The 61186-nt window shown below is 37.9% G+C and overlaps 1 protein-coding gene and 1 pseudogene across 1 annotated transcript; one reads left to right on the top strand and one right to left on the bottom strand.

The window, feature by feature from the left end:
• The first annotated feature begins 10113 nt into the window (after window positions 1-10113).
• Window positions 10114-21883, top strand: LOC139131233 (transmembrane protein 53-like). The gene is made up of 2 exons (XM_070697211.1): window positions 10114-10328; window positions 20081-21883. The coding sequence occupies exons 1-2, from the start codon at window positions 10266-10268 to the stop codon at window positions 20885-20887; spliced, it is 870 nt and encodes a 289-aa protein (XP_070553312.1). The 5' UTR covers window positions 10114-10265; the 3' UTR covers window positions 20888-21883.
• Window positions 21884-31319: 9436 nt separating this feature from the next.
• Window positions 31320-41562, bottom strand: LOC139131222 (sorting and assembly machinery component 50 homolog B-like; annotated as a pseudogene).
• Between the last annotated feature and the right edge of the window lie 19624 nt (window positions 41563-61186).

Raw genomic sequence — 61186 nt, 5'->3', positions numbered from 1 at the left:
TGCTGACATACGAAGCGTTCGCTTTGACAACTCAAGGCTTGTAGCTTTGCCATTACCAGCAAAATTTGAAATGTCATACGCCTGGCTTATTACTGATAATGACCCGATTATCCAGCATTGTGATCCTATATGTTTTCGAATTCTACAAATTCCCTAACAACGCCAAAACTATAAAATAACACCACACCCTCCCGGCCCATAATGGACTCCAGCAAACTTTGCGCTCCATAATGTACACTGTGTCTTGCAAAGTTTGCTCAAGTCCATTATGGGCCGGGAGGGGTACATTATTGCTTAATTATTATGCACAGATTGTTGACCAACAACAATATTGGACATTACCCAAATACAACGTTGACAAAGTAAACGCGAGGCATTTCGAAATGGATGTTGCATTAAAAGAAATGCTCATGAGCGAAACTGATAAAATTTGCCAATTATGTCGAGTGAAAGGCGCTGTTCCTCAGAGTTACTAGACAAGACACCTAAGGCGGCGGTCGATTTTCGCGTCTTCGAAGGACAAGCACCAGTAAGATTGTAAAGAATTTTAGGCACCGGATGTATGTCTGATCACGTATACTTGTACAACGGAATAAGAACAAATTCGCAAGGTTGTTTCAAACTATAGAGCTTTCCCTTTGCAACGAAACGAGAGGACCACTGTACATATCAACTAGAAATTATCCGAAACGACAATTTTAACTTGACAAAAGTAAAAACAGTGACACCCAGGAAGTGTACGTCAATGCTGCCTTGCCTCACGAACCGGGAAGCATCAAGTTGCCCAAACAAGAGACCTTGGCAAGCGAAGATGTCGGATAACTTGCCACAGGTTTGTCAAAAAATAACAATAATATGAGTGCGAATGTTAAACAGTGAGTGGAGCCTTTAAGGTATAACGCGCCTTGGGGACAGATATTCGGACTCTCAAACTTTTACAATTCTTTTCTGATATAGGCCTACCACATGCCGGGGTTCATTTTACTGTGGTTTTACGACTTATCCGGACACCAAACTTGCTAATTACCCAGCAACTTCGCTGATGATATTGAGACTTTGATCAGTAATTACCAAAGCACTTTGGTAATTCACCTCAAACTTGATACTTATTCTGGCTTGGTGTGAGAAAACTTTTTACCGGATTGGTTTTTCGAAATTATATTTTGTTTTTCTCCGTAGGTGTTACCACAGGGATGGCGGTCATTGTGAATTTTAATATCGGTAAATCTTGGTTTATTTGATCTCTAGTACCAAAATTTATTCTTGATTTTGAAAGAGAATGGTTGAAAGATTCCTTAAGGAAAGTTTGAGCAGATTGTGGTCTTTCACTTTCGAGGCGCATACTACCTTTAATAAAGAATATCTTGCCTATAGAACATGCAGCAAGCCATAACGTAACGAGATCATCGTTCACACCGTGTACTTCTCTCCTACAAGGTTGTTCAGAAAACCGAAACAAAATCAGAAAACTTACACTCTGAACAAATCGATTGCCATTCTTCTTAATGTAGAACGCGCCTCCGCGATAGACATTCGGATTTATTTTGAATTCTGTGGCGTAAAATAAGTTTCCAGTGTCATTTTTTGTGAAAAACGAAAAAGTAATTCCCTCCCCATGGAGTTAACATTGGCAATGGCGGCCATTTTAAATTTCAAATATCTGCAAATTTATGTAATTTGTTTCTGTAATCCCAAATTACCATGGTGAATCCCGACTTTTACTATTGATCATAAAAGGGAGTTGTTGAAAGTTTCTTTTGGGAATGAAGTTTTAGAAAAAGTTTTGAAGTTTAACTTTCCTACAATAGACCTACAGTAACAAAAGGATTCAAATTTCGGAATTTATTTAGTGTGTGAAATAAACTAAAATATGGCAAAGATGGACAAGTGGATTGTTTAATACTCACCTTGTCATGTTTGTCAAATTCAGTGTGTGACAAGAAAAGTAAACTCGCTGTACATGTCTGGAAGAACCTTGCCGTTTTCTTCGTATAATTGTAAGTATTGTTAAACGCGATTTATGGAAATGATAAGAGTTCATTTCCTACTCAATGAAATCTACAAGACAATTAATAAAGAAAAAACACGTCCCATATTACGCACCCAGATGGATCTCTTTTCGAGAACTTTAATTAGAAGCGGAACTGTTAACACGATTCTTCTTTTAGCAAACATATCACTTTACACCAATTAAACTCGCGGCGACGCCTAAAATTCCATTTGGTTTATTTTGTTTTCATAGCTATTTTTTGTATTAATTTGGAAAGTGCTACACTGAAGCATTTAGTTTCAAAATTGTTAGACCAAGCCACTAAGCTATTGTTGTTTTGTTTTATAATTGGATTAACAGATACCATGAACTTTTACCAATATCTAGGCAACGGTACGACTGATTTGCATACAGCTGGAAAGGCATCTCCTTATATGGACATCGGTTCTTTGATGAATATAAGTAAATGCACGTCATGCTTAATTATAGACATTTCAGGAGATGAATATTAATTTCAGAATTGCCGATGGATTTTGAAATAAATAGAAGCAGAATTTGATTAATTTACACACTATAGACATCGTGTTTGTTTTGTCAGTGTGTGTACGATTGGCATGACAGGTCATTTATCACCTTTATCCAGAAGCAAATGGACGGACTTAATAATTTCAGCGGAAAATAAAATAGCAATAAGATATAATCCGATAACCAGGGATTGAGAACCGCCCCTTTAAGTAGCAACGTAGTTGATGAATTAGTATTTTGTGGCACGAAGTTGTTTCGAATGTGCATGTCAATTTCATAGTTTCGATGTGCATATATATATATATATATATATATATATATATATATATATATATATATATATATATATATATATATAAACACAAATTACTTCAAGTACAAAGTAATGATCTTTTACTTCTGTCTGAAGATTGCAGGATGCATGAAACTTAAGTAACAGATATCATTACTTTGTACCTGCAGTTCGTCTATCCTCTGTCGCGCTGTCTATTTGCCTGTTTATTCATCTGTTTGTCTGTGTATACTTGTCTGTTTGTCTATCTGTGTTACAGTTCGTGCTTCTGGCTGTCTATTTATGTGTTTTCTGTGTCTGTGAACGTGTCTGTGTGTTTGTCTGTTTATGTGCAACACCATGTTTCTGTCTGCCTGTGTCTGTGTGTTTGTTTGTCTATCTATCAGCCTTATCGTTCGTGTTTCTGTTGACACAGTCATGGCTTGACATTGAAAAGAATTTGGTATTTCCTTTCTGTGCCGGTTGAGGACGCACCTGAAGTACATTGGGCTCAATGAAAGCGATGAAAATTTTCAGATATTACAGGGCGCCCTCCCATAGCTTTGTGTGAAACCCTTGGATTATGCTGATTTGTAAAATTGTTCGGTGTGGATTCAGTGTGCTACCGTCTTACCGTCGCACCACAGTCACTATCGGAAGAAAATTGCGGGACTGGAGCGAGAAAGTGACGCTTTCTCGCAATTTGTGAGAATCTCTGTTATCCTCACCGCTGTCAGTGAGACATGTTGAATTCTCACTGGTGAGCAGTGAGAAGGCACACTGTTTGGTGAGAATCAAGGCAGATTCTCACCGGTGAGACTGGAAATTCTCACCAAACACAGTCAGAATGGTAATATTCTCTGTGATACTCATCATTTACCGGTGAGAATCAACCAACAATTACCTAATTAAAATTACCGATATTTGGAATTCAAAATAGCCACCACCCCTGTTAACTCTATTGGGGAAAATAGATGTTTTGATGTTCACAATAAACTACAACAGTGAAATTTATTTTACTCCATAAGCTTCAAAATGAGACTCACAAGTGGTAGACCAAGAGAATATTGTAAACGTTTGAGACTTCCAATATTGGAACTCTCAAAAGTACTTTTATACTTCTGACTACTTTCTATCGAAATGCGGAGTCACTGTGTCAGACTTCAACACAATGCAAGGCTGGTGAATTCTAATACGGATGAAAATTCAGTCGTCGATATAACATTGGTCATGAAACACACACATACTGTGTCGACTAGGTGAACACTAGGCATTTCGACATGATTTCGGAAGTAGTAAAAAGACACTGCATTTTACAGGCAGGAAATAAAGCACTCAATCTGGGAAATATATCAAAAACCTTCACCGAATAGAACCCAAGGTGATAATTCAGCACGGCTCGACATGCCCTCATGCACACTGCACTTTGCATTACCTTGACGCAGTATGGCCAAACTACATTCTGTGAATGTCTAAAATGATACAAGATATATCCTGATCTTTACCGGTCTGGAAACTGTTCAATCGTGTGGTAAATTTGGTCACTTAAACTAACAAAATTTACAGTTTATTTTAAAAACAAAGTTTAACTGACTGACTGAAAGCATGAAGTCACACCCCCACCCCCCCCCCCCCCCCCGCGGATGAAAGAGTAATCTCGTTAACCGCGACACTATGCTGCCGCATAAGGGAGATATTATCCTCGTAGGTTTTTTGGATCCATACTCCATGAATCTGAGAAAAAGACCTTATATGGGATGATGGGTAGAATAATGTCTTTTTGATAAACTACTGACATAACTCTGTCATTGTGCAGATACTTAGGAGCTGGTGCATGCTGGTACAAAACCTAACATGTATAGTGTAATCTATTTCGACCCCTTCGTGTAAAAACCAGAAATATTTATAGAGATACCAGACGGCAGTATTACCACTCCACCCCTCTGAAATAAAAATAAAAAACAAAGAGTGACCCGTATGGCAGACCATACTTGCAACAATTCACCGCGTTGTTGTCGCATCGTTTGCGCGTTTTTGAAGTTGTCAGGTAAGGAAGAAATTTTATCAATTTTTTTCCACAAAGTCATCTTCTCTTCTCTGTGTAAATTGATGTTGTTTTACATAGTACCTCGCGACCAAGTCCTATTTAAAACCTGAAAACGTGTTTTCCACAGTTTTGTCTCTTTTCCTCTTGATTAGACTTTCGACAGTCCCCCGTGTCTTTATTATTTGTATTTTCATAACAATGCCGTCCAAAATTTATGTTGTTGATAGGCAAGTGTCATATTCGTGTCATGTGACATCAAAACAGGTCTCATAATCAATATCATTTAAGTTAAATAATTGATTCACAAGATCCAATTATACAAATAGAAAATGATGGTAAAAACAGGGTCATCTTGAACCACATATAGTGCTTTTTGTCCGGAATGGGTAAGTGTACCGGTATACTGGTACATAGTGTGAATGACTGTTCATGTTACAAGAGGATATCAATTACTTATCCGCATGGTCTGAGAAATTGAAAATGAATCTTAATTATGCCAATTGTGTTGTACTTCGTCTTCCTTTGAAAAGATTGCCAATTGACAGGGCTTGTACTATTGATGCACACAATTTGGAGACAGTTTATAGTTACATGTTATGCAGTGATCTAGAAGTGACACTAGACACAAAGTTAATTTTTTCAACTCCAGTTGTTTCCATTATCACTGACGCTTGGAGACCACTTACTATGCTAAAAAAGATTTGGGAAAAGGTTGTCGTTGGATGCCGTGCTCATGGTTTGCAAAATTTTCGTCAGAACTAAACTTGAATGTGCCTCAGTTGTTTGGAACAGCATTGACAAAGTGTACTCAGCGTAATTATGTTAAATATTTGTGTTATCTTGTAAAAGTAAGATTTGATTATTATTCATATGACCTGTGTGTTAAATTTAATTTGTCAATGCTTTCTTAAAGCGCACTTATTTTGACCTTATTTTTTTACATAAATCAATCAATGCTCTTATTGATTGCCTCTAATTTTCACTTAACACATTCCCTGGCGATCAACTAGACAGAAAAGGAAATTTGGCGAACCTGGTGATAGAGTCAAATTTACAAGCAATTCACTTTTTAATCGCATTTCACGGCTTTAGATATATTTTATCAATGTCTGCAAATTCTTAGTTTCTGCTTCAAGTTTTAAAAGAAAAGCTAATAAAAAGCGTTTTATTTTGATTTTCTCGTTCATCCTGGTTGTGCGTCATTTGTTTTATCTGGCTTTCTTGTCCTGTATACTTTTATTAAAATCCTCCTGTAAGTGCGGATGTATATGGTTTTGAACTGTACCATATCTGTGTTGGAGTTCGAATTAAATAAATAAATTTATTAGGATATACCCTGGTAGCATGTCACCCGTCAAGATTAACCAAAAAAGACAAATTTAGTGGTGTGATTTAGCAAAGCCAACTACATCATTTCATTGCTCTAAGTTAAAACAAGAAATGGTGTCACCCATATTTTCGAAACAGATGTGTCATATTTTGATATCACATCTCCGGATAACTAACTAATCTCAACTTACTTCCTGAGAATCCGTGTCTCACTAGTATCGCTTTTGTCTAATGCTATGATTCGCTGCATCACACAGGCCAGTAAGTGCGACTAATAAGCCATAGACATACCCACAGTGCACGAGTCGCACTACAGACTTACTATGGGCCTACACACAATGAGTCGTACTGCAGGCCCGGCGGTGGCAGTCCCCGGGTTGGTGGGTACCCATGCTTGTTACCCAAGTTTGAAAAGTACCCCTTTTCCTAGAATATTTCTGAGAAAAACACCCCCTATTTGTGGCAAATCTGGGAGAAATTAGCTGTAAAAAACATACCCTTATTTTCGAAATCTAGGAGGTTAGTATGTTGACTTCCAGGGTTGACCCTGGAGGTTGGACCCTAAGTGATGGGCATGTATACGTCATATGTACATACAAACGTACGGTACTGTTTTTCATTTTCTTTGTGAGTGAGACTAGACCAGATTTAGTGTCCTAGGGAGATTATGAACGGACTACCCCTAATCTCGGAGGTTACTCTGAAAAAGTACCCCTTTTTCTCGATTTCACGGACCTAGAATCTCCGAGATGACTGAAGAAAAACACTCCTTTTTCCGTGAATTTGGTAACGCGCATGGGTGCCCACCAACCCGGGGACTGCCACCACCGGGACTACAGGCAACGTAGGGATTCCCGCGTGGCCACGTGATGTAACTGAACGCTTAAAAAGACAGATTAGTAGCCTCGAACGTGAAAGACTTAAACTTTTGCTCAAACTTTCCCTGTGGAATCTTTCAACAATTCTCTTCCAAATCAGGAATAAAAATCGGGGGGGGGGGGGGGGGGGGCACAGGCGACCCAATAGGTTCTGAGTTTTTCACACTGTTTTCTCTAATCATTTTCTTCTTTCTTCATGCTCTGAATGATCGGAATAAATAAAATAAATGGTTTATATAACCTAACCTAGCCTCTGTGACTCTTTATTTATTTTACACTCCATTACAAGGACGTATATCTCTCATACACACATGCTGTAATTAATTAGTCAACACAACTAATTATGCTAATCTGTGGACTTATCAGAGGTTGGTCAACATCGGAAAGATAGTGATGTTAATGAAAAAGGGCCCGTTTTAGTAACCATTCCTATCTTTCGCGATGTTGACCAACCCGTAAAATCCCTGATAAGTCCACGGATTAACATAATTAGTTGTGTTGACTAATTAATTACAGCATGTGTGTATGAGAGATATACGTCCTTGTAATGGAGTGTAAAATAAATAAAGAGTCACAGAGGCTAGGTTAGGTTATATAAACCATTTATTTTATTTATTCCGATCATTCAGAGCATGAAGAAAGAAGAGAAAATGATAGAGAAAACAGTGTGAAAAACTCAGAACCTATTGGGTCGCCTGTGGGGCGGGGGGGTTACGTGCAAAGTTTAGTACTAGAGAAACAAATAACCCAAGATTTACCGATATTTAAAATTCAAAATGGCTGCCATCCCTGTGTTAACTCTAAACAGATAAAATAAAATTTTCGAATTTCTAAAAACTAAGCCGTTGAAAACTTTTCTTACAGTAAGAGATTTAAAATAAAACCCACAAGTGATATATAAGAAAAGCATTGTAAAGGTTTTAGAGTCCGAATATCTGTTCCCTCAGCGCGTTCAACTATACCTTAAAGCGCCAGTTATGCTAACTCTTAATAACTTTTATTTTCGTTATTTTTATTTTGTATGTCAGTTGCAAGTTCTTATTCTTCTCACAAAAGCATTTTGAAACACCTACTATGTAGCTTGTCAACATAGCGTTTGTATGTGTGAAATGCACTGTTATTGTTTTCATTTGAATACTAGTACGGACCAGAATTCACTTGTCAACAATGAATAACAACGCAATTTACACACAGGCTGAGTTGACAAACTGAATGGTGTGTATATCAACATACCATAGGGAGTAGAATACAAAATTATGGTTGACATAACAACAAAAATTGTGAAAAAATCATCAAAAGTTAACATTATAGAAGACAGCGTGCACCGCAGCTGAAAAAAAAAGAAGTTTCGAAGTGGACAAAATAAACAGTTGCACGATACGAACAGCGGAAATACGTTTGCGAGTGCTGTAGCACAATCCCACAATGTCGCGCTACCAGTAAGAGAAATCAAAAATGTCAATCTAACTAGCTTTCTCGGAGACGTTGTATGGGAAACTCTCCAGACATGAAACACAACTTTACTTGTTTGAAGTATAAATGTTAGATAAATGCTACTGAGTCTTTCTACTTGAGAGTATTTTAACCAGCATTCATCACTCATTCAATAAATCGTTCTCTCATTCTTTATACATTATTTCCGGCATCGACCCTTTCATCCGTTTATCCATTCATTCATCCATCCATCCATTCATTCATTCGTTCGTTCGTTCGTTCGTTCGTTCGTTCGTTCATTCATTCATTCATTCATTCATTCATTCATTCATTCATTCATTCATTCATTCATTCATTCATTCATTCATTCATTCATTCATTCATTCATCCATCCATTCATCCATGTCTCAATCTATCCTTTTATCCATCCATCCATCCATCCATCCATCCATCCATCCATCCATCCATCCATTCGTTCGTTCATGAACCGACCTTTTATAGTTAACACGATTGGAACTAATTAGGGATAATTGGATCTTATAACAGTTCAATTTTTTTTTAAATGTTTGGTGTCCTATGCTGAAAGTTGCTACAAATAACCCATAAAAATAAGTGCATTGCAAACAATGAAAAGTAGATAAGCTTGCATTTGTTGATTTAACCAACATTAATACAATATTCAATTATCCCAAATTAGTTCCAATCGTGTTAATATCTGTTTGCACTTTCACTAAACGACTGTATTCAAGAAGTTGAGACATGGACTTTGCAATGAGCCGGGGCGCCCGTGGGATCACCCCGCTCGTTTGCTTTTTGTTTTATTGTTCCTTATTTGTTTTTAGCGTTTGTTGTACTTGTTTTGTTGTTGTTGTTGTTGTTGTTGTTGTTGTTGTTGTTGTTGTTGTTGTTGTTGTTGTTGGGTTTTTTTTATTGTTTGATTTTATGCACAAGCCCTGCGGATGATTGGGTGGTTCAGTTCTTCACAGAATCAGCACAATAAACCATGTACCTCTTTTCTACGGCCTATGGCTGAACAGGCCTATATTTCAGACTGAATTTCATTTTATTTTACTCCAAACACTGATATTACAGAACTTTGATTGCGCAAAGAGCCAAGTGCGTTTGTTCGTCAACCACAGTCGTTGTCAACTCGTTTTTTAATGTCAAATGCCGGCTTATGCTTTTTTGCCAGAAAAAAGATAAATTTATTACAACAACAAAAAAGAAGAGAAAGAAAAGAAAAATATAAATCATATCATATGAACGCATTCATCTCCCACCCCAACCCCCCTTCTCTCACAAGTCTTACAGGGTTTGACAACTTTGTGATAAAACCTCTGCTTTATTTATCATCTTTAATATAACTTGAACTTGAAGTGAATAGATACAGAGCATTGGATTGGCAGATTGTCTTTCTTTTCTTTTCCTTTTTTTTAAAGATGAATTTATTCCAACAAAGTGACAAATAAAACAGATTTATGAACGTGTCAAGCGTTTGAACAATCATGAATGAGGATTGTCTTTGACATTGTCCTTACAACGTTTAGCGCCATCATTCGTTCAAATTGCCTCGTTAGCTCAGGTGATAATCAACAGCCAATCAAAATGAGTAGTTTCTTGTAACCCCATTACCGCAAGGTCACGCCGGAGAGGTCCCGTTACGTTGACCGTACGGACACAGACAGCAAGCCCTCCCACACTGTTATCAAACACGTGTGTGTGTGCATGGCTGGCTGGTGATCGAGTACGTCTTTCTGCCGAACACAGTGAGAGAATCTCCGAGAGGGAAATATGTTTAAAATCGTTAAACGCGCTACCGTTGTTCAAGAGATGGTGAAGGCAATCGCAAAACCGGTGAGTACCGAAGGGGAAATGCATCATCATTCAGCCAGGCAGTGGGCAATGGGCGATTGCGTCAGTGTGTCTTTGTCTCCATCGTCGAAAGTACAACATATGATCCAGCTCCGTCGCTTCCACGTGTCACGGTAATCTAGGACACGAGTTATTTGACCCAATTTCATGCCTGCAATCAGCGAATGTCCGCTTTCGGTGATCAGATGCAATTTTGCCAACGTTTTAGTACCACAAATATCGGGTTGACTGTCAACTGATTTGTTCCGTCCGTCCGCACTGTATAAATTACCGCAGTAGCTATACTGCCCTGCGGCTAGCTGCTTGCTGACAAAAACTGTGTCAGTTGGGACTAATAAAGTCACTGATACACTTTCTCGCGATTGCCATCATACACGTGATGTAGCCTTGCGCGTTCATGGACGGCCGCAAACAGTTTGTTTATTTACTTCATCATATGGGATCACTAAATCAAAAATACTGATTTGGCAACATAAACACAGAGAAGTAGTCCAGTTTTCAACCCCTACCTGTGGCTCCGTCCCATTTCGGAACCTGCCCTATGCCCTAGTTTTGCTCGAAGTCAATCACCCTACGTATGGGAAGTAACGAGTTTAATGACACGATTTCACAGTTCAAGTACTGATTTGTTTTTATCGATCACGCTATCCGTATCAACAAGTTTTCGCCGCCTTTTAACTAATTTTCCTTCCCAAGACCCGGAGAAAAATCGAAATCTCAATATGTTGATCTCCAAAAGCCTTGAAATCGTAGCAAAATTTTTTGACGGCCCCAAAAATTGAAAATTTTCCGTAATTCAGGGCAGTTTGCTGTCAATCACCGGCCTGTCATATGACGCAATGTATTGCAAATTGCATAATTAATGATGATGTGTTTCTTAGTTGTTACACACGGCGTGAGGTCATGTTACAAGCAGCCGAAAAACGCGACCGAGCTTGCAAATTTATTTGAAATAATTTTCGTTAATTTCAAATTTCAGTACACAGCATAATTTACACCATAATGTGACCTTATATCATTTTATGCTTGAGCTTTTCCATTACAAATCATATTTACGGACTATATCCCCCTCAACTGCAGACGTAGTTAGCTGACACAAAAATTACCATTTTATCATGATGTAATTCGGAGATCTTTCAAAATTCAAAGTATACATTGCAAAGAATTTGTTGGAGCAAATTCCTGTCTCAGGCAGATATTAAAGTCGTTTTAATGTCTGCCCACTGACTGGGGTCCGTGTGCCTATCGGGAAAATGCTCCGCTGATGATCTACAGCATCTGGTGGTGTAACCAGTGAAAAAGATCAATTCTCAGTTTGGAAGGTGCTTACATGTGCAATTTAACCAATAGGTGTATTTGGACGATAACGATGCCGACACTGAATTCAGTTGAATATTGATTCCACTGTCAGAACAAGAAGTAAACACTCTTCTATTGTACTTATGCAAATTACCAGGGTCATTGACCTGCATTTCAAGGTTGACTTTTGGTAACGTGAACTACATTTATGAAAACCAGCTTGCAAAAACGCACAAGAAATTCTAGAGTTTGTCGAAGCCAGAAAGTGAAACCTGTTTCATCACATTTTCTAACATATGAGCACCCATTCAAGTCAAAAGATGCCAACCTTTATTTGTACTGTTCCTGTTTTCCCGTTCGTCTGTTCAGTGTTCTGAGAATTTGTACATGCTACGTCCTGGCACCACAAAATAGACCTTCCCTCTCAGTGCAAACAGTGTACTCTACTATGGAATTGAATTACATAAACGGACCCATATCACGCATTGTGCGTACAATACAATAGCAATAACAAGGCCATAGCACATTCAGTATGCCAGAGGAGGGGTGGTTGCATGTCTTATGAACCAGCTAGTTGCATATCCGTTCCTAAACTCTAATAGGGGCACCTTTAACCCTTTCAGGCCTTAATCCCTTTATTATAAGGGTAACTCTGGTATTAAACTAAGTTACTAGAAAGTAGGACCTGAAAGGATTAATCACATTATTTGTTTTGTCCTCCTCAAATTTTCCCAAAACCTACCCTCCTGCCAGGTTTCATTTTCCAAGGTATTGCAATGACAGGTAAAGAAAACTGCTATCTTTTATGTGTACATATCTTAAACATTGTGTTTGTTTTCATCAATACATGTGAAAACTACCCGCCCACAGACGGAAGCATGATTCCATAAGAGGCACCTTACAACTGCATACACATTCCTGTAAACATAACTAGCTAGAAATAAAAACAGTGTACTAGATTCAGTGTTATGGCTAAAATCTGACACGATTAAAATCTAGGTTGGTACTTTGCCCCTCAATTTGCTATTTTTATCACAACGTGCTTTTCTACCATAATTGCCATGGTAAAGTCCATCTTTCAAAGTCCAACTCATACATTCCATGATATAATTATTACAACTCTCACTTTAGATGACAACTTTAATGTTAGCTGACCGTATAAGCTATACTGCAGTCAAACTTAAAGGGACAAAGTCGCCCATTTTTCATGAATTTTTTTGATACATAATACTACTTCTCTTGTTTGACTTGTTGAAAGATACTGAATGAATCATGGATGACCATGCATATATTCGACCCCGGTTTTAGACACGATATATTTCATTTAATTTGTCTAAAACTGGGGTCACATATGATATTATATATATGCATGGTCACCCATTTATTCAGTATCTTTCAACATGTCCAGCAATATAAGTACCGTAGTATCTCGTATCAAACAAAATTCATGCAAAATGGGCAACATTGTCCCTTTAAAGGACAATGCTTGTGTGATGAAAGTTTCTATAATCGCTGGTTTTAAAACTCGTAAAGGTAATTGAACTGATTATCATATCTTAAAATTTAATGAAGCAGTGAATGCAAAGAAGACAAAGATCTTTAATCAATAAAAATTTTGAAACCAAACAATTGGTTCAGATAAAGATTACCAAAGTAGAAAGCATTATAGTGTTCATATTATTTAGAGTTTTACAGCTTTGGTATGTACCATATTACCATTTAGTAAGGATGGATAAGTTTAAGGTTGTATGCCTAGAAAGTGAAAGACTTAAGCTTTTGCTCAAACTTTCCCCAATGAAACTTTTGACCGTTCTCTTACCAAAGCAAAATAAAAATCGGGGGTCACCATGCAAACTTTGGTACTAGAGAGACAAATTACCTAAGATTTCCTGATAATTGAAATTCAAAATGGCCGCCATCTGTGTATTAACGCTATGGAGAAAAATAAAATTTTTCTATTTTGAAAAAACTGAGACAGTAAAAAATTTTCTTTCATCAAGAGCTTTGAAATGACCCCCACAAGTTGTAGGTAACAATAGACTTTGAAAGCCAGTTTGTCCCTAAGATGCGTTCTACCTTAAGGTATACTGATACTTAATATCATGGAACGGTAAAGTTGAACTCTTTACAGTTTCTCCCATTTTTTTCAAAACAGTGTCAAGAACAAAGCAACAAACTTAATTTTGAAACCCTTCAGAAAAATTCCGATCAGAAGTCTTGGATCATTTTCTCAAGAAGTGGTAAAACAGTCAACTGCATCAGTAAAGTTTTTATGATTTTCCCGTGTCCGAGCACAATGTCAAGGACATATTCATGCCAGAGTTATTTGGGAAAAGCAGTACACCTTATAAGCTGTTTTTAGGCCAATTTCTGACAAACTTTTCAATGTGTTAAATTTCAGATGGTTGCTTCAGTAGGTAATGGGGGAATGTCAGTATCATGATGTACAAGGGTCATGCCCCATTGCATGATGGTACACGGACTTTCTTCCCATGTCACTACAAAGTTCAGTATCAGACATCAATCTGATATTAGTTGTTAGATGAAGTAGGAATGAAATTCATAATATTCAGGCACGTGTAGAAAATGTCCTACTTTGTGTGACAGGGATGTGAAACTCTTAAGTGGACAACAATGAAGAATTTTTCAACTCCATTGGAATAGACAAGCAGATGAAATGTAAACTAAAGAAATATCCAAAATGACACTTCAAAGTTTCATGACTTTTTATCAAATTAGAAAAATAATCCCAGCATTCCTTGCACGGTCCATATGGTCAGTTTGGACTTTGAAAATTTCATATTACTTAAAATATAACAAGCAAAAATTGAACAGATATTTGTTGATATTAATGACAACAAATACCTATAGGAAGGCAAGCAAGAGGTAAATTATAACACTGTGATGTAAAGAATTGTAAATTATAAATGAACAGGTTTGATGTGAAGATTTTAGTGTCATTCTACTCTCCATAAATAACGTCAGTTACGATCTTTGAAATGTGTGACATCTGTATTTTCAAGCTATTTTCAGATAGCCACATGCGTGATGTGAGTGGTACTTTTATTAGAAGAAGTTTCTGATGCAAGAATTGAGGCCAGGGTTTTCAAAATTTGTTCTAAAAGAGGCAAGTTGTGACTGAAAAGCGGGCAGGAAATGGAAGATATTGACAGAAAATGTGTTCCAATTTATAGATCAGAAAATTTGTGATGGGAAGACATGTTTGCTGAAATTAGAGAATGGCCAGTCAGTTTTGCCTGTGTAAAAATGGACAGACTTGAAAGCCGTACGACAATGCAGTTATAAGTTACCTGCCAGACTGTGTTAAGATATGTACGTTGCATGGTATTTTTATTATTGAAAAGAATATTTTTATTTTTGAAAAATGCTGTGCTCAATGTATAAGTATCGGTAATTTATGTGCATACATGGATGAAGTAAGTTTCATAACATAATTCTTTCATCTCTCAATCCATTCAGTCTGTACTGATCAGCGCCAAATTTCTACTTATTTTGCATGCTTCAAACTTCTTTTACAAGTAGCTACAGGGCTTAAACAATTGTTTTGCTCTCTCATTAACATATTGAAGCAATATGACAGGTACCTTTCTAAAACAGAGAAATATCTGCCTAATACCAGTAGTAAATATTAATAAATTTGACTTTTTATTCCTAAATGGCAGCGTACCTACCGTATATGTAACTTCTCAGATCATCACCCTTTTTCCAAATTTTTGTTTTTGATAGGCTAGCGTAAAAAAAATTCTGAAACTGTCCCAAGTTGCGCAAATTTAAACTTTCAGAGTCAAGGTTGAGCTAAGAGATTGTAAGCCTGAAGATCTACTGAAAATTTCAATCTTTCCATGTGCACAAGTAATTTTCGAAAGTGCCTGTCCCAGACACAGCAACAAATATTATTTCAAGCCCACAGCTGAAACTGTTGTCTGTCATTGACAAGTCAAAATATGGTAACCTCAACGAAGGCATTTATCGTACTTTAATATAAGCAGCCCTGTTTTTCCATCGTCTGCCCAGTGGTATAAGTATTTGTACAGGCTCTACATACTGGCACCACAAAATAGCTGTTCCCTCTCTGTGCAGACAGTGTACTCTACTATGGAATGGAATTAAATCGATGGACCCGCACCTCGGCATGTAGGTTTTCCAATACAATAGAAACAAAAGAGTTTCTCAGTAAAAGTTTGTAGGCTGAAGACGAGGGAGGCTCCAAAATACATTATTACATGCCTCGTATATCGAACGTCGCGCGCTCCATAGGATTCAATGGTAACTCGCCGATGATGTCGCGGGCCGCATAGTCATCACTGGACTGAAAGTGAACCGGAACTATTTTCAACTTGAAAACTTTTGGATGCAAAAGTCTTGAAATTTCATGTTTTGCACAGAAAATCCGGTTTTTGGAAAATTTCGCATAAAAATATTGATAAACCGCATAACAGTAGTTTAAATATATCAATGCGCCTTTCGATGATGAAAATCATTCTATTTTTAACCGTTTTTCGTCTAAAATGAAAATAAAGCATTTGACTACATTTTGTCATTAAACGTAATATTTTTGGTGCAAACTGAGTAAGAGAGGCATGTAATAAAAACATTATAGCCCAAACATGGGACTATGTACCCTCGGGGCAGGAGACCATTTACGTCGGGCAAATGGTCACCTACCCTCGGGCACATAGTCCCATGTTTGGGCTATAATATATAATCATGACGACAAACCAAAATACCTCTGTGGACCAGCATTATGTAGTGTTTTCTACAGATTTCTCTAACAATGGGGAATGCAATGTCACCCCTTGCTTGAAAATTTAGAGTCTTTTGTTCTGGTTTGTGCATAATGTTTTTTCTGGTATTTAATGCAAATCAAACCATTGATGAAATGTAAAAGAAAAGAGACTCCTGTTTCTTCCTAGGTTTTTTATCCATGTTGCATAAATTCGAAGCCTACGCAAATCATTCACACTTCATTCATTTCAGCTCAGACAGTTTTGTAATCTGGAGACAAACTCTAGTTGATAGTCTTTTCAGCTTTACATGTATCTCACCCATGTTCAGATAGGAAGTGGATTACCGGTACATCAACTGTATGATGTTACATCACAGACAGTAATCATGAAGTGGAAGCTACTATAAATAATTCTCATTGTCTAAAGGCGAAATGTGGGGCATTTGTGATTATTTGGAGGGGGATTTGGATTAGATAGGCGAGATTGGCAAAAAAGCACGTCCTGGAAAACACTGATCATAGTTGAATTGGCATATAGTATTTTTGAGACTAAAGAAACAAAACAGTTTCTGCTTTATGAAAGATGAAGAAGGCTAAAATAATGATTTTAGGTTTTAGTGTGCGGTGCACCTAAAAGATAGAAACTGGCAATTCTTATTCATTGTTTGATGTGGTATAAGCAGCGCAATAGAGTTTGTAAAGGCTCAATGCATTGCGGTCTACAGTTCTTTCAAGAATTCTCTGCCAGTTCAAAGATCACACAAGGTCAAATCACGCCCTCTCAATGTATCAGCTCAAGCGATAAAATCTTGGTTGATAACCCAACTTGCACCCGATATCCTCTCAGAAGCCTCATGTCATCATTTTATTCACATTTGCTATATTTTTTTCTCAAACACACATGATCTAAATTTAGTTCCTGGTATTAAAGTTCTTTTTTTCATCGTGGAACCAAGTGGCCATGCTGTAAGTCATCTGAACATATGTGTGGGGCTGAAATTAGTTTCATATGTATTCATATTCCATATTTTGGGATTTCACACCGTCATTAAATTTATTTTAATATTTATTAGAATGTGAGGAATAATAATATGAAATATTTTGAAGGTCTAAATGACCAAAAGCTGGATGATTTGGCTTGTTTGGGGAAAGATCAGAATACTAATGTATGTATTATTTTCAACATGTGCAATTTGGCAGTTTGTGCATGTGTCTGACAATCCACCAAGGCCACATTGACATGGAAAGTGCTGACTACAAAAAAGCTTTATTAATATGAGTAATTTTGTTCACAAAATAATTGATTAAACAACAGTAATTTATTTCACAAGTCCATTTACCTTTTCCCCTCAAAAGTTAACTTTCCGATGTTGATTGCAAAGAATTCTGATAAACATGCAGTTTTCCACCCTTTTGACAATTAAGACTTTTCTTTTTACAAGACTTCCAAATAGGATATTTTAGTTAAGGTAAATATAAATTCTTATGTTACAGAAATCTTTAGAAAGCATCTTTTACTACTGGTAAAGAGATATAGTGCGCATTAATTATAAGAGTAAATAATGAGATATGTCATTTATATTATTGTGTGTTTAATATCTGTGCTATATTTCATTGTTTTACATTCTCCTGTTGACTATGATGTATTTATTGTCATTTTGCAACTATGAGCAAATTTGGCTGTCCAAAGTGCCAAACACCAATGTACATAACAGTACCATTAGAGTAACTTTCAGGACCACTGAATGCAGTGGTTCTGGAAACCACCAAATGAATAATTAATAGATGTATGTACCAATTTTAACCTTGATCTGCATTGGCTTGTCTATGAATCATGCTGATATCAATATGCCACCCTGTCTGCCCCACCCATACCAAGTCCCAATCACAGATTTCTCAAGATGTTTTGTATGTACCTATAGAAGCACTGAAAATTCTTGAGCAAGTCCCAAATCAGTAAATGTGAGTAATGTGAGAACGGTGAATTTTCTTTTGTCAAAGACAACACTTATGTAACATTGAGTCAGCAGTGTCTACAGTAATCCCAGTGGATTATTTGCCATTCAGTTCTGTACAACAGTGTCCTTCATGTTAAAGGTAGAATGCACCGGGCAGTGTGCTTTTATGACCTCCAAACTTTTACAATTTTTGCTGATCTACCACTTGTGGATGCTCATTGTAAAGCTCTTGGAGAAGAAATTTCATTGTTTTGAAAATTGAAAATTTTTTCCAGTCATAGAGTTTACATTAGATGGGACCCATTTTGAATTTCAAGTATCGGAAATTTTGAATTTCAAATGTTGGTAAAAATGTCAGGTAATTTGTGTCTGTACTAGCGTACTAAACTTGGCATGTTGACCTCTGATTTTTATTCTTAAATTTCTTCTGATTTTTTAGCTCATATTTGGTATACCGGTATGTACAAATACCTAAAAGTGTGGCATCTGTAAGTCTATATGTATGTATGTTAGTATGTGTGGGTGTATGTCCGTCCACATCAAAAACTCCAAAATCATCACAAGTACCATCTTAGTATTTGGTGTATAGGTTGACCAAGGGGTTGAGATGTGAATTTGTTAACATGAACATGTCAGTGTCAAAGATATGCAAATGAGGTAAGAAAAACTGAAAATCCTGCAAATGTGTGGGAGTGGTGGTATTAACTGAAACAGCTATACATCTAAGGGAGAGGTTCTATTAGGCATGACCTCATTTGTATGCAGTGTACCTTCTATGTATGGGAATGATGGCAGTAACTGAAACAGCCTACACAATGAGTCATTTCTTATCATCGTTCATGAACTGTGTTACACATTGGCAGACCTCTGCAATTTAGGAGGGACTGTGTACGTGTTGAAACATTCCTTACTGCTATGCATGTTCCTAAATTTGACCTCCAGTACCAAAAGTTTCAGACCTTACTTACATTTGTAATTTTTGTTTTTCTGGTGTGAATATTTCTTGAATGGACCAATTCAAACCAAATATGAGCACACTGTCCTTGACAGTATTTTTATTCTTTTTTTATTAGTAAGAGTATGGCTGAAAGTATTTTTTAGGAAAGTTTGAGTTTGAGGCAACCAATACCTTGAAATGAGAAATGTCTGAGCTAAACTTGGCATGCTAAAATTTACAAAATGACAGATTTCTGTTCAGGATTTATTGTGTTTAGCATGAGCTCATAAGCTACGTATTTATGTTTAGGTTTTCTTATATATTTATGTTTGTTAGGGAACTACGCATGGATAGCACAGCATCAGCCAATAATTCCATTGATTTGGATGGAGAAATGCAAGAACACATCCTTGTATTATTGTATTTTTCTTGAAAATTTCATCAACAAACTTGAAATGATAAGTCTTTTGAAAAATATATATTCAAAGTGTGGTGTCACCGTGCTAGATTTTCAAGATAAAATTGCAAGATTATTCCTTTCTGTACAAAACAACACCCCCTAAATGCTGACTCAGCAGTTTTTAAAGTGCTTTTAATAATGTCATTTTGTACCATTGACTTCACAGCCTTGAACTAAAAATCCTCAGAACTTTGGACCTGGAACATATCTGGAACATTCACCATTTTAGCAATTTTGTATCTTTTAGATTTCGACAGCATAAGAATAATTCATAAAAAGATAACGGTAACTCAACTTGAAGTCTGACGTATAATTTTCACCTTTTCTTTGTAGCCGGAAAATTTCGGTCGGATTGCCAGAGCCTTCTCAATCATGACGCCAGCCAACATAACCGCAAAGAAAATCAACGATAACTTGCTGTATAAAGAAATAGATGTTGAAGGTGGCCAGGAAAAAGAGATGCCAAAGCCATTGGTTTTGTTGTTTAGTTGGATGGCTGCCAAGCAGAAACACCTGGAGAAATTTGCGGAGTATTATTTGAATCGGCAGTGTGACGTGCTCTCTATTCAAATATCACCAGGACAGTTGCTGTTCCCAGAGAGAGGCTCGCAGGTCATCGCGGAGAACGTTGTTGAATTCGTGCAGCAGGACAATATGAAACATAGACAGCTAATGGTGCACGCGTTTTCTGTCGGGGCGTATCTCTACACGGAGGTGGTACAAAAGATGCAGAGCATGGCCAAGCACGAGGTGGAAATCCTCCAGCGCATCGCTTGTCAGGTTTACGACAGTCCCGTGGATGTGAACAACGTCCCAGAGGGGCTGTCGAAAGCTGTCACAGAAAACCCAATCCTGCAGTTTACCTTCCGCAAATCCATCGAAGCTTATTTGAAGATGTTGCACAACATGGCCACAAGACATTACAATGTGGCGTCCAAGACATTCTTTGCCAGTCCAGTGACAGCGCCCTCACTCTTCTTCTACTCCAAGAAAGACCCCATAGGAAACCCAGCCACTGTCGAGGAAGCCATATCATCTTTGCGAGACAAGATGGGTACACAGTCTACGGTAAATGCTTTGAGGATTCCTTGCACGTCAGCCACCTTTACAAGTATCCTGATGAGTATTTTTCAACACTAGACTCTTTCTACAATCAGTTGGATTATTTCAAAGAGAACTAAGCCATGTTTCTTGCTTGTCATGTGTCAAAACCGACAGACTCATGAAAAGAATTCTATCACTGTACGTGTAAATCACATGGATTGATCACATTAACCCTTTGAGTGCCAAAGTCGATTTTTGTTGCATTAAATTATACTATATGACGGCAACAATTTCTTTCAGATCCAGACATAACACTTTTTCCCAGATTTTTCCCAAAATTTTGGTCCAAAATTGTAGCCCATAAAAATTCAAGTCCATTTGGTCCAAAATTGCGGAAAAAATCACAGAAAAATTCATAAAAATTGATGAAATGTTGCCCTGATATTTTGGGGGAAAATTACAATGCTCAAAGGGTTAATGTTATTTCTTGAACACTTAGACTCTGTAATTTACAAGTTTTTCAAAGATGTTAAACGTTATGCCATGTTTTTACTCATAATTGAGGGATGTTCTTTCCTGGTACTGGTAGAAACCTTGTGAAAAATGATTTTCTGAAAGGCCAAGAAAAGTATACTGTTTTAATTTGCTAATATCCCTAATTTCCTGTGCATGTTATGTCTTCAGATCTATCATTTATGTGTGCAACAGTATGAGTACACCTGTGTTGGAGTGTGTACATGTACAGTACATGGCCTAGGACACCATTTTTCAGACCATTTTCATTCCAATATTGATTCTATTTTAAATGTTGACCAATTTACGCTCTCTGCTTGCAAAATTTTGAAATGTCCAAAGTCAGAAGTTGAAGGATATCAGTGATCGAAATAATCGGTGGCAATGGTGGCATTTGCCACCAAAAACTGTCAATCTGCCACCAAAATTTTTTTCTGGTGGTATTTTTCTGCCACTAAATTTTGGGTCATCTTGTCATCGATCCTACAGCTTGAATGAAGGAACACTAGTCTGAAGGAACACGCGTTGTCTGACGGCGGAAAAACTCATTAGCCAAAAAAAAAAAAACAAACTAATTGCGACATTTTGGCATGAATGAAAACACAGCGTGAATCCAAACTTGTGATTGGCTAATCTCCATATCGATGACAGCAGCTTTTGTACACTGGACATGTTGTTGCCCTCTGTGATAGCCGCATATGCAGTCATTCGACACAAGATAAAAGCATGTTGTGACATTTTGAAAACAAAGCCAAACTGCAGCCTGCATGAATTAAATAACAATAAATACTTGCAATTCATTAGCCAGTACACGGCTCAAAATTCCTATCGCCCAACGCCCGTGGCTAGTGAATTTTGCGTTCGGGCAAGTAAAATCAATATACTTCCCGTCCGATGGGCAAGTGCACCAGCGGTTGAATTAACTAATTACTAAGCTCTGGACAATTCAAGCTTGAAAACGTATTTCATTAGGTCTGTACACACCTACAATCATTGCAAGTCCTTCAACTCTCAAAAGTTTTTTTCTGAAAACCCTTGAAAATCCGCCAGACATCGCAAAATAATCGTTCTTGCTGTTGCAAAACACAAAAAGTCGTAAAAATACAGTTTTGCGACATATTCTCTCCGACGACACGGAGTGAACTCACTGTTTTGTATGTGTGCCGTAAAGTGGTATGCTCTTGACAGTGGTTGCCATTCTCTTGTGCAAGTACAGCGTATGACAGTCGATCGGCTTCACGCGATAGTGTAATTGGACCTGTGCTTGGTAAATGGATGTAAACTTATTCGAAGCCATGGATCTCGGCAATGCTTACTGTTCAACGTAAATCAACACCCAGATGAAAAAGTACAAGTTTACATCGTAGTGACTAAGTCGAAACGGGCTCAGTCAACCAAGGAGGCCACATATTGCGGTCCTACTAATTACTGCCCGTGACTGCCCGTAGCTGCCCGAGGACTGCCCGAGAACTGCCCGAGGACTGCCCGAGGACTGCCCGAGGAGCAAGTAGGCCAAATTTCGCCAATTTTAACACTTAGCCAATAGCTTGAACTTATAATATGCCTGGCTAACCAAAAATATCATTGATTTGGCGTTAAACTGATGTTTTCTCCGGCGGTTTTGGAACTCTGAAGACGGCCCGGCTCGAAGGACATCCGCCAGCTTGATAGTGAGATCATACCATTTAGTCCGAGAGGTGGTACAATAACCTCGCCGAGTGCGTACAGCTTGATAGCCTACCACCCCTTGCACTGAATGGTATGATCTTACAATCAAGATGGGGACGTCTTTCTCGTCGAAAGCCCGGCGTCTTTCGGGTTCTAAAGCCGCTAAAGAAAACACTAAATCAATGATATTTTTGGTTAGCCAGGCATATTATAAGTTCAAGCTATTGGCTAGTGTTAAATTGGCAAAATTTGGCCTACTTGCTCCTCGGGCAGTCCTCGGGCAGTTCTCGGCAGTCCTCGGGCAGCTACGGGCAGTCACGGGCAGTAATTAGTAGGACCGCATATTGCAGCTACGTAGTGCGTGAGCTGCAGACAGTTTCAAATTACGTGACCTTGGTTGTTAGGGATCGGCTCTCAGTTACAGAAAACAAATCTGCACTGAAGAGTAACGAAAACGAAACTTGAATCTGCTCTCTTGACGAACACATTTATCAAAATAAAACTTTGAAAGACGGCTGTGCTCAGTGAGTAAACATGTAAACAAAAAGGGTTGCAGATGTACATGTGCGTATGCATTGGCAGATAAACACTAGCAGAGCAGTTGTTTGTGATCTCAGCTTGATAATAAAGAGCAGCAGCCAGCTATGCACATAGTAAATCACACAATCTTATTACTCTTATGCAAAGATTTTAATTTGGATTAGGTTGTGGAAAAATTCCAAATTCAAAGATGTTTTCTAGATGGCCAAATCTACAGAAAAAAAACTAAAGTATTCTCACATTTCTTCTGCGACATTTCAGATTTGGTAATAGTCCTTCATTTTAACAAGAATGTAGTTCATGTTTGAATCTGTTTTTTCCCTCTTTGAATTCACTTCATATGGCCAAACTCTTGCTTTCTGTTCAAATTACTAGTACAGTTATTAGAAATTTAGGGCAAGTAATTTTTCCTGTCGGGCAAGTAAAAATGAAATTCACGTGTCCCACGGTTGGTAAGTTTGAAAATTTTTTTTCGAGGCCTGCAGTATGGGTTGATTTTTTGTGACGTGTACTCACCATATTTTCAAGAATTTATAAATTAGAATGAGTATGTGGCAATGACAAAATGTTGTAGTATACCGATCACAAACTGCCACCAGATTTTTCATAATTGCCACCTGATTTTAAATCCGGTGGCAAACTTTTGCCACAAGAAATAAAAAAGTATTTCTATCCCTGTATATATATATATATATATATATATATATTATATATATATATATATATACCAGTATACTGTAGTTCAGCCTGTGACCATATGATTTAATTAAAAATGATCTGAAATCCCTTGTTTATTTTGTATTCACTACTTAATGGAAACAACACAGAGGTAAGTTTTCTTTCTGTGCACATTTACCTTTGTAGTTAAGTTTTATTTCTATTACATGCATGCTCAGCTTCCGAAGTTAGAAGCGTCATGATGCAAATCTCCATTATGTAGCCTGTATGTACAAATTAGTACATACCGTAGTGCAATAATTTTGTGGAAAGGTAATTTCTTTAGAGTTGTCCGTGTAAGAGTGCAACAGTAGGCACCTTTACTGTGTCAGTTTGGTTCATTTGTTGCTAGTGGTAGCAAATGTTTGGTTGGTCCAGTTGTCTCTCTGTTTCAAAGTGACCAGTATGTACAATGTACTTCTGCATCGGCCTTCAGCTTATGTGTGTTGTACAGTTAACCTTGACCCTATACCACAAAGACTTTCACCCCTATAGCAGACATTGTGCTGGCCCCGTTACAGAGCTATTGTGTAGAGCAAGGCCAGCAAAAAACAACATCAGTGCCATCATAATTGGTGTTGGTCTGCAGACATTGTCAATGCCACTAAAAAAGAACTCTATGTTCAGTTGATATATTTGCTCTGGAGTGCCTTATTTTCAAGCCGTGTTATTTTCTTTATGTGTAAACTATTTAACAACAACTCACAATAAAATATCAGTATAAATCTGATATCCTTGATATTAATATCAATACAGGACCATTAATCATAAAAGCTGACACATAAAAACCATAATTAATCACAATAAACTAGTGCAAAGTGGAAAAGACGCTACACCTGTCCAAAAACAAAATTGCTTCATATGTGTTTATGTGAAAAAATTCCCTCCAGTCTTGCCTCTGCATGAAAATATTAAGTAAAATTAAATCGCAAAACTGAAATCTCACAAAAAAATCAGTTGTTGACAGTCTGATGCATTTGGATCAGAGAACAAAATTCAAGGAATTTAGAGGTGATCTCCCGTAACAATCAGGATATACTTTAGTTGTTCAAGGGACTTGCTTGATAACTCCGCACATCTGACCAGACCAATCTGATTTTGATCATACATTGTTATTGTTTTACGAACATCAATATTAAACTGCCTTCGTTGTTGAATTTAGAGTGTGAAAATCTTAGGAAATATTAAAGATGGCATGATATTCCCTGAAATAAATTCAAATTTGATTCAAGTAATGATTTCAAGAGAGACAATGGCTCCTAATCGTACATTCATTTATGAAGCCTGATTAGTTTTGGTATGGGCTTTTGCTACCGGTAGATGTATCGGTATATGGTAGTCTTTGACAGATGACATGGTAACTGTGATCAACAGATTTACCAGAATGGACAAGTTTTGTGCATTACTGAAATATCAGGGTTATACATTGTTTATAACTACCGGTATTTACCACATTCTTATCTTTATCTACCTACCACATTATTAATGTAGTCTGTACCTCAAAATTGAAAGATTTAAACTTTGTTCAAGCTTTTGTTCTTTTACTAAATGAAGAATAAAAATCGGGTCAGTGTGCAAACTTTGTGGTGGAGAGACAAATACCTAACATTTTCCAACATTTGAAATTCAAAATGGCTGCCATCTGTGTCATCTCTATCAAAAAAATAAAATTTTCGATTTTCAAAACACTAAAATGGTGAAAACTATGCTTACTCCAAGAGTTTTGAAATGAGCCTCACAAGCAGTAGAACAGAAACGTATTGTAAAAATTTAAGTCCAGATATTTGTCCCTGATAGGCTTTCCACCTTAAAGGTATACTGTCACCTGTTCCAATTTTGCCACAGTTACCATGGAAAGAGAAAATCTAACCAATCACAGATTTTAAGCGGGTGGCCGCTTTTTTTAAAAACAGCGCCCTCACATGGGCATTTTGAATACCAAGGAACGCCCTTTTGACCATATACGGGCATATTTAGATTACAGGTGACTGTATACCTTTAAATGGAGTGGTCAAAATTGAGTTGTGAAATAGTAGTCACTGTACTTGAAAAGTACTTTTAGACAAGGCCAAGGTTGTCATTTTTATTTTAAGGTCTACTTGTTGCAATTGTGCTGTATCATTTACCGGTATTGCAAGTATAGTGAGTGAATTTTTCAGGTGCTTCCTTGTGTATTTTCCTTATATGGACATTTCAGTCTGAAATAAAGAACTATTATTATTATAATAGTTCTTGAGCGAGGATATCTTCTACACATTCTGATTTTGTACAGGGCAAATCACCAGGATAATGTTCCTCTGAGGGTACAGATGTTGATTTTGACTGATTTTGTTCAAACCCCGGGCACCAAACGGGGTCTACAGATACTCCCAAGGTCAGCACAGTGATGTTTATGGATACAAAGCAAGGTCATGTCCAATTTGCATGTACAGTAAACATGTATATGTACGCAGCTGCCAACAATGCATATATTGCATTACGGTCAAGGTTGAAGATATGGTTCTCTTGGCCTAGATAATAAAATCTGTGTCATATTTTAGTTTGAGAAGCAAATGTACATGTGAATGACAAGAACAAAGTATTTTTTACTAGTATTTTTCGTGAAATTGTGCTGTATTTTTGTCAGTCCCTTAGACAAGGAAGCAACTGGTACGTTCTGGTATTACTGGCATTGCCAATGTAATGTGTGTGAAGGGATTGTGTGCAAGCTTTTTACACTGATAGAAAACTTTCCATGATACCCCGCTGATGGCCAGGACATCTGTTTTGAGATTGAAAACCAAACAGATGGAACACAAAACTAGGAACTATGCAGTTCTATTATGCTCCCAGCACCATATTTTCATAATTGACGAACAGGGACAAAGTTTTTTTTACTGGTATTTTTCGTGAAATTGTGCTGTATTTGACAAACAGAAACATATCCCTTACGAGAGGGGCCCTTTTCCCCAAGGTAATGGTCAACTGTTTCGGATTTATGCCAATATTCCAAATTTGCAGGCCTCGGGAAAGTGCCACCACTGATGAATATCTCAAGAGTTGCTGTGAATTGATGAAAAAGCTCATTGACATGAATCTGCACTTCATGCCGTATAATCTGCCTTACCTTTGTTCTCGGTATTTGGAACCAAGTGCACCATACATGCACTTATTACAAAGGGTTGTATTAAAATGGGATGAGACAAGGCATAGATTTTAGGGGCTACCAACTTGTACTGTACATATATGTGTACTAGAATCTGCACTGACTGCTTGAAAAGTACAATTGTGTTTTTCTGTGTATAGTTTAACTCTAACTTTTCAGATGGTTGCACAGTTTATTACATCAATAAAAGATTTCATCAGGGTATTATGATTCACTTTTACATAAACTGTATTTCAAGTTAAACTTTTTTAAAACAAAGTATTCTTGTAAGTATGCTTATTTTGTTTGAGGTACACAAAATGTTGATGTATATGAAAAGTTTCATTATAAGTTATGTTTGAAATTTATTTACTTTTATTTCTTGCTGAAATAAGTTTTATCCAAATAGTGTGTACGATAATGCTAGTTTTGATGGTTGAGGAATTTTATTGATGTCACACAACGTAGTTTGTGTGAAATTAATGTTCTATCATGAAAATAGTATCTCAATATACAAACGAAGGTTTTCACAAAGTTTATCATCGTTCAGTTTGCTAAAACCCATTGTTGTTCGTCTGGGTATTATAGCCAGTTTTTTATAGTGAGATAAGCTGTGACATGAATCAAAGTGAACAAAACAGACACAAAGGACTAAACGGCCTGCACGGATTGGTTATGCAATGGTTAGGATCTTACAATCTGCAATGGGTTATCAATAGGATTATGAAAGAATCAAACATTCATATTCTACAGTTGTAAAACTGCCCCACTATATGTATTCTTGTTTACAGTGTTTCAGCTAAGTCAAAGAAATTGGTTGTAAATTAAATCATTGTGACTGTCAGACACTATCACTTTGTAAGCTGAGTTTACTGTGTCATTTCTGTAAAATGTACCATGTACATATTTTCTCTACAGACATTATTAAATTGTCAATGTATCATTGGATGATCCAAGTCCTCCTTGTCAGTTTTAGTGATTTAGTATGACATTAGACTGAAAGATTCCGTCGCGTGCGGGCGCTCCGGCGCACTGCGACCTACGACACTTTACGTAGGTCGCAGTGCGCCGGAGCGCCCGCACGCGACGGAATCTTTCAGTCTAGTATGACATATGTCTTGATGTACAAACCAGGAAGTACTTTTTTTGCACAAAATGGTCAACTTAAATTTGATATAGTCTTTTTTTAATGACATTCGAAACATGTCATCTTCAATGCCAGTGGTCAACTCATTTGACCTTGCAAATACAACAGAATGAGCAAAATTCAAGGAAAGTGTTTCTGAGCATTCCATGTGAAGCATGGCACGGAGCACTCACTGCAACATACTGTTGGCTTCATTTGCATAATTTATTCATAAATTGCAAGGTCAAATATCCATCGACCTTTGGTATGAACATTACATATTTGACAGCTGCTCAAAAATAGATTATGTAACTTTAAATTTCATTTGAATGTGTCAAATGACACGCATTCACTCAGTATGATATTTTTAGCCACTTCCTTCTCAGGTTGATTGAACTTTGATCAGAGAAATACATTTGAGCATGACAGCATTTTTCAGTTATACATGATTTTCACTCCCAATGCTATCAACTGAGCTTACCAGTTTTACTTCATCTTGAATTGTCTTTCAAACGCACACTTGATGTTACACTACTTCTGATTGGGCAGCTCCTAACCCTCCCAACAAAATAATCCAATTTGAACTGTTGTGGAAGCTGTCCCTGGTTTTCAGACTCGCCAGTCTCATTATTGACACATTTTGAAAAATTGTCAATTATTCCTGTTTCCGATGTCTGTATACCAAGAATGTAAAAATCACTTTAAGCTACCATAATAAACGCCTTGAGATGACAAGATTAAAGCATTTGCTCACTTTCATTAAGGAAACAGCCATGCAAATTGTCACTATGGAGACACAAACTACAATTTACCTCCACTTAAAATTCAAAATGGCCGCTGCCCTTGTGTTAACTCTGTGGGGAAAATTAAAGTTTCGATTATCACAAAAACAAGATTTGTCTGATTTGTCTCAAAGTAAGGCTGAAAGAATAGCTTGTTGAAAAATCTCAGGATATTTGAAGATGCCAATCGATATGGCGGTAGACTTAACCTTAACACAGGGATGGCAGTCACTTTGAATTTCAAGTGTCGGTAAGTGTTGAGTAATCTGTTTTTCTTGTACCAAATTTTCTTGTACCAAATTTTGTACCTTGACCCTCCATTTATTTCTCAATTTCAAAAAAGGAATAATTTAAAGCTTCATGGAAAAAAGTTTGGGCAAAATTTAAGTCTTAATTTCGAAGCACAATCTAACATTAAAGAACACATACTTTGACAGAAATTGAATATCTGAAGAAAGCTACTTTAAATTTTACCCTTTCAAGACATTTCAATTGCAGTGTGATGTATTTTGGTTCAGATGATACCTGTACTTTTAGAGCATTTGAAATGATGGACTTTATTCTATATTCTGTAATAAACTTTGTGCGTCACTGAGACAGAATGACTTCGTGTACCAGTATGGTGCCTTGCATCGGATGAAAGTGGTCTGGGTCCTTTGACTGAATTCTGTGACTTCTCACCAAACAAAATCTTTTCTATCGTACAGAAATACAGCTACGGTAAACCCATCCCCATCCCCATTCACATTCGTAGAGGGACTTTGGTTCTGTCTGTTTCAAAAGGCCATCTGTGACATTTTCCAAAATCTTTAGATAAGCAAAGTTGCCTCCAAAGAGGCCATAAAAAATTACTTAGGTTGTCCAGAATGGAACCTGGTGATTTTTGGATTCAAAATGGGTGTAATTCTGTGTTCTAATTAAAGTCTGATAGACTCTGCACTCAATACAGACTATTTATCAAACACAGGCTCAACTCAAAACACACAGAGAAAAAATCAACAGCAACTGAACAGAGTCAGTTTTGACACATGTATGATAACACAAATGAATGTAGTCAGACTTCAAATATCCACAAAGGATCATAACAATCACACCAAAATTGTTTTTGAACTTAAAAGATGTCTTTTATTCCAGTATGACCAACACTAACAGTTCTGTCTTGAGATGTGTTTGCACAGATGCATTCTGGGAAAAATAACAATGTGAAGTACTGGTGTGTACTACTAGTATTTACAGACAGCCAATGACCTCAACACAGCATGACCTTCATCCAATCAAATCGTGGCTTCTAAACAAACTCATAAAAACCAACATTACATAATTTCCTTCAGTACCATGTTTTGGAAATGCCAAATAAAAATTAAAAACAATCTATACATATGCGAACCAAGGGTGTTTACTTTTGATCACAACTAAATATCTATAAATCTAATTTCAGATCATTTGAATTGCAGCTTTATGAATGAAGTTGATATAGATGGATAGCTATATCAGCCAGAACTCATGCATTAAAATGACTTATTTCAGAAATGACATGAATATCACACTGGATTGGCCTCTTTGACCCCTAGGTTTTCTTTGGAATTGGTTCAATCTATTGTTCAAAACAATGGGAATGAACCATAATGGTTTTATGGAAGGGGTGGGACTCTTTATTCTTCAATCCTTGCTGAATCATGTACTACCATTTAGTACACAGAGACACAATTTTATCCTCATTTTACAAATCTTTTATGACTGTTTATATCATAATCTAAATCATACAAAGACCCTCTGATATTGCTTTAGAAACCATTATTTTACAAAATCTCAAAAACACCCAGATGTCAGAGCTGATTATCTTGCACTGAGAGACCTATTGGTACATCACATCAGCCCAAGGTGGTCATGCATGATCTGACATGGTTGAACTGCACAGTATTAACAGAGCATTGGTTCATCTCGTTTCAATACATGCAATAATTCAGGGCTGCAAGGGATTGCTACTGGTGTTCATTTTTCACCCCAAAACCCACACTTCAATCGTAAAACCCAAACATCCAGAAGTACTCGATCGACGGAAGCCAGTGTTACATCGACATCATCTGAAGACCGACTCCGTTGCCATCATGTATCCAGATTAATGTCCTGGTAAGTATCAGGGTATTTCAGAGCATCGGTAAAGTTCAGCTTTGTACTACAAAATCCTCTAGTGCAGCACTGCTAAAGAAAGTTTATACCGACTCCAAACTGAAATCCTTCATTGATCCTGAAAGATAATGATAATAGAGGATGTTAAAAAAGCTCATTTTTTTGTGTATGTCATTGTATAAGTATGTACCACCACATTCTGTTATTTATCACAGGAAGACTGCCAGTATGTTACATGTGATTTATCTTCATAGCAAGCATACAGATCTCAGATTCCTATATTCTAAAGTACACACTAGTGAAGTCTTTCTAATCTCACACTTAAAATCTCACAGTCCACATGTAAAGTGCATGTAACCCCATGTCCCTATGTGTACACTAAGGTCAAAGGTTGTGTACTTACTTGTCTGTGTTTGCTGCCCTCATTGGTATGCAATAGTTTAGTTCTAGTCTGGCTATTTTACCGAGTCTGAAGACAAGGCCGGCTCCGTAGGACCACCTCAGCGTCTCCAGCATTCGGTCCAGATTTGTGTTCCAGGGTTCATCTGCATTAGGAAATAAAAAATCCTCAGTTCAAAACATACAGTGTGGAAATTTGGTAATAATTTCAATATTACCACTACATGTTTGTACTCCTGTAAGCTTTGTCACACACAAACAACCCTTGAAAACAGTTTTCCTCAACACAATTTCAACGTTCCCTAAAAAACACAGATGGGTTGTACAAATTCCGAATTCAACAGGTTGAATTTTGCCAACAATAATAGATAGTGCACCTTTATCAAGCACAGGTTTCATTACAATTGCTCAGCAAGCCAAAAGGCTGATCAATAATTTTCAAACAATGTTTCATCACCATTGAAAACAACTGACCTCTGTTTGGCAACAGCTGGATATCTTGTGATTTTTTGTACAGCATCATAGATTAGAAATAATGCACTCGAGAAAAAGAATACGTTTTTAATATACCACTCACCAAAATTAATAGTCCCTAGGTTACCAGCGTTGACAAAGAAGTGTGTTCTGAAAAGTTCACCAAATCCGCCTTTTCCAGGATTGAACGTAATGGAGTGTAGAGGTGAAGGCGGCAGCCCAGTATGCCTCAGCACCGACGGCATCGCCTGATAGTAACGACCAAACATGTCATGTCAGTTACTTATGTCCCCATGCTTCATGTTGTGTCAGTTTTACACATTACCTGCTCCACTGTGTGGTCGTATACCTGTATGTACATGTACTATCTAACATTTGGTTGCGAAAGGGTTCCATGGATAATGGCTCAGATTGGTTGTGAGACTTTTTTTTTTGCATTCTTGCCGACCAGAAATACAGTGGGATCTGTGAACTTCCAACACCTACACCATGCGATTCATTATGATAAATTCTTCCTTCTTTTTCCCTTTCTTCATTCATTTTGTTTTATTATTCAGTTACTTATAATCATAAATTCATTGAGAAAATACCTCCTTTCTGTCCTTCATTTATGTATAAATTTATTTATCTATTTATTTATATGCATTTGTTTAGATACTTTATTTATTCATTTATCTATTTATTTATTATTTATTATTTATTTATTTATTTATTTATTTATTTATTTATTTATTTATATGCATTTGCTTATTAAGACATTCATTTTATTTATTTTTTCATCTGTTTGTTTGTTTTTTGTTTATTTCTTCACCAGTGATGACTTTTTAATGTACGGACAAGATTGCAGGGTCCATACCTACTACTCTATACAAAGGAAATAACAAAGTAGGTGTCTAACAGAGGCAGGAAAAATTGGGGTAACTCACTCTGGGTATTAATACAGAAATGCTGGACAAACAATGATTGTACGAATTACTGAAGAATTCACAGATGTTCAATAATTTCTAATTCAGTTCATAGAGATTCTGTACATTCCATGGACAACTCACCGTCACTGTGTGGCCCTATTCCCCGGAATGAAAATCCACGGACTGAGTTTGGACCACCCAAGAAGTACCTGTCAAGGATGTTTGATGTGGTGTCTTCTAAGGGTTTCAAGACACCACCTGCTACTGAACAGGAGAGTACCTAGAAGCATAGATGTGTGTATGGTACATGAACATTGGAATCAAAATATGGAATAATTACAAATGGGAAATAACATTGTGTCTTTCACTGCTCATACAAGATGAGTGGTACGCTTTTCGTTTAGTTTTTGGGAGCAATATTGACATTATAAAACATACAGCACAGGAGACTTATTTTTACTGTGAACCACCAAATGTAATATGACAATGAAAAGGTGCATATAGTTTTTCACAGCAAAACCTGCACTTTATGAAACCGACCAAACAGCAAAAAGTGGGTCAACACTCTTCACAGAAAATCTATATTTTTGTAAAACATTCAGCACAGACAATACATGACTTTAAAACCAAAGCATCCATGGTGTTTCAAGTGCAACATGCAAATTATTCCACTTTCAATTTTCAGCATGAACTCTAAACTCAAGCTGGAAAATTTCTCCACCGAGGTAAAGGTTAGGAAAGAAAAAGAAAACAAACTGACTTACCATGTTCCAGAACAGACTCTGGTTGAGTTGAAGTTCAACTTCTTCCTTGATGAATTTGATGTCTCCACCAGTGTAGCCAGCTAACTCCTGGTTTAACTTGAGTAGGTATCCACTCGACGGGAATATGTTCTCATCTCTGGTGTCTCGAACAAGGATGTGCTGAAAGACGTCAAATTATCAAGATGAGTATGGTGTGCAAGATGAAATCTTAGCTGTTCACCCCTAATTCCCTGTAAAAAGGTCCACAATCACTATCAATAACAATGGGTTTGGGCCAAACCATTGTGGTGATGGCGTTAAGAATGTTTGAAAGGTTGTCTGCAAATGCAGAATTGTTAGAAATTCAAATTAATCTTTATTTCTTATAAATATCAAATTGACAGCCCAGCACAGACCAGCCAAGGCAGCCGCTGTCTCTGATACTTAAAATTTTGATTTTGTCCTAGATGCTGGTGATAAAATATGACAATGACATGTGATAATGACAAGCTGTCTGTCCATCAAAGGAACTTTCAGACTGTAAAATTTGTCACTCAAGGGGAGTACATAGAGCGCCCTCTAGTGTTTAGATTCTACTTTCAAGTACTGTTTCATGTTACCTACATCATATCATGTGAAACAGAAAGAATTGGGGAAAATTCTTCCTGCATATGACAGTAATGTACAATGTAGGATGATTTAATTTGTCCATTACCTTTAATGATGACTTGAGCGTGTGTCCTGACTCCTCGCGGACTGCAAATGCTGTTGTCCTTGTGAGACACTGCAGTTCCCTCCACACGCCTTCCCATCTCAGGGACTGCCTCCCAAAGATGCTGGGAAACTGGAACAGAATTAAAGAGACATGGATTTTGAAAGAAGCTGCCCGTTGCAATTTTATTTTTACATGTGATAAGACTCTTTCACAGTGAAAGGAGACTGTGTCAGCATCTCATAGAAATTGACTGACTGATCAAATCCTCTAGAAGGTTGACGCATCAGCCCAACCAGGAAGTGTTTGTAAGCCGACTAGAGCAGTGAGTGAAAGAAGAGATCACGACTTGTGACCAGGGTATTCAGTAAAAGAGTGATTTGGCCGTGAATACAGGTTTTATCCAGCTTTTTATATCCATCAGTCTCCTGTGGCATTATAGTGAATTAACACATGGAAGGACTATCAAATTACATTGTAGATCAAAGGACTTCATGTGAGACTGAATACTGTATCGCAGACTAGCTAGTATTTAGCTATCCAAAATAAAGTGCCATTACTCACAACTTTTGATGATTTTTCACTATTTTTTCTTATGTAAGTCAATTGCAATTTCTTGTTCTACTCCCAAAAGCAAAGCACGTTGAAACACCCACTGTTTATCTTATTATCCATACCACATCTATACATGGAAAATGCACTGTTAGTGTTGACAGTTGAATTCTGAACCGGACGAGAATTCACTTGTCAACAATAAAATTACAGTTCAGAAATGTACAGACTGAGTTGACAAGCTAAACACTGTGCATCTCAACATGCTTTGCGGAGAAGAGCAAGAAACTGTACTTGACATTAAAGACAAAATAAGTATAAATAAAATCATGGAAAATCACAGCTACCGGCCCTGTAAGTCCTTCAAAGTTACTTAAATGATAATTTGATATCGAAAAACTCACAGATAAATAAACGGAAACTCCTCTTCCAATCTCTTTGTAGCCACTCGGAGGAAGGTCTGTCATGACTTTGAACGCTGTGGTCGTAAGGCTGTCCAATCAGAAGAAAGATATAATTATGGCACTCAAAGGGTTAAGCATCGTGGGACGCTAAAGTATTTTACAATATCAGAGGTCACAAGTATAATTGCCGACAGCAAATTATATGTGAACTTGATGGTAGAGTTCTTCATACACTTGACCATAAAATGAAGTAGAATATGAACTATGAAAACAAATCTGAAGGATAAAAGTTTCAAAATTTATTCATTCAAAAGTCTGAGAAATGGTTACCATTTTTGCATATCTCCTCGTATTGGTTTGGTGAAAGCAACATGGAAGCCTGTTGATTTCTTACTTCCATAGGAGTACTCTGCACTTATCTTCTCTGCTCTGCCAAACACATTTGGAAATTTCAGCCCCAGAACCTGTCGATTGTAAAGAATGAGTTGTAATTGTGTGATTGTGCCACCAGTTTGAAAGGGAATAAAATTACCAACTTATGAGACCGTAATTTGGTCAAACCTATTGCATAGAACAACACAGATATACATAAAAATTAATTCAGGAAATGAATGAGGAAAAGTTACTACATGGAAGATGGAGATGTACAATGTACTGTGGGACTTCCCATGCCACTTTTCAAATGTTTTTGCCATGGAAAGGTACATGTGCGTAACAATTGTCCCTGCCATCTCTATCAAACCAAATCACAATGCTTTCATTTCCTGTAAGCTGAAACCTCCCCACAGAACTTCAACAGAGGCTTTTCATACGGAATATGGTACATTCATAGGATGAAACCAACCTATTAAAGACACTCTTTGAAAAAGCAAAATTGTCCCTGGTGGACAAATGTCCTAAAAAGACTAGTACAATTACATTAAGTTTACATTTTCTGCTCCAAGTTTCTGTTTACAATCAAGAGATATCCTGATTAGAGAGGTATTTAGCATGAATGTGTGCATGCTTGTACCCTATTCACATACATTCATGTATACATGAATCTCACAGACCTGCCGATGTTTACAATCATGAGACAGACTAACCATAAGAGTCCGAGCTGTATGTATGTTTATTCTATAACATTCATTACAAGTACAACCCTCTAATTTACTCACCAGACTTCCTTCATTGTTACCAACCAATGTATGAACGCCACCTTTGATTGATTTAGCTTCTTTGACATCAAAAGTCACGTCTAATCCATGTGGGTCTGCCGTTTCTCCTGATTTAACGGAAAGCAAAATGATCATGATTGATTTATTGAACATCCTTCACCATTGCTTTTCTCCATTTGGGTTGCGACATTCCATCAAATCACAAACTATCTCCAATACCACAAAAATCCCTGTTATCTTTTGAAGGTGCTCACACAACATTTGAACATGATGTTTTCAATAACGCCACTTTATCTGTGTTTTTATTCTGCCAGGTAACTAATAACTGCAAAAGCATTAAATTCTCCTGGGGTTCCCTAGTCATGTTATCCGGTTTCTCCATTGGTATGTTGGACATAACCCAACATACCCATCCTCCCCTCCAAGTACATTATGTGGAAACACTCACAATGGAAACAAGAACAATGTGAATAACAGAAAGAAAGCAACGGAAACATTTGAATATAAGATCGGTTAAACCATTTGTCTGATTATCGCTACAGAGGAAATACGTCATATAGCTCTGAGTGACATCCAAGTCCTAAAATGCTCTGCCAAACAGGCATTGAGCACTGTTTTACCCGTGAATATAACAATTATGAAATTTTCCAATGCGGAATGGGATAAAATACATCAAAAGCACTAAATATGATAATTCAATGGTTGCAATCAATGGTAAAACAGAATTACATAAACGCTGGGCATGTCTTACCTTTACTGGTGTCTATTATGATGGCAATACTTTTAAATATCGCTAGTTTGTCCATCTTCTGTCTGGCTTCATTGGACTTCTTGATGACTTCCTGTATACTAGTGGCACTGAGAACATCTTTGACTAAATGTGCTACGAGGTCAGCTTTGGTCTTTTTCAGTCCTGAAATGTGAACATGCTCAACCTTGGCCTGTGGAACGAAAGAAATAAACGTCTGAAGGCACAGAATATCTTTCAAAGTAATTCTCAGTCATTCTATTGCACATAATTTGTTTGGAACTGTTGATGACTTTTCAACTTTTTGTATGGTCTGAAGCTAGAAGACACTGAGGGCGCTGTTCTGTCAACCTTCAGAGCTGAGTAAACTACAGCATTCAATACAAAACTTCATATAAATCATTAAAATTTCAATAATTATTAAATAATTGGCCTCAATAACTTAATGATATACAATATTTTTTTATATACATAACAATATATCTTGGGATTACACACAAAGCAAATAATTTCCTGCACATATTTTCATCATTACATCCAGATTGAGAGCTTGATTGTGGAACGCTGTTGCTGCCTTCCGAGGTTTATTTACTGTATTTGATGAGATGACATCAATATATGGCATTACTAAATCATTCTATTGATGTCACCTAATTATATATCAATGGTACCTTATGATATATTGACACCACTTCATAATATAAAGGCATCACCTAATCATATATTGACACGACCTTATCATATAAAGGCATTACTAAATCATATATTGATGTCACCTAATTATATATTAAGGGCACCTTATGATATATTGATACCACCTTATAATATAAAGGCGTCACCTAATCATATATTGACACGACCTTATCATATAAAGGCATTACTAAATCATATATTGATGTCACCTAATTATATATTAAGGGCACCTTATGATATATTGATACCACCTTATAATATAAAGGCGTCACCTAATCATATATTGACACGACCTAATCATATAAAGGCATTACTAAATCATATATTGATGTCATCTCATCAAATACAGCAAATAAACCTCAGAAGGCAGCAATGGTGTTCCATACTTGATAAGCATCTTTTGCTGATCGTTAAGATGCCAAAATAATCTGTAATGTGCAGAAGTAAAGTATGTTGCCATAATACAGACAATAAAATAATAAGTCCATACTAGTGCACTTACTTTTTCAAGGCAATCCAATACCCCTTAGGTACTTGAATTTGCTTTCAGCATAATTGAGAATGGTTTCAAGCCAATTATCTTACAGCATTCTCCTATCTCAGTCATACAGTAATTGCTAAAACTTCTCAGAGTGACTAACATCAGAAGATTATAGGAAATAGCAAGGATTGACATGAACAAACAAATGACCTGTTGGCATGCAAGTTCACTGACTTGTAGAAATTTCACCCCTTCATTTGCAAATGGTTTGGCCCTATTGATGTGTCTCCAGCAAAGTTGAATCTCCACACAAGGCAATGGGTATGAAAGGGGTAACTCAGGGCATCTGTCTGTGATTGTGGTGACATTTCCTCTTAGTTAAGACGTACAATTTATTTTTCAGTTCAAAGAAATGTTATCTTTTGCAGCTCTTGAGTAAGGACGTTGATAGATACTCTTTAACAGTGAACTCTAACCGCTAAAAGATTCTACTAGGAATTTTAAATAATCAAACTGGCAATTTACAGATCAGTCTAATCTATCATTTTGTCCAGAAAGATAGAAATCTGTGATTGCTTACCTGTTGGTTATCCAGACTAGGACATGTTGCTTCATACCAGGGGGTGGTGGGGGTGGCGGTGGGGCTGATCCCTGCTTAGCAACCATGGCTGGATATGTCTCTGGAGCCTGCAAAACGCAGATTCAGATGATTAATTATGGTGACCAGACTTATTTAACTATAAATTACTTAAGTTTATATCTACAAACATGCATGGGTTTGTTTTGCTGTATTTTGTACACATAATTTGTCATTGGGCGAGTACAACAAACAGAAAAGCTCTGCTGAAAGAGAAGTGTTGGAGAATATTACTGTTAGAATTTCTAACTACGATGTGGTCCAGCACCTACATAAAGCCACAACTCATCTGGGATCTCTCCAGTGTTTTTTGGGTCACAAAGTCTTGGAATATTGAAATGCCAGCAAGAACTAATGCTCAACTAAAATGATTAGTAGTTTTACATTTACAGCTCTCAGAAATGGAAAACACATCTCGCCTCAGTGATGTAGCCTACTTGTGTATGACCAAACAATGGCTTTTTAAAAAATTCAAACACTGTCACCTGGTTGAATAAACAAGACAATATGCATCATCATCAGCTGCCTACATACTATACATTTCATAATGGCATTTCAAAAAGGCAAGGAAGTGATGCAATACATTTTATCAAAAAGTAAAATTATGTTGAAAACAGATATATATCTTAATATAGTGCAGAGAATAACTTCATTTCACTGTTGTTGAAGTAATATGCAGTACTCCAGGTTTGACATCCGTTGGAAAACATCCTCTCTATTCACAATGTGTCTGCTGGTAACTTGTATTGCTCTATTTATGACTTCATCATGAACTTTTTGGCAGAGACTAGCCCATACTTGCCTGGTTTTTCTCAGCAGCATTTACTGGCTGGGTCGGCCAAGGCATTCACCCCAACGTCTACGTGACAGCCCACCACTTAGCAAGACAGTCTACTAAAGCTTATTCCATCAATTTATTCTGTTTAGATATTTATATGAAAACAGGCTTGGAGCAAGTCTAATGTATAAGTATTGTTCACGGAACAAGTAGTAGGTAAAACCATGGATGTAAAAAATAGTACTATAAAATAGTACTAAAAATTCTATTTTTTACATCCATGGTAAAACACAATTTGCAGTCTTTTTTTATTCTGTATGTGAAGTAAGTTGATAGCAGTTTTGAATTCCTGGGTACTTTTTGATACAACTTACACACACACCATAAAGTCATGCACTTTCACACACATTAGCTGATACACACTGTGTAGAAGTGTGCAATAGTTTGAGGCTCCTAAAAATGCAGCAACAACAGCAGGTGCTGCAGTAGACACAGCATAGCAAGTATCACACAGCCAATCCACAGTGCACGTACTATCACTGACTGGGCCCTTACCATTACGCAGAACACTGTGACCTTTGACGCAGCTGAAGTGTAGTGCTCAGAATAATCATATGTAACATGACACACTAAAAACAGTGGACCATATATATCATATAATGTAATTACTTTAAGTTATCGTGCGTGGCAGGGCTTTGTGTTACCAGCGTTATACAGCCTCCCACCAATGGTAACACACAACCCTGCCACGCAGAGCCTTATAACCACAGTCTCCAGTGGGTGGATGGACTGTGCCAAAGTCCCTGTGGGTGGGGAGGGACTGTGTCCTAACCATGGATGTATATACACACGGCCGCACGGGGACTTAAATGAACTCTCTATACTGACAAAAACTTCTCACTTGGTTTGGTGCCTTCATTCTCACTGCAATCATGTATGGGTAGACTGGAGTCCGCGTACAAATTTAGTAAACGTGTACTCAAAAATTGTGCATGGCCAATTGAGATTGCACTAGTGAATTACCTGGATCGGGAGTAGTGTATCTATGAAGCATGCAGGTAAAAAAGTTAGTGAAATATAGAACTATGACTGTGTTAATCGAGAGGCTAGGTCTAGCACAATATGAACGTAAACCATATCCGTGACTGAGAGTACAAGTTTCAACGTACCGGAGAAAATACTGACCGCACCACATGGCCTACGTGACCCAAGGACTGCAGACCCACTCAACACTATTTCAAGTGGAAATGCTTGCAAAACGAATATGAAAGTCTACACTGTTGTTAAATTAGCAGGCTAAAAAAGCTTCTTACCTTGGCGTGTACTGATCCCATGATGTGGTTACTTGTCAGGAAAATGAACTGCACATCTCACGGAATACCAGACAGCTACCGGTGTGTGCACCGTATGTGACCCGCGATGACCCAATTTGGAGAAACTCGAGCTAGCATTAGGTTTGGATTGAGAAGTTATTGCGAGCGGAATCCGCTTCAGCTCAGCCGCACGTAACATATTCCGAACGCTGTTATTGTGAATCTGATTCTGACTTCATTCCCGTCTTCATTTTGACCTCTGATTGAATTCAGGGAGCGTCCAGTCAGTATAGTGGAACGTGCTGGCAAAGTGGAGGGGGCGGGGAGGGGGTATCTGAATTTGAAAAAAAAAAACCTGCGGGTATGCGGGGATTTATGCTTTTACCGTGCAGCAGTCATGGATGGGGGTCACTTGATTTTCCCAAATGTTTACTGTGCTCAAAAGTCTTGTTCTAGTGCAGAAATCTTCCTAGTAAGCTTAACGCCATTCTCGGTTTTTTCATTCCCTAAAAGTAATATAAACCTAGGTCGAGTGCAATTGTTTGTTTCGGCAATTCTGTAAAGAACTGTCTTACCATAGCTTTTGCCAGCGGAGAGGTAGAAGTTCTTGAAACTGAAGTTAAGTAAACCACAAGGGTCAACTAAAGACTTGCATTTATTTTGAAGTTCATTTTACAAAAGATACGTCTCTCTGTTGTTCAGGAAGGAGATACTCAAAATTGTCTTGGAAAATATAAGTTAAAAGTATCCATTACCTTGCTTTTGATTGTCAATTCAGCATTAAAGGTCATTAAAGTCCCACAGGTGCATGGGTAGTTCCGACGACCCCCACCCACAGGCGCTTGGCACATTGCTGGGATAATAATCGTATTTAATATGTAGAATGTCTATATACGACTTGATTATTCAATAAAAGAATCACCGTACGTGATATTAGTGTAGGCCGATAGGCCTACATGTTGACTTGCATTGCAGTTGTACCTATGGCTGCCAGGCTCGGGCCCGGCGAACGCACTGCATAATCATCAATGTGTAGAATGTCTACATGACTTCATTATTTTGCAGCAGGTGGACAACAGGCCAAAGCCGGGCCCAAGCCCTGCAGAGCTCTAACAGCCGCTCGATAAGCAAGCTGACATGTACAGTAATATCCACGCACCGTTATTCTTTAATAAATAATGAAGTCATGTACATTCTATACACATTGATGATTATGCAGTGCGTTCGCCGTGCCCGAGCCAGGCAGCCAAAGGTACAATGCCAGTCAACGTGTAGGCCTATAGGCCTACACTAATATCGCGTAGGGTGATTCTTTTATTGAATAATCAGGTTCAATATAGACATTCTACATATTAAATACGATTATTATCCAAGCAATGTGCCAAGTGCCTGTGCCCCCACCCCTCCCAAATCTTTATTCTTGGAATGTGATGCAAAGGAGATAGAGGTGTACCAGGACAGAAAAGCAGGGGCACAGAAAGACAGATTCAAAACATGACCATGACATATCAGAGCAGGAAGATGACATGATACCGATATCAAAGAAAGTTGCCGCAGCACCAGGTCATGGTGAACTTTTTGAAGATTCTGAGACACAAGGTATGCTAGATTTGGAAGAAGAACATTTACTAATACTTGTTGTCAATTCAAGATGTATGTAAGAAATAGAAGCAGATATCGATTGACTTGAAGATTAACTCGAGATTTAATATATATATATATATATATATATATATATATATATATATATATATATATATATATATATATATATATATATTGTGTTGTCTGACCGAAACTTCTCGTTGCAATGTTGAATAAAGGTCCAGTAACTGTAACTCATATCAGAACAATTTCCTTCAGTGCACGTGTTTTGCATGTGCGGGCAATATTTTCCAAGTTGAAATACCCAGTACTCAGAAGTGTTTTACTGGCCAAACCCCGGCCACCCCGGTACGGTTATTTCACACACTCGGCAGGGAGGAGACGTTGTCGATGGCAGTGATGATCCAATAGTCAAGGTTTATTGCTTTTCTGACTCTGAAGTAAAGCGCCACCAACTCATAAATGTACTGAATCCTTCGAAGCGTACTATTCAGACGGCCTCGAAGTTGAAGGTTGAAATCGGACCAGTAAAACTTTGTTCTGCGTACCTTACCTTTTCGGGCTTACATACATGATGGAACATGTTCATCTTCGATTTTAGCGACGAAAAACGTTGAAGGTGCTTTGGTTATTATAGATTTTCTCAGCCAAATCAATTTACGACTTACCTAGCTTCTTTGTACCGATTTCGATTCGAGCTGCCCAACTCGGTTACTGAGGGAAAGTCGCGCCGGTGGAAGGTTTTCAAACACTCATTCAAAATTCAAAAATATTCTTTCACTTACGCTTACACATGTTACAAACACTGCAGTCATTGGTGTAATGTCACGCTGGGTTTTTCAAAGTCTAGAGATCTGAGAGGTATGTCTAAACTGGTGTGAAGAGCAACGATTCTACAGCTCGACAAGTCATTCATTCTTGTCGCGTTTTTTTGCATGGTTGTCGCTTCCCCAGTATAAGTTTTGATCAGTTGTTTCACGATCGTAATCGTCCCAGTGTTAAAGGTATACAGTCACCTGTAACCTAAATATGCCCATATATGGGTCAAAGGACGTTCCTTGGTATTCAAAATGCCCATGTAAGGACGCTGTTTTCAAAAGGCGCCACCCGCTTAAAAACTGTGATTGGTTAGATTTTCTCTTTCCATGGTAACTGTGGCAAAGTTGGAACAGGTTGACAGTATACCTTCAACAAGTTTCTAACGCTCTACTCAGTAAATTGAAAAATCGTAACAGAGTCGTTTGCTCTGAAATATTCTATTCCTACGAATATTGAACACATGGGAATTCGGAATGTCACCCTCTGCCAAACTGTTTTCTCCTCTCCTCAAACCTCTCAGCTTCCATTCCCCCACGAAAAAGGGGGAACCTTACATTCCTCTCCGAACTATAACAGTCCCTGCTACCATCTCTCTGCCACATGATTTTCCCTTCCTATCAACACTGCACTCCCGAGTTCCACTGAATCATACTTGATGCTCCCCTTTTTAGGTCTTTTCGCCAGGGGAGGAGCCTTTTCAAGTTTTAAACCTCGAGTAAAATAGTGAAATGTTCTCGTCAGGGCACGGCTTCGTTGACTGCCTGTACGCTTGAACCTTACGATGATACACTTTGTAACACACATTAAAGTTTGCAGAATGAGCTTAGTGGAGAGAGATTATTATACTTTCAAATATTTTACAATACTTCTTTGATTGTATTCTGTGGACTCATTTTGAAGCTGCTGTAGTCAGTGAACTTTTCACCGTCTTGTTTTGTGATAATCGCCTTTCCCCATCAAGCTAACAAAAGATGGCCGTCATTTCAAAATTTCAGTCTCTGTAAATATCAGGTAATTTGTGTCTGTGGCACTATGGCTTGCAATGTGGCCCCTAGTTGTTTATCTTAATTTTGGAAGAAGATGGTATCAAGTAACCTGAAGGAAATGTTTTTAGTTTTGAGAAAAACATTAAATCTTTAGAGTGGTAGCGCTTAGTATTTAGAGCGTTACTTGCCAAGGGTAGGCAGCAACTGTTGAAAGGACCGGCGCTCCAATATCGACAGATGTTGTAAATGGTGTGTAAGTCATGGATTACACTGAGTCACAAATAGTTAAAATGGAACCGTAGATTGGAACATGAATGCTAATCTGAGTTGTACAACTGAATTAAATTATATTACCGGTATGTATGTGAGGTTATATTCACAGGCGGCCCAGACTCATGAGTTTTTCTCACTGTTTTCTCTATCAGTTTCTCTGCTTTTCATGCTCTGACCGATCGGAGTAAATAAAATAAATGATTATATAACCTAACCTAGTCTCTCGACTCTTTATTTATTTTACACCCCATTACAAGGAAGTTTTCTCTCATATACACATATTGTAATTAATTAGTAAACACAACTAATTATGCTAAACCGTGGACTTATCAGGGATTTTATTGGTTGGTCAACATTGCGAAAGATAGAGATGTAAATGAAAAAGGAACCCTTTTAGTAACTTTTCCTATCTTCGTTGGAAGCGAATCAAATGCAAAATTATTGGAAAAAAAAAAACAAACAAAGAAGAGATTAAATCTTAGCTTGCGGCGATTCACAGTAGCTTGTAGTAAACGTTTAGTTGATAATGTGTAAATTGTGTGATGGGGATAAAGATCTGAAAAGTCTGATAGCTAAAGGTTCTTTAAGGAATATCACAAAAAAGGCAATTTGATATTATTTCTCGGCTATAAACGTAATCGCTTTTTATGATATTGTATGGAAGTTTAATCTGCCTGAAAATTAATCCACAAAGTGGTTTTGCGTCGACGGTTTGAAGGCATAATTAATGGGTTTCTCTCCTGCAGCCTTTACATTACAGTGTTTTATTATTTTGACGGAACTTTGTTTGAAATGGAATTATCATTCAAAATGGTAAACCGCCACGCAACTGTGCACGAGTTCCAAGATGGCTGGTTCTGGCACCTGTTGAATGGAATGGCAGTATGGCTAGAAAGTTTTCGACTCTCTGGTGTATTGATATATTTGCTGCTCCTCATGTCAGGTGATGTCGAAATAAACCCAGGACCTCAAAAGAAAAATGGAGGCAGAATGAAGAATGGCCAGGTGAGGAAAATAACTGATGCTATGAATCTTAGAAGTTCATCGTCGACCCCGTCTGCTGAAAGTGAACCATTGCATGACACAGCACATGGCGGCCATATTTGTTCAGATAGATCGGATGACGATGACGTTGGCCTTACGTTGAATGACGTTGTGGCTGAAATACGAAGTTTAAAACAGGAAATTACCGGTCAACTTCAAGCAGTAGATGACAGAGTGAAGAAGTTAACAGAGGAAGTAAAAGAGTTGCAGAGTGGTGTACGTGAAAACCGAGAGGTAACCGCAAATCTCGTGGAAGAGAATAACGTGCTCCGTAGACGAGTTGGAAAGCTGGAGACAGAGCTAGACAAAACACAGGCTCAGATGAAACGGAATAACCTTATTATATATGGAATAGAGCAGACTAGAGGAGAATCTTGGAGTGATACGGAAGAATTGGTAAAGACATTCATTCGTGATAAGTTACAAATAGAGGAGGAAATGGAGTTCGAGCGGGTACACCGTCTTATCTATGCCCATAGCCATCCACAGCCGATCATAATGAGATTTCTCCGGTACAAACAACGAGAAAAAGTCCTCAGATCTGCAGTTAAACTGAAGGGAACACAATATCGCATCGGTGAAGACTACACGCCTAAGGTGAGGGAAATTAGGAGGAAACTAGGAAAGTATGCGGATGAAGCAAGGTCAGCAGGGAAAACAGTGAAACTTGTATATGACAAAATTAAAGTCGATGATGTAGTGTACGTGTATGATGACCATGATAAGAACTTGCGACCACTGCGTACCCGTCAGACAGATGAAAGGGTCAGAGAAGACTAGGACATTGGCCAAGGTCGGAACTGTGTGAGAACAAACATTGGTGAAAATGTAAACTGCAGCGATGATACTGAGGCTGTAAATTTCAACCTGAAATTTTTGGTATGGAATATCAACGGTTTATTAGATAAGCTTGGAAATGATGACTTTTGCAAATATTTACGATCTTTTGACTTTGTATGTCTGACTGAAACGTGGCTTTATAACCAAAGTGACATCTCTATAGATGGTTTTAAAAGTGTACATGTTTCAGGAGTACGGAAAACAAAATTTGGTAGAGCGTCTGGAGGGATCTCAATTTTCTTTAGAGAAAATACATGTGATGTAGGATTAAAATCCCTTCCAAGTTGCTCACAAAACATCACTTGGTCTTTATTAACAAGTAAAGGGCGTCCAATCTTGTTGATCGCAGGTGTGTATAGACCACCAGAAGGATCAAAATTTGCAGATAAAGACTTTTTTGATATTCTTGAAAGTGACCTTATTAAACAAAAATCACAGTATGATTGTGATGTAATCATAGCTGGAGACTTTAATGGTCGAACAGGTAATTCTAGTGATTACATCGACTTGCATTGTGAACACTTACCTATCGATGAGTCAATGAACTCTACAGAATCTTATAACATTCCTCAAAGGAAGTCACAGGATAATGGTGTTAATAGTTATGGTTTACATTACTTGAGTTTTGTTCATGTGTAAATTACCACATTGTAAATGGAAGACTGTACCGTGATAAGGAGGTTGGTAACTTTACTTATATTGCAAGTACTGGAACGTGTGTTAATGATTATGTCTTAACCACTGCAGATGTCTTTTCTAAATTTGTTGACTTTGGAGTAAATAGCCGCATTGAATCGGATCATATGCCTTTAGAGTTTACTTTAATGGTTCAAGGCGGCAGAGATAACTTTTGTCCAAGTATACAAGCTCAGAACTCAAATTGTTTTAGGTTGAAATGGAATCCTGAGAAAAAGGAGCAATACCACCAGAATTTCAACTCTGAAGCTACTGATAATTTGCGTTTTACTTTTTATGAGAATATTGCCCACAGTAAGCTTGAAGATGCAGCAAAGTGTCTGGTAAATATTGTTCATTCATGTTGTAGTGAAATGAAGATGGAGTTACAATATAATAGAAGTAATAGACAGAATCCGTGGTTTGATAATGAATGTCTTATGACAAGGAAAGAAGTTTATAGATCATTAAATCATTTCAGAAATTTTCGTAATCAAAAGAATCTAGATTATTACATTCAGATTAAAAATAGTTATAGAAATTTAATAAGGAGAAAAAAGTTGTTGTATCAGAAACAGAAACGGGAAGAGCTTGAACGGTTAGCAACCATCCAAATTCAAAGTTATTCTGGCAAAGACTGAGACAGAAATCCACTGGTATTTCAAGTCAAATTTCCCAGCAGGAATGGTTTAATTATTTCAATGATTTGTTTAACCAGATTCAACGGAAGCAGAGGACATGGAAGATTTTTACTCTTCAATTCAGAACTTTGTTGATGAATTGGACTGGGAAGATTTGGACAGTTCTGATATTGACTGTTCAAGTCTGAATTGTCCCATTTCCATGGTAGAAATAAAAAATAGTATTCATAGATTGAAAAATAACAAGGCTTCTGGAGAAGATGGGATTCCAGCAGAATTTTGGAAGTATGCACCCACAGAAATTTATGACATGTTACATATTTTATTTAATGAAATATTTAATAGTGGTAGTTTTCCTGAACAATGGGCATTGGGTTTGATAAATCCAGTATACAAGAAGGAAGTAAAGACCTTCCGGGTAACTATCGTAGTATCATGCTACTTAATGTTATAAGTAAAATTTACACAAATATTATATCTGACAGGCTTGGTAAGTGGTTTGATGAGCATAATGAGATAGTTGAAGCACAATGTGGATTCAGGAAAAAAAGAAGTACTCTTGATAATGTTTTTATTTTGCGCACCCTTATAGAAAAGTATGTATTTCATTTAAAGAGTCGACTGTATTGCGCCTTTATAGACTTTGAAAAGCGTTTGACAGGATTCACCATTATTCATTATTCTATAAAATTGCTAAAACTGGTATAAGAGGGAAATTTTTATCTTCTCTTTTTCCATGTATTCTCATGTGAAAGCTGCGGTCAAAACACCCCAAGGCATCACAGATTATTTTGACATTAATATTGGTGTTCAACAAGGTTCTGTAATCTCCCCACTTTTGTTCTGTTTTTACATAAATGACTTAGAGGAGGCACTGAAACAAGGTACTGAAACAGTGGTGTATTCTAGTATGTTAAAACTATTGTATCTTTTATATGCTGATGATTTGGTTTTAATTAGTAGTACCCCCATTGGTTTGCAACGTCTCCTCAACCGACTAGCTGGTTATTGTAAAGAATGGAGACTTAATGTAAATCTTGCCAAAACTAAAATTATTGTGTTCCGCAAAGCAGGGGGGCTGAAGAAAACCGAGAAATGGTTCTGGCAAGGCCAAAGAATCGAAGTTGTTCCAAAATATAATTACTTGGGTGTAATATTTTCTAGTTCTGGTGCTTGGTATCAAGCACAAAAATATATTGCTGTTCAAGCTAGGAAAGCTTTGTTTAGTTTAGAAAAAACACTTTATAAATATAATGGAGTTCAACCTGATTTAGCATTTCATATTTTTGATTGTAAGATCCTTCCTGTTCTCCTATATGGCAGTGCTATGTATGGAACCCACGATTGTGTAGAAATTGAGAAAATACATCATAAGTTCTGTAAGTTTATTTTGGGGGTTAATATGAATACTACAAATTCTGCTGTAAGGGGGGAAGATATCCTATCAGAGTTCATATAGATATGCAAATTTTACGTTTCTGGCTCAAGTGTATACAGGTTGACTGCCCTGAAATTGTGAAAGATTGTTATGAATATCAATATGATAGAGCACAGAAAGGTTTTAACTGCTGGGCATTATATGTTAAAAACTTGCTTTGTAACTTTGGTTTTGGTGAGGTATGGTTGAACCAACATGTGACAAATAATGGTGTCTTTCTTCAACAATTTAAACAGCGATGTTGCGATATTGCGATGCAAAAGTGGTATTCTGAGATATGTCAAAGTTCAAAGTTATGTACCTACTCTAAATTTAAACTTCACTTGACATGTGAAAAGTATCTTAAATGTATCCCAAATATTATATACCGAAATGCATTATCGCGTCTTAGATTATCATCACATTGCCTCCTTATTGAGAAGGGTAGAGAACTTGGCATTCCACGTGAACAGAGATTATGTCCATTTGGTTGCAATTGTATCGAGGATGAATATCATTTTATTCTTGTATGTCCAAAATATGAGAACATTAGATCTAGATTTATTTGTCAATTTTTCTACTTACCTGCAAGTGAATGGAAATTCCTCTTACTATTACAGTCAGAAAATCCAAATACCTTGGAAACCTAGGAAAGTATGTATTTCATTCTTTCAAAAAGCGCCAGAATCTTCTTGATGAACATAGTTATGTTTTTGATGATTTTTGTTTATGTGAGATATCATCTCAAGTGACTGCATGTTCTTTTATAAACTGTGAAGATACATTGTACATGAAGGCCAATGGCCTGTAGTACTGAATAAATATCACTAACATTCATTACAGTGTTTTATTGCAAGCAGCTACAGCGCAATATTGAAAAATGCACCATTCGTTGTTCACCGTTGTAGCCACCCCGTATACACACCTTCACAACGTCTGAACGATTCACAGCCTGGATACTGAGAGTAACCTATAAACAGACGCTGAAGTTGACTTTCTGAGCAAATTTCTTTTTCCTATCTGGTGACTGTCGCTCGACAGTCCGTTCCTTTATTCATCTTCTATCTCCATGGTTCAGACAACGATGGAAGTAGTAAGTTTATATTGGGGTTTGGGATACAGTAAGAATTTTACACCCCATTTTATTCATTTATCTACATGGAGCGAAGGAAAATTTAACCATCCATGTAACTAAAGTGTGACCCTGACCTATATATGAACTCACGCGCAGCAGCTTGCGCAGCAGTGCATTGTCCTGTACTAAGCGGGGAAATTCCCTGCTGAGTCATTCACATTCCAAATGGAACTTGCGCAATGTGCTATGACTCACCCCCACTATCAAAACGGAACGATATTCTATTCTCTCTCATTTGTTAGATAGATTCCGACTGTGCTGCAGCTCTGTACAGCTCCTTAAGGGTTCCAGTGCTGATTTTTGTCTTCTGGATGTAAGTATATACTCGTTTTCTGGTTGTGTGAATTTACTATGTCCTATCGGAGCGAGATTTTAATCCCTACCGGAACCATAGGGATGTTGCGCAACCCTCTTTTCTAGAAGAGTCTTTCGCAATAACTTTTCCAGTAGGGACTTTCGCAATACCCTTCCAGTTGCTTAGCAACTTGTCACGTGGTTTCAGAGGTCTGAAACTCTACAGTTTTTCAGAAAATTTTCTGTGGAATTTTTTCTGAACGACTCTAGTTAACTAACTTTCATATCCATTCAATCCATAATGTCTTAGGTATCTTTCCAGAGGTGGACTAAATCCTTCTTGTTTTTGAATTTCTAGCGCCTGATGAAATATGTCCTGAATAAGTTCTGACCCGTTTTCTGTTGTTGCACCTTTTTCTTGTATTTGTGTAAGCAGCTGTTTATATTGAACGTAATAATGTTTATACTTCTCTCGTCTCTTTGCTACACCCGTTTTTCCTTGTACCACATCAATAATAACACCTGGTATAGGAGTTAAAGCTAAAAGAACTGGAACTGTCGGAATTGCTGCTATTACAGCAGAACTTACAAGAATTCCCTTAGTAATATTAAGAGCCATATCAATTCGACCCATTAATTTGTAACTTCGTCGATATGCAGCACTTGTTCTTTCTATATAATCAGCCAATTGTTCAACGCTTTCAACAACTGAGATGTGCATTTTTACTGTATATGTAAGGGGGATAAAAAATAATTGTAGTAATATAGAAATACAATATGGCAGAAGGAGGAGAAGATATACCACTCCAGGATTTGATGATGCAAATGTAAATGACGATGACGCTACTGCTGAAACAATCTTTATAGACGATGATAATGCCCTTGCAGAAGCTGATCCTTTCCAGGCTGGCTCACGCGATAGCCCGCAGGTGGGTCGTTTGGATGAACTTAGAGTAGGAAGCAAAATATATAAGGTTAGACAATTCTTAGACTATAATAAAATTACTGATCCGGATGCGCTAAATATATTGGCTACGGAATCTGAGATTAAGGATGGAAAGCTGTATTATAAAAACCTCAAGCTGTCTAAAGATAGAGGAGGTGGATTTTATAAGCTCTCCACATTAAGTGGTAAAGAAGGAGGAAATGCATTTATTAGAGAAGTATTAGGAGGTCGCTCTAGCGCAGAGCCCGAATATGTGAGACGTGAATTGCATTCTGAAGATGTGAGAAAAGATAAAATACCGGCTGAGGAGATGACACCAAAAGACATGGGTATATACAAAGATGAACTGACATTCTTACGGCAAGATGCTTCTGGTAATGCAGACAAAATACAAGCTTTTGAAAATAAAATCGAACAATGGAACAATCTAAACCCCGAATATAGAGCTTTTGTTGATGAATTAAAGATGGCAAATATGCGTCTTGATGAGCTTTACAGTGAAAGAGATAAAATAAGGCTAGAGAAAGAGAAGTTGAAAAACAGTTAAAGGAAATTCCTGAAGATCACACCCAAGAAAAGAAAAAACCAAGAAACTACTAGCTGAACTCATAACAAGAGAAGCTAAAATTGTTGATCGAATTGAATTCGAACATGATAAGATCAGTGGGGCACGTGAAAGACTGGCTACGACTAGGTCTCTTCGTGATGTAATTTCTGATCCAGAATTATCACTCAGGCTGAAGCTGACAGAGTTATTTAAACGAAATGGTATTACAATCGCTGCAATACTGACTGCCCTTGGAATGACAATATCAACAATTGCCCTGGCTGTGACTAGAGGAGGAGGAGGGGGAGGAGGGGAGCAGGAACTGGAGCAAACGCAGGAGGTTCAGGTCCACCAAAGTATATACAAAAGCGAAAGAAATTGTAAAGCAATTTGGCGAATGGTTAAAAACATTGGCCGCAAAAAGTGCTGCTGCAATACCAGTTTAATCGGCTCCCTTGTCAGTTTTCTATTAAAAACAGCAGGATCGGTGGTCGGATTTGTCGGAGAACAGCTATGGATATTTTTAACTGGTTTAACATTAGTCATTATAATAAAATTATGTATTAATATATGACACCCCTACGGCATCGACATGTTTGGTGAAAAGAATATTGCAAAGTTTCTTTCTAAAAATAAAGACCTGTTTGGTTTCTCTGTCGAATTGGAATGGTGCAAACTTCGGCGGGTAAATCGACATATCCTTCGAGCAAATCCAGGTGTCCGACTAAAAGATGATAATCTATATCATAACATATTAGCTTTCATAAGGAATGTCAAAAGACTAACTTCTTTAAGCGACTAGAATTCATAGCTGTATTCCAGGATACTGAGGATGATCAAGAGGCTCATCATCTCCAAGAATATTGGGTTCTTCGATTGATTCGCGACACAGGCAATCGATTTATCTTTCAGGCAGACGGAAATATTTACGTAAAGATGTGATTATTTTCTTTTTTCTTCTACTATATACATTACACGAAAATGGGGTACGATAGAACATTATTACCGAATTTCAGCAACCGAATACCGAATGGAACGAAGTCATATAGAACTCATCATGTGTTGCTCATAATCCAAGTGAGGCAGATCCAGCCAGACACTTATCATACGATGTCCGAAGTTAGAAAGCGGAGTACTCTTAGTTCCAGATACTTTCGACCTGGTTTTTGATCTCGAAGTAACGGGAGGTGGAACTACCCGTGTAGTACAAAATGTTGCAAAAAATTTGGTGGAGCGTATGGTTCTCACATTTGAGGGGCAGCAACTTTTCAATTTGAATAAATATAACCTTATTGAATGTTATCGCGATCTCTTCAAACATAAAAAGGAGAGAACGAACATGACACTGTATGGAATTCAGAACGAAAATCTAAGAAAATGAGAAGTGGCGCGACCGATGCAGATGCCGCCGTCGTGGGCGATAATTTACTTTTTGACACATATAAACAAAATATGCTATTCGTCTCACTCATCCCCTCATAACAGGTCATGGAGTTGCATATCCAGAAGCGTTGGGGAGTCATATTGAATGGGAAATTACGTTGGCACCGCCCCCAATTACTTGTCAGTAATAAACTGATTACAGCCAATTATAAATTAAAAAACATTCAAATGGAATACGAGACAATTTCTGACCTCGATCTCGCGAGGTCAACTGCTGGTTATTACAACGGTGGAAAAAGTTACCTTTACGAGCATATACATTATTTTAGAACAATTCCATTCAAAGAATCGGACATGGTTATCAATGAAAATATAAATGTTCCACGACGTAGCATTAGAGGTATCGCGATACTCTTCACTAAAAATCAGAATCAGGAAGAACTGAACAGTGAACTTTTCATTAACCCCTCCATTGAATCTGTGTCTGTAATGATTGAAGGCATTGCAAATAAAGTGTACGCTCAGAAGATGATACCAAGACAATTTTGGCGAGAGGTGCGACGGTATTTTGCTGAAGATAAAGATTGGTGTGAAATTGATATAGATGAAGTCGATTATTTGAAGAATAAATTCTGTCTGTTTATCGATCTGCGTAGCTTTAAAGATATTGAGTTTCATGGAAATGGTCTTAGAGTAATGAACACAAAGGACGGAATTCAACTTGAGATCCTGAAGAAAGATACCGCGTGGGGTGGCGATGACGCTCACAATGATAATATATTTGCCCACATTTATGTTATCAGTGATGCCCTGGTCTCTATTGAAAATAGTAGATTAAAGTCTTTACAATTTTAACCATGACCCGTCATTCCTATCGGGCGTGTTTCTGCCAGCCATTCGCCCGTGTCCAGATCGTATAACTGCACACGTTTGATATCATTTGGTGCCATCATGATTTTACTGCGCCTTTCACTACGAATTTCTCCAGCCTTTTTCCGTACAAACTGTACAAATTGTGCCTGCTCGGGCTCCTTCCTAGTTTTAAACAGAACCTTATAGTCTTCAAAGTTCAAATGTTTTCTAACACAAACATCTTTCACCCCTTTATTTTTTTTCGTCTCGGAAGTTGGAGTTCGAAAAGCATACACTTTCGAGCGTATGCCGACAAAATCAAGAATAGGTACACCATTCAACTCATCTTTAAATTTACCTATCACTTTTTATTAATCTTCGGAACTCCCATCTCATCCCGAAGGCCACTAGTATCGTAGATCGACTCCTTACCATTCTTTTCCACATCTTCCCGAACTATATCATTGAAAGTTACGTCCGGGGAGGGAAGTGGCACACTGTAAACAAAACTATCAGTATCCATGTAGGCTAATCGTATTCCAGGAACCGCTTTCGAAAGTAATTGTAATGCGTCTCATACATAAGCAGCTTAGAAAGTTCGAGTACTGCAGCGCCGATGAAAACTGGTTTTACATATCTATGCTCATCCGTTTTCAGTTCCAGTAGGGCACTGTCGCAGGAATCACCATCCTCTTCGGAAGTTATGAGAGTTATATGTTTCGTCTTTGGATTATACTTCTGAATCTTTTTACGGCCGCTATCCGTACCGTTCCAGTCCGAAACAAATTTAAAGTCTCTGTACTTTCGAACATCCTCTATTGTCTTACCGAACATTGCATTATTCATCAGCTTATAGAAATTCTTTTCGAAATCTGTCTTTCCCTTTGCCCTCATTTTAGTGTTAAAGTCAATATATTCTGCAAGACATGGCGCCTCATCGAAAGCAAGCACCCGATAAATCTTTTTCAATCTCATTCCCATCCGAAGATAGAATTCCAGCAACTTGTAGTGTAAGACATAGGACTCTCTGTCCAACACACTTGTAATCAGTCGAGCGCCCTGCCTCGGAAATTCATAGTGATGTGGCGCTAATGGCAAATCGCTGTGTTCTTCATGTAATTCGACCGGATATTCTAAGTCTACTTCTAGAAAACTTGGTGGAAAGGTGGAACCGGGTCCCCACCCTCCCAAGCCTGCTCCGCATTCTAACCATTCTTCCATCGTCATCCAATGAAGTCCGCCCGTGGGCATTGCCTGACTCATTGCCCAGCCGTAGAGATTGTTTGCATCGAGATATTTTATTTCGTTAACGGTTTCTCAGGGTCGTAATTCCCGTAAGCAGGATGATTTGTCTGTAAGTAATGAATATTACACTGGCTGATACCGCCTCGAATCCCCCTCTGTACGAAATTCATCTGCTCAGCATCTTGAATGAGCCCAAACTTATTACCTGTATAAAGTAACATAGCATCCCATGTTAGACCGGGCGCCGACATATAGTGGGCTGGATCTAACTTGTAAGCTTCTAAACATGTGTCGCGGAAATTTTCGAATATATTTGCAAGAAGGAGAACGTCCGTCTCACAATAGAATTCCATATAATCTTTAATCGTCTTACATCCCACTTCATCCCACACCTTCAATGCATGCTCATAATCAGATTCTGAAATCCCCTCTTCCGTCAATTCGCTATAAAATTCCCCCCTCTCCGGGAGCTCCTCCTCTCCCAGTCTGTCAACCGAGTCTAAATATTCGTAGGGGAAGAAACCTTTCGCCCTTTGAATGTCCGGGTACGTAAGTGGTACCGTCCATCCGTGGTCCGGCACAGTTTTTGCCAACTTCGCCAATGACCCCATCATCAACTGAGCACTGTCCATAAACTTTATAGAAAAGAAACGTTTCTTTATCTCCCTCTTCCGGTTCGGCCACTCTCCACCGACAACAACTGAGGCGCTAAAGATAAATGTTTTCGAGAGACCCATAATTCCTCCATTGCTCGTCTTAGCTATGATATTTGGCTCTTGTCCGGGACCATCATCTATTTCATGTAATTCTTTCAAAATAAAAGAACCATCGTATCCCTTGAGGTTGTGAAAGTAGATAGGAATGGTTCTCGACGGCCGACATCCTTCGCAATAAAAAGTCGCCTCCTCCTTCACTACTCGGTATCCTGCCGGCTCTCCACATGCAATACAGACTGGATTGCCGTAATTAGAAGGATCCCCCATCGGTTTTATTTTCCAATAATACGATTTCGAATAATTCTCAGCCCTCCCCTTCATATCTTTTAGAAATTCTGTAACACAGGAGAGACCTGTGAATGTTCTTTTACCATAAACGGTGGGCCGCCGTTCCGAAGGGCCCCGTTCCACCATAACATACGAAAGACAAATTGGAATGTGTCGGCCGGTCCCCTTCTCAATAATTGCCTCAGTATCTGCATAGACGACGTAGGGGGCGGGGACCTTCTTCCGATGTCCTTCGAATTGACATACTTCCTTAGGAAAAACTGGCTGGGCAGTGTCTGTTCCACAGTATACCTGATGTTCTTCTAATTCTTCTGTTGACTTAAAACCTCTTTTACAAACCGAGCAAATACACTTCCTTCTGTGCTCATTCTTGCGATTAGTATATGAATTAAGAAGACGATTTAATGAAGTAATTGGCACGAAGTGACCCCCGCCCTCCCCTCCAACTATCAGTAATATATTTGCTACCCGATCCGCTCCGCCGTCAGGGACTCCGCTATATAACATAGTTATGTCTGACGGGTCGGGATCGGACTCATAGATCTGAAACACTTGAAGTTTTGTGCCTGGATTTTGCTGCTCGAAGCGCCGAACACGGTCAGATCAGCGGGCGTAGGAAATGGTACCCCATCCCAACAGTAGTCAGCAATAAATTGTAAAACGTATTCCATTTTCTCCTTACCTGACCACATTTCTTTTTGCGAAACTCGGGATCGCTCAATTTATACTTGCTACGACAGCATACTGAAAACAATTCTCAGACCCCACCGGTAGAATAATTTCGCTAACACAATGCTTATTTTTTAACCATCCGGGAAGCTGGACTGCGCCAGCCCCGGCACCGAGTAAAACTTCTACTAGAATTACTTCAAAATTAAGTATCTCCTCGAGAACGAGGCCAGAACCCTCAACAGCTTCAATTGTATCAAGCATATCGTCGTAGCGTTTTACTAATTGTCGTTTCACATCCGATTCCGCCCCTACCAACCCTTTTGTGTATGTATTTTTTAATTTAACAGGCAATGTACGATTTTGTGTATTACCAGTTTTCGGATCCGATAATTTGACTTCCATTTCGGTATAAACAGAGTACATCTTTCGTTCCGAATGGCTTTCTTTGACCATACCTTCAATATCCACCAGCTCCCCGATATCCTTGACTCGCTTGACTTCAGGAAATTCTTTTTGTAAAACTGCTCCCTTGAATGCTGTACGGGCCATAATAATCTTTATGATATATACTATCCTAAAAATTTTTAAAAATGAAAAATAATTATTCTATGATAGGTCATCAAAATCCACTATAATATTTTTGGCAGCATTTATTTGTTTATATATCTCACCTAATCTTTCTAAGTCGACTAGTTCTTCCGCATCTTGAATTTCTGGTTTATTAGGCGCAGCACAAAATAACCTCTCAACAGTGAAAGAAAGGGCACGCTTACTTAAGCGCGGTTTAAATGCTAAGAATTCTATCTACTACCTTTCCTGATATTACGAGGTACAATAGCAGGATTTTCTCGGACTGGCAATGGGCTCACTGTTTTAAAAGCACAGTCAATTTCTTTAACCATATCAATACATGTAGCGAAATCAGAAGCCCCTCTTTTAAACTGAAATTTAAAATACGCAACTGGCTGCGCCCCGCGCTTCTGATACACTTTAGATGGATTGTAAAATCCAGTAGTATTCTTGGAGTGAGCGGTCAGGCTTGCAGCATAACTTTTAGCAGTAGATGCATCGAAACTTTCACCTAGGGTACGGAATATTATTAAATCGGTAAACTTTTGAAGACTCGGTTGCCAACGGACACACACCCCATCGCATGTAGCAGGATCTTTAGAACCGTACTTAGGTCCGATGTTGAAAACTACTTCTAGCTCACTGTCTACGTATATGAAAGGATCTACCAAAGATTCACCAAATATGAGTTTGCCGTCACTGATTTGAATATTCTCTTCTCCGGTTTCAAGTATTTTTATTGCATCTGAAATAGAAAGGATTGTCATTGTCTTATCGTATATATCTTAATAAAAAAAAATTTTAAAAAAATTTCTATGATATAGTATCCTCAAAATGTCATACATATTCATAAATGGACCAACTGGAAGTGGTAAGAGTTACGATGCAGTAAATTTGGCTGCGACTCACGTACCAGAATTTGACACTAGTTTTTCCAGCAACATTGCCGACTTTTATAATGGGCGTGTCACCCACGTTTCGATTGCTGATTTTCAGAAACAGTTTATAGAACATACTCTTAATTTACAATATCAGGCTTGGGTGAGGGAGGAGGGGGAGGGGTACACCCCTTCAGAACACTACATTATTTGTGACTCTTCCATAATTCAACATCTGACTTTTTCTCGAATCCGGGGCGTTTCCACGGAGTGGGAAGAAAAAAAGATTGTTTCTAGAGCATTTGACCATTTACCCAGTTTCATTATCATATTCAAAGATATGCCTTGGGATTATTGCAGGCGGAATGTGTTGACTCGAGCCAGGTCGTACGAAATAGGCGCCTTAGAAGAACTAGAAGAGATTCATAACAAGTTCAAACAGACTTTCTTAGAAATTTGCCACGACTACAGACTTCCATGTTTGGTAATTCATCAATCTCTTACCCTGCCCTTCTCAAGAATATACTTAATCCAACAATTGATACCGAGACAGTCGGACCAGTAGAAGAATCTCCACGAGCTTTTGACTTTGGAATTGCATGGAGCGGCGGTGGCCAGGGATTTTTAATAGACGGTTTCAAGGAGGAGGAACTTGAAAAAGCGTACTTCCCACCTGGTCAAGAACAACTAGAACAACCTCGAGTCTCACTAAAGAACCTACACAAACTTCTTAACGCTTGTGAATCTGTGTGTGCTTATAATGCTTCGTTTGACCTACGAGCACTTGACATTATGAAAAGGGGGGACTTTGAAGTTACTTGTCTATGGCTCATGTCAGTTGTGTACATTATACTTCAACCAGAACTTATCGATAAAGCTGAAAAAGGGGACTCGAAAGAACGGACTGTGGTAACATGAGAAGTCGTTTTGAAGATCTTGCAAACTTAATATGTTCAGGAACTGAGATACCACCTCATCCACATACTGCCGAAAAAGATGCAGTAAGTGAACATTACTTACGACAGTACATGATAAATACTTGGCCAGGTGGTTGGAAGCGGGTGGTAAACTGACACTTTCGGCTTTCAAGAAATTAAGACTTCTTCCATGGTACTTACTGAATAACTTTCGTAAATACTTACGTTAGTACTTACGTTAGTACTTGACAAGTACCAGCACAGGAACTTACGAAGTTCTAATAACATTTTCCTCTGGCTCCCAACTATTGAAACTTTCCGGATAACCTTTCCATTTTATCAGATAATATTTCTTTCCTCTAATTTTTTTCGTCTTCAAAATTCGTTCTACTCTGTACAGCTCTCGGCTCCCGTTCCGAAAGGGCGCTCTGAAGTTCATCGGAGTAGAAAGTGCCGAGTATTTCCTCTCCATTCAGATCTTTTATTTTGTAAACTGGTGGCGTTCCCAAGCCAGCTGCGTACACAACTTTTGAAACCACGAAAATCTCCTCTGTCCAATTTGGTAAATATCCTTTCTTGAAAGTGGTCTTGTATTTTGTAATTCGGACCCGTTCTCCCGGCTTGAATTCAGGGTTGGCTCCCCCGGCTGCCAACTCAGGACCGAATAGTGTATAAAATGCCTGCCAATCGTTCTCCTCTGTTACGTCCCTGGGTTTCATTTTGATACTTCCATGAACGGTGTTGTTGTAATTCTCGAGAAGTTCTGGTAGAATAGAAAGCCATTCTCGTGTCTGTTTATATGTAAAGTATTTCCACATCATCGTCTTGAGGGTCCGATTAAAACGTTCAACAACGCTAGCTTTTTTGTCACTGTAGGTGTGAAACCAGTGAATTCCTGACTCCTCCAACCATTTCTGCATTTTCTGATTAGTAAATTCCCGTCCCTCATCTGTCTGAAGTTTGTCAGGTTTCCTCCCGGATTTCTTAATTATGTCTTGTAGCGCCTGGCCCATGCATATTTGCTTAGCACATCGATTACTGTTAGCATGTATC

This window comes from Ptychodera flava, chromosome 1 (genome assembly GCF_041260155.1).
Source record: "Ptychodera flava strain L36383 chromosome 1, AS_Pfla_20210202, whole genome shotgun sequence".
Taxonomy (NCBI): domain Eukaryota; kingdom Metazoa; phylum Hemichordata; class Enteropneusta; family Ptychoderidae; genus Ptychodera; species Ptychodera flava.
The sequence above is the reverse complement of the archived record's forward strand: the minus strand, read 5'-3'. Positions and strand labels throughout refer to the sequence as shown.

Coding starts and splice junctions, on each gene's coding strand:
- LOC139131233 (XM_070697211.1), top strand. CDS start 10,266: ATGTTTAAAATCGTTAAACGCGCTACCGTTGTTCAAGAGATGGTGAAG. Junction 10,329..20,080: donor TGAAGGCAATCGCAAAACCG/GTGAGTACCGAA, acceptor TTTTCTTTGTAG/CCGGAAAATTTCGGTCGGAT.